The sequence below is a fragment of the Anolis sagrei genome, chromosome 5 (genome assembly GCF_037176765.1).
Source record: "Anolis sagrei isolate rAnoSag1 chromosome 5, rAnoSag1.mat, whole genome shotgun sequence".
NCBI classification, from domain to species: domain Eukaryota; kingdom Metazoa; phylum Chordata; class Lepidosauria; order Squamata; family Dactyloidae; genus Anolis; species Anolis sagrei.
The window spans coordinates 98457229-98518176 of NC_090025.1; the positions used below are offsets into that span (position 1 = coordinate 98457229).

The 60948-nt window shown below is 40.0% G+C and overlaps 1 protein-coding gene and 1 long non-coding RNA gene across 3 annotated transcripts; one reads left to right on the plus strand and one right to left on the minus strand.

Moving 5' to 3' along the window:
* The first annotated feature begins 15678 nt into the window (after positions 1-15678).
* LOC137097176 (uncharacterized) lies at positions 15679-36589 on the plus strand. The gene is made up of 3 exons (XR_010910025.1): positions 15679-15892; positions 28022-28126; positions 36522-36589. It is a non-coding gene; the product is annotated as an uncharacterized lncRNA (long non-coding RNA).
* Positions 24414-53495, minus strand: SULT4A1 (sulfotransferase family 4A member 1). 2 transcript variants are annotated; one of them, XR_010910024.1, is made up of 8 exons: positions 53211-53495; positions 36110-36240; positions 35544-35624; positions 35312-35438; positions 33327-33421; positions 32489-32627; positions 29655-29783; positions 25831-25915 (listed from the first exon to the last, which is right to left on the minus strand). XR_010910024.1 is itself a non-coding variant. In XM_067468908.1 (7 exons), the coding sequence occupies exons 1-7, from the start codon at positions 53377-53379 to the stop codon at positions 25803-25805; spliced, it is 855 nt and encodes a 284-aa protein (XP_067325009.1). In that variant the 5' UTR covers positions 53380-53495; the 3' UTR covers positions 24414-25802. The 2 variants fall into 2 exon arrangements, 1 of the variants encoding a protein (XP_067325009.1); XM_067468908.1 differs by lacking the exon at positions 29655-29783 and having other exon boundaries at positions 24414-25915.
* Positions 53496-60948: the final 7453 nt, after the last annotated feature.

Below are 60948 nucleotides of genomic sequence, written 5' to 3' on the forward strand. Positions count from 1 at the left end.
CCACTTGACTGGTTTTACTCCACTCTGCGTAGCCCAAAAGAAAGTCTAAATTATGTTTATGCGTATGCTATGCCTGTGATTCCAGGGAGTTCCACTTGCATGCACTTGCATTCAATTTCCTCTTTTGTAGCTTTGTAGGACTCCAGTCTGTTTATCACAACTCTCTCGGCTTGCTTCTGGTAGTGATCCCTAAATATTTTATCTTTGAGAGAATGTGTATGTTCCATGTTTCTTTTCTTTTATCCTGTTCTTTTTTTCAATATTTTTTGTTATTGGTTTTTGTTTTTTCCATATTTATTTTGACTTCTGAGACTTTGCCGAATGTTCTAATTATGCTTATCCAATCTCCTGATTTCGTTTTGGGTCTTCAATTATGCAAATTATATCATCAGCAAATGCTCTGAATTTATATTCTTGTTTTTGTATTCTAGTTCCAACCAGTTCTTTTTCTTCTCTTTATTCTACTTAGTAATATTTTCAATGTTAGTATGAATATTAAAGGGGATAAGGGACATCCTTGTCTTGTTCCTTTTTTTATTTTGAGGGTTTCAGTTTCTTGACCATTTATTAGGATATTGCTGATAGGCCATCTGGTCTTTATTAGCTTTTAGGTATGTTATTGCAAGTTTTTTTTTATATTTCCTCATTCAGGTTTTCCCTTTGTTCTTCAGATATTCTTTGTGTATTCTGATTCCTTAGATATTGGTATATCTTGTCTTCTATCTTCTCATAATTTCTTGTAGAAAACATAGAATTGACCCTTTATTTCTTCTTGTGTATAAACTCTTTATCTTTCAGTCTGGTTACGAATGTGGCTTCTTTTCTTTTTCTAAGTTTAGTTACTAACCACTGCCCTGCTTTATTTGCATTCATGAATGACTCTTGTTTCATATATTTTAGCTGTTTTTCTCTCTCCTCAATTTCCAAATATTCTCTTTGTCTAAATATTCTAGTGTCTTTTTGGCTTTCTTATTCTTTGGGTCTGTTTTTAGTTTGCCGGCTTCTTTTCCTATTTCTTCCAGTATTTCTTTCATCTTTTGATTTTTCAGTCTAGTTTTTGAAGCTTTCTGTGATATATAGTTTCCTCTCATACGACTTTGCTTGCTTCCCATATTGTTAGTACTTTTGTTTTGTGGTTATCATTGATTTTGAAATCTTTTAATAATTTTCTAATACTATATCTTCTCTTTTTTTCTTTTTATTTCGTTTTTTGTAATTTCTATTTTTAACTCCAGTGGATAGTGGTAGAATCTATTCTTCGTAAGATTTATAAACCTTTTACATTTATTAATAGTGATGTGGAGCCCCACATCATATCAATTCTTGATCAGTTTTGGTGTTTGGCCGAGTAATAAGTAAAATCTTTTCTGTTCCCATTTTTGTTTCTTCACATGTCTTTTAGATTTAAATCTTTCATCATGTTTGTCATTAATTTTAGTAATTTTCCGTTGCCAATAGTTTTCTTTCTTATATCCTTGTTTATTCTGCTCTTATCTAATTTGCTATCTAAAACTACTTTAAAGTCTCCTAGAATTATCCATTGATCAAATTCTTGGTCTTTTATGTCCTTTTAAAATCTTTCTGCAAATATTCTTTTCGATTAGTTTGGTGTATATATGTTACATTTTTTTTTTGTTTTGTGTTATAATGCTCACCCTTAGAAATCTTCCTTCCTCATCCTTAAATGCAAGATTTGCCAGAATATCTTTATTTACTTATATAACTACCCCCTTTTTTTCTCCTGAGCTGAAGCACAGAATGTTTGTCCCAGATTTTTGTATTCTAAGTGGGTTGTGTGTCTTTGCATGATGTGGGTTTCTTGTAGTGCCAAAATATACTTTTTTTCTTTTTAATCTATTGAAAACTTTATTTATTTTATTTGGAGAATTTAGGCCATTAATGTTGTTACAAAATACTCTTAGTTTATTTGACATGATTCTTCCTCACCTGATTCTTTTTCTTCTGGTATTTTTTTCTTCCTCTTCTTCTGTTTCCTCTTCTGGATCACTAAGGTTTGGTGTACCTGCTCCTTCCTCAAAGTTATTCCTGAGTTATTTTTCTATCGCTTTCCCAGGTGAATCTGTACATCTCTTATTTTTTCTTACTCTATCTTCATAATTGTCACTTTCTTTTTCAGATTTAATCTTTGTCAGAAATTCTTTGGCTCTTTTTTCACTTTTGATCCAGTATCTTTGCTCTCTATGTTGCCATCAATCCTTCCTCTCGTTCCCATCTGAATCTTATCTTTTGTCTTTTTAGTTCTTTGACCAAAAAGACTAATTTTCTTCTTTTTACGATTGTGTTTGGAAATTATTTCAGGATTATCGCCCTTTTCCCCTTTTAAAATACTGTGCTTCTGCTGTTCATGTTTAAGATTTCAACTATCGTAGATTATTTTTACAAAGCGGACAGTTATGTCTCGAGGTGTTCTGTTCTTTCTGGTGAAGTTTGTATTGATCCTGTAGATTCTGTCTGGCTGGTCTCGCATTTCCTCTCCAGTGCAGTCTAATAATTCAGATAGGATTTCTATCACTTTGTCTCTGATGTTCTCTTTCATCTCTTCTTGTATATTTCTCAATCTTGATTGAAATTGGGCTTTTGCGCATGCGTTGGGAGTAATTGGACGCTCCGAATACTCCTCTCCCCCAAAAAAGGATTTACAGCTCACCCAAGGGTAAGAAAACAGAATAAAAAGCTGTTTTGTTTTTCTTAAGTGCAGGGCACCATAAGGTCAAAAAGACTGTTTAGAGAGACAGACCCTGATATTGTAAGAGACGAATCTCTGTCTGACCGGTGCCCTGAGTAGCAAGATGGCGAGGAACCTCCGAGAACTGAGCAAAGAGATTAGTAATTCTCTGGCTGTAATGGAGACAAATATCAGAGGTGATATCAAATCACTTCAGAAAGAAATTAAAGAGATAAAAGCAGAAACTCGGGTGTTAAAAAAACTGTCCTTGAAGCTAAAAAGAAATCAGAAGAAAACGAAAGTAAAATCAATCAACTTACTCGTCGCCTAAGCCAACAAGAAGATAGATTGAGAAGGAGAAACTTGAGACTGTTTGGAATTCCTGAAAGTGTGGAGGCGAAGGACATCGAAAAAAACCTGGTGAGCTGGTTTACAAGCTTAAATATATCAATCAAAGAGACAGACATTGAGCGTGCCCATAGGATTTATAGACCAGGGGCGAGAGCTGGACACCCTAAAGAAATAATTGTGGCTTTTTCTACAGAAAAATTGAAACAGCAGGTTTATATGCAGCTTAAAAAAATTAAGGACCTGAAATATGAAGATAATGTGATTAGAGTGAAACAAGACTTTTCTGCAGAGACTGTTCAAGAAAGGAAAAAAATGGCTCCCTTCACCAATAGACTGTTTGAAAAAGGCATTCCATTCTCCTGGGGTTATCCTGCAACTATTATAATCTTCAAGGACGGGAGGAGATACAAGGCAAGGAACCCGAAAGAAGGCAAAAGTCTGATGGTGCAGATGGGAATTGCCGAAGGATCAGCCCCCGAAGAACAAAGCAGCGAGGAGGAGGTGGAGGACCCAGAAGAAGGCTCTTCTCAGAGTCTCGAGGGACTTGCTTTGCAAAAAAAAGGAAAAAGGAGCCGGCCAAGTACCTCACAAGACTTACTTAATGAATAATAATAAAAAATGTTAAATGTGATATAATTTCATAACTTATGTTAAATGATATAGGAGCTGTAAATGTGTATACATTGTTATAGAATGTTTAAAAATGTGGGGGAGGGGAGGGGAATTTTGGAAACGCAAGAGTCAAATGTGCAAGGAGAGACAGGGAGGATTTCTCCCAAATACAAGGTCTCTACCTTATGGGGGAGGGGGAAACCACAAAAGAATAAATAAAATTAATTTCCATGTGCACAAAATGAAACTTGTTCTGAAGGATGATGGGATCTCTTAAAATTGTTTGTGTAAGTGTAAATATAAATGGGCTGGCAGGAAAGGCAGGGAAGGTTAAAAAATTTAGATTACAAAGTTTGGCTAGGTCAGAAGGAGCCCACTTTCTTTGTTTACAAGAAGTCCATCAAGATAATGATAAACAACCACTTCTGAGCTCTAGTTTGTGGGAAACAGCTGCTATAGCTAAAGGGAATAAAAGATCAAGGGGAACGGCGATTCTAATGAGGAAAAATACAAATATTCGGATTTTGGGCCAATTAGGAGATAGACAAGGGAGATATATATTCTTAAAAGCCAAAATAGAAGATAAAAAATTTACAATAGCAAATATATATTGCCCAAACCAGGGTCAAGGAAAATTTTTGGAAAAAACTCTGAAGAAATTCCAAAATTTTTATGAAGGAGAAACTATTATAACAGGGGACTTCAATTTAGATATAACTCAACATAAGACAATCAAATTAAGTAAATGGGGATTAAGAGATGCCTTTGAAATAGCTAACAAAAAGGCCCAACCTACGTATTACTCTCACAGACATAAAAAATACACACGCATAGACTTTATTCTGATGAAGGAATCTAATGAATTAAAGATAAAAAATATAAAAACACATGGGATTTGGATTTCAGACCATGCCCCAATACAAATTGAGATGGAAATTAATTCAGAACCAAGAAACAAAACTTGGAAATACAATAGCTCAATGCTATGGAGGAATGAGGATAAAGAATACATAACAAAACAAATTCAAAACTATTTTAATGAAAACAGGGGTTCAGCTTCAGAAAATATAATATGGGATGCAGGTAAAGCTGTAATAAGAGGCCATCTTATCTTGCTAGAAAAATTAAGAAAAGGGGAATACCTCAGGAAGAGAAAAAAAAAGATTGAAGAACTGGAAGCCCTTCAAAGACAACAACAGGTTAAATATAAGGTGCAAACCCAAGATCAAATAAGGAAGTTGAAGGAAGATCTAGATGAGTTAGATCTCTTCACAATGTGGAAAAGAGATAAATTAGTAAAAAATGAATTCCAAAGGCCTAATATAAATTCATCAAAAAGATTAGCAAAATATTTAAAAGATAGAAAAGAAAAACAGAGGATTAAGACCATAAAGATGCAAAATAATAAGTTAACACACAATTCAGCTCAAATAAGGGAAGCTTTTGCTACGTTTTACCAAGAGCTATACAGTGAAACTAGTAAGGGCCAATTAGAGGAAGTAATAAATTCAAAATTAGATGAAGATGAGAAACAATTATTAAATTCAGAGATCTCAATTGAGGAAATAAAAGGAGTAATAAAAAAATTAAAGAAAGCTAAATCTCCAGGAATAGATGGATATACAGCTGAGTTTTACAAGGATTTCATAGAAATTTTGAGCCCTGAATTGCATATATTATTCAATAAAATTTTGAAAGGAGGGAAGGCACCTGATACTTGGAGGAAAGCTGAAATTATAGTTATTTTGAAGCCACAGAAAGACCCAAAAGAGACAGGATCATACAGACCAATTAGTTTACTAAACCAGGACTACAAAATATTTGCAAAAATTTTATCTAATAGATTAGAAAACATACTACCAAAATTAATAAAAACAGACCAATACGGATTTGTTAAAGGCAGATTTATCGGGCATCCAATTAGAAATATATTGAATATAATTGAACACAAGCAAAAAAAGAAACTGGCTCTCTTAAAATTGGACATACATAAGGCATTTGATTCCATAAATCATGAATTTTTGTGGGAGGTTATGAAGAAATTTGGAGTAGGCGATCTATTTCTTAATGCAACTAAAGAACTATACAGAAAAGGAACAGCTACAGTCAGAATAAATGAGGGCACATCAGGGGAATTCCCAATCCAGAGGGGAGTAAGACAAGGCTGTCCCCTATCACCATTGCTTTTTGTTTTAGGAATGGAGGTATTAGCAGATAGAATAAGAAACAGTGCAAGGATTGAGGGGTGTAAATTTGGGCGGGGACTGGAGGTTAAATTGAATCTTTTTGCGGATGACCTTATGCTGGTACTATCCAATCCCCTAGAAGGAATAAGGGAGCTAAAAATTATACTAAGTGATTATGAGAGAAATACAGGATTGAGGGTTAATATAAAAAAATCAGAAATTATGTACTTCAAAGTAGATAAAGCAGAAAAAGTGGAAATAGATAGAATAACTGAAATTGGCATGGGGAAAGGAAAAATAAAATACTTGGGAGTAACAATACAAAAAAACATAGATAAGATGAAGAAGAGTAACTATAAAGAGGCGTGGAAAAAAGTTCTTAAGACCATGAAAAGATGGAAGGAAAAAAATTTGAATATTTTCAGGAAAATAAGAGCAGCAAAAATGTTCTTAATTCCAAAATTAATGTATTTGTTTCAGGTTCTCCCACTAGAAATTAATCCAAGACAAATAAAAACTTGGGATAGGACTATCAGAGAATGGATTTTGAGCGAAAAGAAACCTAGAATCTCAAACAAAGTATACTATATGCACCAGGAAGAATTAGGGTGGGGATTACCAAACTTGGAATTATATTACGAAGCTTTCCAATTAAAGTCATTAATAGAAAGTAGTGTAGAGAGAGAAGAAAAATGGTGCAGAATAGAAGATGCAGTAAACAACGGAGAAGGAAAATTTGGGATTTTTACAGAAAATTTAGAGGCTTCAATTAAAAAAACAAGAGGTCCTAGAAGATTAGCATTAAAAATATGGAAAAAATGGAAACCAATTTGGATGCCTAATATAGTAAAGTGGACACCACTAGAAAGTTTATATGGAAAAGAGTTTGGCCCTATATGGTGGGAAGATTTGAAAGATAAAGGCTACTACTGTATTAAAGATATGTATGATATAAATGGTCAACTGATTCCCATGGACAGGATAATAGAAAAAATGGGAAATAAAAACTGGATAAAAGTACTAGGCCTATATAACAAACTTAAACAGGGGAAATATGGAGAATGTTTAGGCAAGGAAAGTGCGCTTGAAAATATATTTAAGAAAGGACAGAAGACAATGAAAGGTTTAGTAGGAGAATTATACAAAACAATGATAAAGGACGAGGAATACATAGTCAGAACATTACAAAATAAGTGGCAGAAGGAGGGGACTCTCACAAAACAAACTATTGAGGAATTAAAGAAAGGGATAAATAAAATCAAAATGGAAAAATATAAAGAATTAGAAAGGAAATTTATCTGGAAATGGTACAGGACACCAGCTCAATTAGCAAATATGGGAACAGGATTAAGTCCAATGTGTTGGCACTGTAAAGCAGAGAAAGGCTGGTATGCACATATGTGGTGGGACTGTTTAAATGCAAAAACGTTTTGGAATAAGGTAACTAGAAAAATTGGGAAACTTTTCAAAATAACAATACAAGCCAATATGGAATTTATGTTAATGGCAATTACAGGGAATAAAAATATTGATGCGAAGAACCAAAACTTATTTAAAGCAATGATTTTAGCAGGTAAGGCAGTAATAGCCTGGGGGTGGAGAGATGAAAAAAAATGGAATTTGGAAAATTGGAATAATTATTTATTTGAACAAGTTCAATCAGATATTATTGAATGTATAACCCAAGAAGACTCACAGGAGGATAAAACAGAAGAAATTAAAGAGAAATGGGCAACATATATGAAATGGGTAGAAGAAGGTGAAGCCAGCATAGAAATTGTACAAAGATTGCAAAAGTTGTGTGCGTGGTTAAAAATAAAGATATAGAGAGAAATGTGGTGGGAGGGGTAGGAAAGGGGGGTGGGAGGAGGGGGGAGGAAAAAAAAAAGAAAGCAGAAAATAATAATAATAAAAATGTAATATGAATAAACTTGTAAAGAATGCGAATAGATAATATTGAAATAAGTCACTATAATGTATGCCTACAATAGACAAGTATTATCTGTTCAAATATGTTATTATTTTTCTTTCTCAATAAAAAAAATCAACAAAAAAAAAAATCTTGATTGAAATTGCATATCCTTGGCTTCTATTGCTTCCTGTTTCTCCTCGATTCTTATGCCTTTCAATTCAAGATTTGTCATTTTTGTCTGTACAGCTATTTGAGCTTTCTTTCTTTTCATTCTTTAGTTCTATTAGTTCTTGATGCGTTAAAGTCAGTTCCGACTTCACTGAAACATAATTCTTTCATATCTATCTTCAAATCCGACATTTCTTCCTGGGATATTTTTTGATATCCTTCTGCCCCTCTCTTTCTCCCTTCAAGACCTTCTTCCTGTTCTCATTCACCGCTGTTTTCTTTATATTTCCTTCTCTCCTTTTGCTCACTATGCAGGATTTGAGCCCTCCTCTCGAGTTTCCCCTTCCCTCACAGTGGACTTGCAACCCTGTCTTTGTTTACATTCCTCTCTTGTCGTAGCCGAAACAACTCAAAGTCAGGATGATTCTTTGATTAATTCTCTTGTTGCAGTACAGTAGGCCTTGTTTTATTGTTGTATATAGCTGTATATGTATGTGTGTGTGTGTATATATATAATTTCTGATGAGTTAGAGAGCTATAAGTGATTTGTTTTGTTGTTAGTTTATGTTTAGATTCAACCTTCTGAGGTTGTTAGTTATCCACCCCAACTCCCAATCTTTCAGTCCTTCATTATATCCCCCCCCCCCCCCCCCCATTCTCTCAAGTCTCCTTCTGGATGTTTTTGTATTAAAGTATTCAAAAACGTAAACGCTCCCGCTGGGTTCCTTTGTATTTAAAGATTTCGACCCTTCTTTCTCCTTCGCCTTCTCTCAGGGGCTCTCCTTTCCATCCATCTGAGATTTTCCTTTCTGAATCCAATTGCTCCTTCATTTCTTTAGCATTGGCCTGGATTTCCAGTTTTAATAGCTTGAATATCATTCTCTCACATTTCCTTGTATCTCTTTCTTTTTCAAACATCAAATTTAACTCCCTTGTTTTCTTATCGCCCTCTTCTTTAATTAGTTTTATTTTGCTTAACAATTGGTTATTATCCATTTCTTTCTTCACTACTTTCTTCTGCTCCTGTAATTAAGGACGGTAGCGATGTGGAAGTGGATGTAGCAGAAGGGGGCGTACGTTCTAGCTGATGTAGCTGTCTGCCCTTGTTTGCCGGATGACTTCTCATTTTCACTGAGGTCTCTGGGGTCACCCTTTCCAACTTTGCGAATTCTCTGTCTGAAGGTTTTGTTTTGTACCCAGAGGGGTTTCCTGCTTGGGGGGCTGTCCTGCTCCTTTTCTTGTTTTTGTTTCTTCCTTCTCATTCAAACACCAGTCAAATTTGCCCCATCCAATTGTTTACAAAGCCTTAATTAACTGGTTTTACTCCACTCTGCTTAGCCCAAAAAAAATTCTTAATTATGCTTATGCTTCGCCTGTGATTCCAGGGAGTTCCACTTGCATCCAATTTCCCCTTTTGTAGTTTTGCAGGACTCCTAGTCTGTATATCACAACTCTCTCAGCTTGCTTCTTCAAAGGAGGGACTGAATGACCTACTGCCTCTAATAGTCTGTTATAGCATTCCAATTTCAATTAGAGTTATTACTTAAAGTCTTTTTGTAATTATCTGGATGTTTATCAACTTATTCGAGCTGCTGAGGTTGTTTTCCTGCTATGTTTGTATACTCAGTAATGGCAAATTGTCATTCACACTCATTCATTTTCAGCTCTCCATCGGCATTCATAGATCATAAGCTTATCTTTTACCTTTGGAATATTTATTTCTGCTCATTAGGTCCCCCACTGCTCCCCCCTTCTTCCCCGTCCAAAAAAAGATAAATCCAGTTCTCTTTATCGGCTCATTTCACTGCTTATTTCTATTTTGCTCACAAGCGGCATGGGATACGTCTTTACCCGGCCATGAATGACTCCACCCCCCCTTCTATTTCTTCCTCTGAAGAAATTTAATTTCCATCTTTGACTTCTTTGGCTTTTTATTATTTCTATTTTTTCGGGCAGTGTTGAGAGTTTACTCTTGGTAAGATTTTGACTTTTTAAATTTTTGTTATTGAGTTGGAAGCCCAAATCATGTCAATTCGGGACCATGACTTGGTGCCGATCAGAGTAATAAGTATAGTCTCTTTCTATTGGGTTTTTGAGTCTCCACATGTCTTGTAGGAAAAAAACTTTTCTAAATTGTAAGAAATTTTGCGGGAGCCTTCCCCCTTTTGGGTCTCCTCCTCTTGTTTTTTTTCCTGGTTTTATCTAGATCACATTCTAGAACCCCATTAAAATCTCCCAAGATTATCAAACTGTCATAGTCCTGTTCTAAAAAAAAAATCTTTAGTTGCTTCACATAAGCAGATTTGGCTCCTGTTGGGCATAAATATTGCATATAAGTGTTTCTTGATTATTTATTCTGACTTTGATTCCTATCATTTTGCCTTCAGTATCCTTAAATGCAAGTTCTGCTTTCTGTTTTTCTTTTATATATATATTGCTACTCTTTTTTTCTGAGGACAATGAGTAAAATAATTTGCCTAATTGTTTTTTTTCTAATTGAGTGGATTGTTTAGCTATAATGTGGGTTTCTTGCATTCCCGTTATATCACAATTTTCTTTCTTTATTTGGTTAAATAACAATTTCCTTTTATTTGGTATATTCAAGGCATTTACGCTATTCGTTATAATCTCCACTGCTATTTTCTTGATTAACATCTCTAGTTTCCTTTGTCGTCTTTGTCTTGTGGGATTTACCATAATCTTCTGGTGATTCTTTCCTGGGTATTTTTTCCACTTTTTTATTGTCAATTCTTTTTCCTCTTCTTCCTATTCCGACTTGTTCTTAGGTTCTGTTTCTTTTTTTCCTTGTCCTTTTTTGGAGTCTGTTTGTTTCTTTCTTGAAATTTTGGTAGAAGTCTTTAGACTTTTCCACTGAGGTTAGCCAGTATTTCTCCCCTTTGAAGGGTGTCATTATTCCTTCTGATCTCTCCCACTTGAATTTTATCTGATGTTTTTTCAATTCATCCATCAGGAAAGTAGTATTGTTTCCTTTTGTTCATGGCTGATGTTGGAATTTCTTTTAAAATTACCACTTTTCTTTCTTTATAGGGTTCCTTGGCATTATTTTTGAGGATCTCATCCCTTACTCTTTTTCTTGCAAAGTGAGCTACAATGTCCCTTGCTGTTTTGTTTCTTTTTGCATGATTTGTGTTCACCCTCTATAGTCGATCAATATTTTGATCCATTTCTTCCATTGAGATACAAAGAATGCCTGCAGCAATCTCTGTTATTATGCTTCTCAGGTCATCTCCTTCTTTTTCTTCTATATTTCTAAATCTTAGTTGAAATTTGGCATCTCGTGCATTTCCTTTTTTTAAAGTTGAGATTTCTTCTTTAATCTCTTTTTGCATTTTGCCTATTTCTTCCCGAATCATTTTTCTCGTATTTTCTTGGCTTCTTTTTTGGTTATCTTGGATCTTTTGTATTTCTAACATCAGGTCTTTTAATGATGGCTCTCCTTGGGCTGAGAATCTCCTTGCTGGTTGGTTTCTGGTTGTTTTAGGGGTCGTGAATGTCTCCATTTTATTCTAATTGGCTCTTTGTTTGATTTCTTTTATAGGGATATATTTGTGTTTCTCGAATTCCTTTCAGCTTTCAATAATTTTTGAGAGTTTAGGGGGAGTGTTGATGAGTAGATTTTCTGAGGTGAGGGTTTACACACTATATTTGTTATATTTTATGTAATGGGATTTTAATTACTTAAGATGTCTATTTAAGGTTATTGTTACTTAATATTGTATACTCAATTCAATGCAATTCAAAAATTGGGAGAGACTGTTATCTAATGAATGAATTATGAATTAACTACTAAGAGTTGTCTCCTTAATACATTTTATACTATAGATACTTCCAATTACATCCAGTAGCAAATAGTAGAAATGGTAGTAATTATGTTATATTTATATAATGAATTAACTGACTCTCAGCTTTAAGTTGAATTGTTACCTTTTTCCCCATCCCTCTCTTCTTCTCTGATGTTTTTCCTTCCTTCCTTATTTCTAAGCCCCTTCTCCTTTTCTTGTTCCTCTCTTGTTCTTAGTTTTTTTCCCCTATTCTTATTATGGGTATCTCCTCTCTCCCGCTCTTGACTCCTTCTTGCTCTTGCTTGTAATCTTCTTTTGCCCTTATTCTCTATGCCTTCTCTTTCCTGTAGGGCCTATTCTTTTAACCAGTTGTGCCTGCGCTTTCTTTGATCTCCCCAGCCGCTTCTTTTTTCACCCGTCTCTTTCATTCTTCTACTCTCTGGCTTCTTTTTATCCGTTTTTAAACTTTATCTTTCTTCATCACAACTTTATCACTTCTGTCTGCCGTTTCCAACCTTATTCCTCTTGCCTTCTGTCCTGTTGTGCTTCTTGCTTATCTTATATTTCTTTTGGGGTCTTAGGGGCTTTCCTTTTATGTTCTAACATTCTTTGCACTCCTTGCACATTTTGCATGTCCTTTCTCCCCTTTAGCCCCTCTGAAGGCTTCCTTCTATGTTCCTTGTCTTCTTTGCACTTTTAGCGCTCTTCACGCTTTCTGGCCCTTCCACTGTCTTTCACATTGCTTTTACAGCACTTTGCGGCAATGTGTCTAGATGTGGTCCCTTTTCTTTTAAAGGTACCGCACTGCTTTTCTTCTCCTCAGGCATTGTTTAACACAAGGTTTGTTTTCTCTTCCCTTGCTTTTTGTTATGCAATCTTTATTTTGTTTTCCTTTGGTAGTTCCTTCTCACTTTGTTCTTCCATTTTTTGGTTGCCTTCTCTTTTGGCTGGGTACCTTTTTGCATCTTCCCAACACTTACTTTCAATCTCGGGTAGTGTTTTCTCTCTCTTTAGTTAGCATTTCTTCTCTCTACGTCCTCTTTCTTTCTTTAGAACCCAATTCTTCTCCTTTATACTTATTTTAAGTTAAAATAAAGGCGGTCGGCTCTAGTGTGGCACTTTGGTGCTGCATTCCTCCGTTTCCTTCCCTTCTCCTAGAGGGAAACCTCGAGATCTTTTTCCAATACCTCCAGTCCAGTTCATTCCTTCTTACCTCCTCTCACCTTCTTTCTTCAAAATTAAAATGCATGCAGTTGGGGATATGCAGGATTTTGGCCTGTGCACGTCCAGGATGATCTGCCGTACCTTGGATTAGATACTGGGTACTTTTGGGGATCTCCTCTTGAGGAGAAGACCCTCTTGGATTGTCGGATGACCCCCTGGTTTTTGCTGTTCCCCCTGCTTTGATCCACAAGGGAAAGGGAGCTGTTGCTCTACCCGGTCTTTTCCCCTGCACTGGCATACTTTGCAGAGCTTAGTGTGTCCGTCTTTCCACCATGACCATGCACCTGGAAGTCCCTTACTTAATACATTTCTGACTGGTTATTACTAAGAAAGCAGATAGAAGAATTAACTGGATAGTTCTCATGTCTCTCAAGTGACCCTGGCTTGCTAGGAAGCACTCAGCAGGCATTGGCTTATCTTTTGGTTACAAGTTACAGCTAGAATGCTGTGTAAAAGAATAGGGAGATTTGGCATGAAGCCTACTCCTTAACTGCTGAGGCAGCTCCTTCTCCAAGCTTGTAATCTGGTTTTATTTACCTTCTACAGATGGGACCTATAGTCCCATGTAGCAATTTAAAACTTTATAAAACTACGTTTCCTTCATATGAAATACAAATTAATCTTATGTTTGTACTAGGATTCTGTCTCCAAGAGATCTCTTTATATATGTGTATGTAAATACTAATATTCTAAAAGTAAAAAAAGTTAAAAATCCAAGATAGTTCTGACCCCAAGCATTTATGTCCAGGGTATTCAACTTTTAGCTTATAGGAAATACAAAACTTATTCCGTCTGTCCTTCCCCAGAGTAATAAGCATTGGCAGGATGCAGTGGTCCTCAGTGCTCTTCTGGTGGCTTTCCTGGAGGCAAGAGGATGGCTATCTCCTTCATTTGTCTAGATAGATAGATTTGTTTTTTTAAAAGAAATTTTATTAAATTTTATATAGAATATAACGAAAGAGTGAGAACAATAAGGTATAGAAAAGTAAAGAAAAGAGAGAGGGAAAGGCCAATAAAGTAAGAAGTAAAAAAAATATCCTAAATAAAACCCTAAAAATAACTACAAGAATGCATTCACACACAAAAAAAAAAAAAAGAAAAGAAAAAAGAAAAAAAATACTTCCATTCCATCTTCTTGGATAAAATATTCTTATTATTCAAAAATATAATTTTTTAAATTAAAAATAATAAAATTGTCTCGTTTTTTATATTCGCAAACTGTCCAGATAGTCATGAAGATTGTCCCAATTCGTTCTTTTTATTATCATGCCTGTATTTTTGTTCAACAAAAAAGTCAGTTCATCCATGTCCTTTATTTCTCTTATTTTTTCCACCCAATCCTGTACGGATGGTACTGAGTCTTGCTTCCACTCTCTAGCAAAAATAATTCTAGCGGCGGTCGTTGTATATGTAAAAAGTTTCTCCTCTTGTTTCGTCAATTGTAAATCCAAATCTGTAAACCTAACAAGTAATACTCTGGTTTTCTTGTAAAAGTTCTTTTAAATATCCTTTGCGTCTCTTCATGAATTACCCTCCAAAACTTTACTGCTTCTTTACAAGTCCACCACATATGGTAGAAGGAACCCACTTGTTCTGAACATTTCAAACACTTATCAGAAACTGTTTTATACATTTCAGCAAGTTGTTTCGGTGTGGTATACCATCTGTGGAACATTTTCATCCAATTTTCTTTTAAGTCCGTTGCATATGTATATTTTAATTTTTTGTTCCACATCTGTTCCCACTCCCTCATTTGAATTGGTCTTCTTAAATTTTGAGCCCATTTTATCATACAGTTTTTAACCTGTTCTTTTTCAGTCAGGCCAGGTAAGTAATATATTATAAATATTTGATATTACTTTCTTTTCCATTTTTAAAATTTTATCCCACGCTGTTTCCTGCCAGGAAAATCCAAATTTTTTATCTTGATTGTAATATTCTTTAATTTGCATATAATGTAACCAAGTAATATTAGAAATTTTTTGTTTTAGTTCCTCAAAAGACTTAATATTGTTCGTAGCTTTATTTAACAAATCCCCTAGGTGCTTTGAAGACCCCAAGGTCCTCTCCTTTAAGGGGGAGATCAAAGGAATTGAGAGCACCAAAAGGGGAGTGGGCTGCTCCACAGGATCAGGCTCAGCTGAGTCTGTCCAACTGCCTCCACCCCTTTTTTAAAATAAGAATTTCAAAGAAGAATGAAATCCCATCTCTGGGAGCTAAAGGGCCTGTGTTCCTGAAAGAAGAAATTTCATCTTCAAGGTAACGTAAGAGGGGGGAGGGATCTACCCCCCGGAACTTTTTGAAAAAAGAATTGAATTGAATACTAATACCAGGAGTAAACAAGAAGATAGTAAAGGAGAGAAACCCATATTAAGAAGTGTGCTTTTAGAAATTGATCTTTAAATTGGATGAACTTTAAAGTCTAAACTATTTGGAATCATTACTAAAGAAAGTAGAATTTTATAAATATCAGGACCCTTGTACTCTTTTTTAAACAGTAGACTACCCCCCCGCACTGCTATCTAAACCCGAGGTCCTTAATAGACTGTAAAAGAATGGAAAATAGCTTACATTGTGAAGAAACGACCTTGGTGCCATTATTGTTTGGACTACACTGGCCTTCTTCATAAACAATTGAACTAAAACCAGATAGGAACTGACGAAACAGGAAGCTACAGTGGGCCAATACAGGAAGAAGAAAGCAATGCAGGCTGGGAGTGGTAGTCCAAAGAGGATTTAAGAGTGGAGAAGGGCAGAAGTGATAAAGGCAGCAGAGCAAAGGAGGGCAGAAGAGGCAACAGAAAAAGGAAGTGGATTAATTTTAATATACATCAATCTCCGAGAGTTGCAAAGGCTAAATTTAAAGAAAGACAAAGAAGAGAAGCAGACGGGCGGCGGACGAGGAGGAGAAGCAGACGGGCCGCGGACGAGGACGAGAAGCAGACGCAAAGTAAGACCAGGATGAGAAGCAGACGATAATAAAATTGATTAGAAACATTTAAAATATTCAAAATATACTCGGATCTTATCCAAAAATGATTGATGGATTAATTGAATGAGAATTGGCTAACATTTGATTAATTGACAGGAGAAAATTAATTAGATTTATAAATAATATATACAAATATTTAATATATAGAAGTATATTGTATAATAAATTATAAATTGTATCACACATAATTTAAGAGTTCCAAACCAACGGCTGAATTTGAAATTAACTGATTAATTGACGAAATATAAATATTGAATGAATTGGAATTTAATTAAGAATAAAATAAAAATGTATATAGTAATTGCAACAATAAGCTATACAAGTTATAAGCAGCTAAAGAAAGTGAATTGTGTTTTAAATGTCAACAAAGGGGAAAGCAGAGAAAGAAAAAAATAAGGAATTACAGACACAATTGAGAAGAGGTTCTTTTGCTAGAGTGGTCAATCTTTTAAAGGAAATCAAGAAGCTCTCTGAGAAGCAAGATACCATGAAGAAAGAGATGATAGATAAACAAGAAGAATACTATAAAAAACAAGAAGAAAGTTATAAAAATAGATAATGATCTTAAAGATATGAAAAAAGAAATGAAAGAAGAGTTTGGAGAATTGAAGAAAGAAAGAAATAATTTGGCAGGAGAGGTGGAAGTTTTAAAAGCGGGTAAAATTGAAACAGATGAGACACAGGCAAAAAATTTAAAAATAAATCAAAACACTGGAGAAGCAAAAAGAAAGAATGGAATTAGAACAAGAAAAATTATTACAAAAACAAATGGATTACCAACTGAGGCTAAGAAATATGCAAGAAGATTCGAAGGAAGACATAAGATCAATAGTGTTAAACCTTCTGGCCAGAGTTTTAGAGGAGGAGGAGGACGAGCTTGAGCAAGAGGTAGATTAAATATATTGAGTTTCCACATTCTACTCTAGGAAACACAAAACACCAAGAGATGTGATAGTACAATTCACAAAGAAGAAAATAAGGGATTACATACTGTGGAAGACCAATAAAGATCCAAAGGAGTGAAAATCCCAGTCCTCAAAGAATATCCATAAATGACACTTAATAGAAGGAAGAAATTTTATTTTTTAACATAAGAATTGAAGAAGAGAAGAATTAGATATAGATGGGAGAGACACGAGGGTATAATGGTGACATACAAGGAGGAACGCTATTGGTTAACAACAGAAGAGAAAGCAAAAGTCTTCTATGAAAAACCGATGAGAGAGGAGAAGGAAGGAGATAATAGAGAAAAAAAGTGAGAAGGGGGAGAAAGGAGAGAAGAAACAATCAACACCTATGAAAAGAAGAACATGGCCTCTAGAACATGACGTTATAGCCCAAAAAATCTACAACAATCCAGTGATTCCGGCCATGAAAGCCTTTGACAATACATCACTATATATTAGGCCTGGGTAACAACGGAAAAATTTGTTTCTAAAATCGATTCGTTTTTTGGGGTTTTTTGCGTTTCGATATTTAAAAGAATTCTGAAATTTTCCTTTTAAAAAGTTTGATATTTACAAAATTTCGTTAATATTAACGAATCAATTCGTTAAAATGGCGGACGCGGTTGCGCAACGTGAAAATAATAGTTTTAAATAATAGTTTTAACCTCGGAGAAGGAAAGGGGGGGGGGAAGAGAGAGAGAGAGGAGGGGTGAAATCTCTATTCTGGTTTGACAATGCTTCTCAATAATAATAAGAAGAAGAAGAAGAAGAAGAAGAAACCCCCTTCTGCCTTCGTGCATGTAAGGCACAGTGAAAGCACTACTGAAAGATGGCCATCCATTCTTAATAATAATAATAATAATAATAATAATAATAATAATAATAGTTTTAATCTCGGAGAAGGAAAGAGGGGGGAAAGAGAGAGAGAGAGGAGGGGTGAAATCTCTATTCTGGTTTGACAATGCTTCTCAATAATAATAATAATCATAACAGTTTTAACCCCTGCCCAGGAAGGCAGGAGGTTAGGCAGGCAACAGGCAGGTCTCTGAGTGCTGCACTGCTGTGTCTCTTTGCCCAATGCACGCAGGCCAGAGTGAGGAACGAGGTGAGGTGACGACAGGAGGAGAGGAGAATTTGATCTACTTAAGCAGAGGCCAGGGACCCGGAAGTGGGGTAAATGCCGACCGCTTGCAACCAGGGAGAGGGGAGGGAAACAACTATAAAACTTGCACCAGACATACGGAAATAATAACGAAACAATTACAAAACAATTACGAAATAGATTTAAAAATTCGTTTCGTTTTTTTGGTGCTCCTGAATGGTTTGTTATCGCTTCGTTTACCAAAAAAAATAACGAATTATTAACAAATTACGAAATTAACGAACGAAACCGCCCAGCCCTACTATATATATTTTTAAGTTTAAGTTGAACTGATCCTGCTTAATTGCTCTGTTTCCATGCTATTTCCTATGCTATTATACGTTTTTCTCCACCTTATTGAACCCCTATCCTTTAACCAGTTCGCATAGTGGCCGCCCCGAGTCCCTTCGGGGAGATGGAGGCGGGGTAGAAAAATAAAGTTGTTCTTCTTAAGGTAACCATGGAATAATTTTAAAAAACAACCACTGTACATAGACATGTCTTTATTAAATAAGCAAGCAAGCACGGAAGTATAACGTATAGTGCTTAAATATTAACCGTACTAAAAATATAAAAATAAAGTTTACTGAAAGCAGCTTCACTCACAAATATACAAGGAGAGGTGCTGTCCATCCACAAAATTCAACACCATTTGCTAACAGCTGCACTGACATGCAACTGCTTCCTCCTATCTGGTGGAAATCCTAACATTTGATCTTCCTTCCTCACAAATTCTTTTGAGCCATAATATGCTAGGGTTACAAATATGCAAGGTTACAAACCTGAAGGACCAATTTTTATTTCAACAACTTCCAAGATGCAAAATAGGATGGAACAGGCTTTTGCTATGTTTCCGCTTCTTCCTATAGAGTTGGTATTGCAAAATAGAGACTCCCATGCCTGAGCAATTATCACTCTGTATTACAGGCAAGAAAGTAGGTTTACATCCATGAAAGCTCATGCAAAAATTGAAAAAAAAGTTAGTGTTAAATATGGTATTATATAACATTTTCCTGACATCCCCCTTTTTATCCTTATGCAATATTTAATTTTCCAAGGAGTAGCCTTGCGAGTCTGTAGCAGTAAAATATCCAACTCCTGTGACACCTTCCAGACTAAGGTTTTAAGTTAAATATTTTAAGTACCATATGATTTTTTTGTATATTATATTCAGAAGTAGCTATGTTAACCCTGCAGCAAGTACAACAAAATCCAAAATCCACAAGCAGCAATACCTATATTGGGCCAACTCCAAAGAGTAAGATGCAGTATGCAAATGTTTAAAGCGTTGCAGACCTCTTTATCGGTCAGAGTTATGAAAAGTTATACAGGGGGGAAAATGACAATAATAATAAACTAATTATTATTAAATAATAAATAATATTAAATTATTATTAAATAATATTAATTAAATATTATTATTAAATAATATTAATTAAATATTATTATTAAATAATATTATTAAATAATATTATTATTAATTAAATAATAATATTAAATAATAATATTAAATAATATTAAATAAATATTATTATTAAATAATAATATTAAATATTATTATTATTAATTAAATAATAATATTAAATAATAATATTAAATAATAATATTAAATAATATTAATTAAATAATATTAAATTATTATTGAATAATAATAATAATAAACTTTATTTATACCCCGCCACCATCTCCCCAATGGGGACTCGGAGTGGCAATTATGTTTACATTTTGTCTGAGATGTCAGGGTTTTTTTATTGTGTAAGAAGTAAATTGAGAACGTACTGCAAGTCGCCTCTGGTGTGAATCAGCCATCTACAGAGTCGTTGCTTAGGAGAGACCCGGATACCATCCTGTGGGAGGCTTCTCTCATGTCCCTGCATGGGAAGCTGGGGCTGACAGATGGGAGCTCACCCCATCTCACAGATTTCAACCACCAAACTTTAAGTCAGCAGTTCAGCTGGCACAAGGGTTTAACCCATTGTGCCACCACATCTCCCTATTTTGTCAGTTAAGATGGAATTGAGGGATCTGTTGTTATCTGTTATCTATTATCCAATCCAATCTCCAGTATATTTTTCAGTCATTGATTATTGCTCTCCGTTGATACTGCTTTGCTTCTATAACGATTTCTTTTCGGTTCTCTTAGCTTTTCTTTCCCAATCTTTGTGCCGGTGGTTGGTAGAGTGTGCCCTTTCGTGAGTCTGCCCTTTTGTGCGCTGTTCCTTGAGGGGGACACCACTTAAACACCGCTGGCCGATTGCAACTAGGGTCTTCTCTCTCTCAGGCCTCAAGACTACATGTTAGAGAGGGAGATAATTACCTCCCTGACTCAATCTTCCCGGTGTCTCCATGCGGAGCGCATGAAAACACATCCTCTACCAACCGGAAGACCCTGTCCTGTGCAAACTACCTGCTCCTTTCTTTTGAACCAGAATTGTCCCAATAAAAGTATGTCGTCTTGTGGCATTTGAATACATAATAATAATAATAATAATAATAATAATAATAATAATAGTAATAATAATAATAATAATGCCTCCTCTCTCCAGGGGAACTTGGGCAGCTTACAACGGAAATACAGTATAAATAATAATACATAACCAGTTAAATCAAACAGCAAATCCAAAGGATAAGTCATAATACATAGATGCAGCACAAATAAATATAAAACTATATAACAATTAAGGCATGTAATATACTAAAACATTTCAGAACCAACTCTTATTGGTAAAGACAATATATTAAAGCCACTGATGAAATGGACACCCACCTCCTGGAACCAACAAGATTTGCTGCAGAGGCCTTGGTTGGAGAGAGGGGTGTTTATGAAAAACTAAGAAAGATGCAACAGGAGGAGAAACTTCAGAATTTCTCTCAACTTCACTGATTTCAAACAGGTTGTAATGTGACACACCTCTCCCTTCCCCACACAGGACCCCTGGACTGCCTCTCAGAAATTGGCAGAGTAGGCAGGCAGTTACACTAGTAAACACAGGAGAAAAAAGTGGACAACATATTCTCCGTGTTTTAGGCTCTTAAAGAAACAAGATGGACCTATGTTTTGTAACCTGATGATGCTTTGAGAAACTGAAAAGCGAGAGTAATAGATTCTCATAAGGAGACCCCAGTGGCGCAGTGGGTTAAACCCCTGTGCTGGCTGGACTGAAGACCAACAGGTTGCAGGTTCAAATCCGGGGAGAGGCGGATGAGCTCCCTCTATCAGCTCCAGCTCCTCATGCGGGGACATGAGAGAAGCATCCCACAAGGATGATAAAACATCAAATCATTCGGGCGTCCCGTGGACAACGTCCTTGCAGATGGCCAATTCTCTCACACCAGAAGCAACTTGCAGTTTCTCAGGTCGCTACTGACACAACAACAAAAAATAGATTCTCATACTAAAAGGCAAAATGCTCAAAGTTATATACAGAATGATCTTTCTAAGTAGGCATACAAGAAGCATACATTGTGGTAATTGTTTGGATTTATTATGGCGGCTATTGAATTTTGAACTGTATTCTGCATGCTACCAAATTGTTTACAATTCCCATCAAGAGGCAGTGTTGTAAGAATTGCACTGTAAGATGCTATGAAGGACATATATATATATTTAGTATCCCTGCTACATAATACATAGTTTCTTCGGATATTCAGTTTTAATGCATGACAGTACAAGAAATAATTGAACATCCCTATACTAGAAGCTATGTACATTAAAGATGGCACCATTCAGACTGAAGTGGTCAAGCGTCTCGCAGGAGGTGTTACCAAAATCACTGTGGGTACATATATCTGTTCCTTTATGTATTTGGTGCGTGACAAATGCCTGAAAAAAATTAAAATGTAGCTGTAACTATCAAGACGAAATCCGTCCCCTACTATTAATATGTCACACACCACTAGTGGAGCTCTGTCAGCCAGAGTTGTCAACTGTTGTGACTACAATTCTAGCTAAACTAATAGTTAGGTGTGCACTGCGTAACCTTGGGTAAGTAAGTCATTCTCTCTCAGCCTCAGAGGAGGGCAAAAGCAAACCTATTCTAAACTAATCCTGCCAATAAAATCCCATGACCAGGTTGCTCTAGGATAACTATAAATTGGAAACAAGGTAGGAACAGTGTTCAGTGTCTCATTCTATGTAATGCTAGAAATTTGGAACTGAGTGAAATTTCACTAGGGGACCAAATTTGAACTTTGAAGGGTAATTCATTGTTTTCTGAGGGGTGTTTTTTTATCCCCCTCCCCCCCCCCCCCCCCCCAAAATACACACATACAACTTTAAGCTATATGTCAGATAACTCCACGTCAAAATTTGATATTTCTCCACTTCTCCTTTGGGTTCAGAGTAGGTAGCTGAAGGAAGAATAGATTTGATCCAAAGGTGTCCAGTTGTTGTCCTTTGGTTAACAATCTTGACTATAACAAATACGAGGGGTATTTTTTAAGTAAGGTCCGTTTTGTTGTAGACACTAGTAGTTCGCGCGCATACCGCAACGAGCGCATGCATCGTGTACCGGCTCAGTTTCCGCTCTGTAGCTAACCTGTACGGTTCTGTTCTGTGCTTTAAAAATGTTTAAGACTATCAATTCACCCACCGCATGTGAGGTTCGCTCAGTGATACGCTTTTTGTCAGCAAGGAACCTGCCTGCTGCAGAAATTCATCAGATTTGCGGAGTGTACGGTGATACTGTTATGAGTGAAAGCAAAGTGCGTAAGTGGGTACGACAATTCAAAGATGGCCGTGACAGTGTCGATGATGAGGACCGCTACGGTCACCCTTCTTTGATTACAGTGAACTCTTGGTTATCGGAGCAGGCGGCAAGTTTTTATGAAGAGGGTATTTTAAAATTGGTTCAGAGGTATGATAAGTATTTGAACAAACTTGGCAACTATGTCAAAAAATAGAGTGAAGTATGTACTTTCTGAAAATAAATGTACTTTTTTGAAATAAACTTTCGTTGTGTACTTATGTTCAAACGGACCTTACTTAAAAAATACCCCTCGTACAATAATGGGCCAGATCAAAATCATCTTGAGATGAAATTCAGTGGTAATTATTTTCTAGAGAGGAAACCCCGGTTGCGCAGTGGGTTAAACCTCTGTGCTGGTGGGACTGAAGACCGACAGGTCGCAGGTTCGAATCCAGGGAGAGCGAGGATGAGCTCCCTCTGTCAGCTCCAGCTTCTCATGCGGGGACATGAGAGAAGCCTCCCACAAGGATGGTAAAACATCAAAACATCCAGGCACCCCCTGCGCAACGTCCTTGCAGACGGCCAATTCTCTCACACCAGAAGCAACTTGCAGTTTCTCAAGTCGCTCCTGACATGAAAAAAAAATTCTAGGGATCACGAGGAATAAATTTGAGGAAAATGAAGTTCCAATGTTTATCTGGTTCATAATGTAGGGGAAATAATTTAGACAAATATGTGGGAATAAGATCATTGTGCCCCTTGTAACTAAATACGAGAGGTATTTTTAAAGTAAGGTCCGTTTTGTTGTAGACACTAGTAGTTCGCGCGCATACCGCAAGGAGTGCGTGCGTCATGTACCGGCATGCCTCGGGAACAACTGTGCTCAGTTTCCGCTCTGTAGCTAACCTGTACGGTTCTGTTCTGTGCTTTAAAAATGTTTAAGACTATCAACTCACCCTCCGCATGTGAGGTTCGCTCAGTGATACGGTTTTTGTCAGCAAGGAACCTGCCTGCTGCAGAAATTCATCGACAGATTTGTGAAGTGTACGGTGGTACTGTTATGAGTGAAAGCAAAGTGAGTAAATGGGTACGACAATTCAAAGATGGCGGTGACAACGTCCATGATGAGGATCGCTCCGGTTGCCCTTCTTTGATTATCGATGAACTCTTGGTTATCGGAGCAGGCGGCAAGTTTTTATGAAGAGGGTATTTTAAAATTGGTTCAGAGGTATAAGTATTTGAACAAACTTGGCAACTATGTTGAAAAATAGAGTGAAGTATGTACTTTCTGAAAATAAATGTACTTTTTTGAAATAAACTTTCGTTGTGTACTTATGTTCAAACGGACCTTACTTAAAAAATACCCCTTGTACAATAATGGGCCAGATCAAAATCATCTTGAGATGAAATTCAGTGGTAATTATTTTCTAGAGAGGAGACGCCGGTTGCGCAGTGGGTTAAACCTCTGTGCTGGCAGGACTGAAGACCGACAGGTCGCAGGTTCGAATCCGGGGAGAGCGAGGATGAGCTCCCTCTGTCAGCTCCAGCTTCTCATGCGGGGACATGAGAGAAGCCTCCCACAAGGATGGTAAAACATCAAAACATCCAGGCACCCCCTGCGCAACGTCCTTGCAGACGGCCAATTCTCTCACACCAGAAGCGACTTGCAGTTTCTCAAGTCGCTCCTGACATGGAAAAAAAAATTCTAGGGATCATGAGGAATAAATTTGAGGAAAATGAAGTTCCAATGTTTATCTGGTTCATAATATAGGGGCAATAATTTAGACAAATATGTGGGAATAAGATCATTGTGCCTCTTGTTAACTAAATAATTAACATGGAAATATCAACTAAACACCTGAGATAATTTTTCAGTAGATAACCATTTTCTTCTGAAAATAAACTGGTGTGTGGCCCACTGAAATATTCTAAATGTTTCAAAAGCTTCTGTAATGTTCTTTAAAATAAAGAAACTGATATGAAAAAGTATACAACCCTAATAGCATATATAATACATACTTTACAAGTCCCAAATGCATTCATAGCAGCCAAATATTCTGGAGATAAGATATATTCATGTTTGCCGAGGAAGGAAAGATTCAGGAAGAGCTGTATCATACATTGTTTGCTTAATTTCTGATTGGGCATAATGCACTGGGAAGACTTTCTGCACAATCTATATTGAAATGAATGGTAACTGTGCCAGTGTACCCTACTGAGGTAGATGCCTCCATGCCAGCTGTGTACTGGGATTGTGGCACAGCTGGCTGAGTGTCCGCTGCATTAAGATCACTCTGACCAAAAGGTCATGAGTTCGAAGCCAGCCCGGGTTGGAGTGGGTTTCCAATCAATTGTGTGTAGCCTGTTGTTGACCTTTGCAACCCGAAAGACAGTTGCATCTGTCAAGTAGGAAAATTAGGTACCACCTTAAAGTGTGGGGAGGCTAAATTGATTTATGAGGCCATAAAGAAGACTCCAGAAAAGCATTCCAGCGGGGAAGCATGCGGGGAATGCGGAAGTGCTTCATCAGTGTCGCAGATGGACGATGAAAGCAACAGCTCCCCTGGCAGCCAGAAAAAGTTAAATGGCCTCTGTGTATGTCAGTATATGTTTGTATGTCAAAATTGGCATTGAATGTTTGCCATATATGTGTACACTGTAATCTGCCCTGAGTCCCCTGCGGGGTGAGAAGGGCGGAATATAAAAGCTGTAAATAATATAATAGATGTCACCCCACCTGGTTTTGGCATTGCAGCTCCCATATCACTTGATGAACTGGCAATGACTGATAGGAATTTTGGTCTAACATCTGGAGGGCAATAATTACCCTCCTTTGCCTTCTATTCTACTTGTGAGTTGTCCATAGGCATCTGGCCAACAGATGAGTGCCAAACTCTGTGGAGCTTTCATCAATCCTACAGGGATCTTCTTACCTTAACTTCCTAGTGCATTGTGCCCTTGTTTTCTTTTAAAATATTGATACACAGAACATGTACAACTTTGTGTCCAGCAAGTAATAAATGAATGCAAAAAGCACTTCTAGCTACAATATAGCTAGCGTTTTTGTTTTTCATAGGCATGCATCTTAGTTTCTATAAATAAAAGTCAAATGTGAGGTCACACTTTCCCATTTTCTGTTTGTAAACTAAGTCAAATTTCTCGTTCATGGAAACGGTGAAGATATCTTTCCATAGTCCAACTCTTCCTGGAAAAGAAAGGGGGGAAGAGAAAGAAAAAGATTCAGATTGAATAACAGAGATGATGTACAAGGGGTATTTTTTAAGTAAGGTCCGTTTTGTTGTAGACAATAGTAGTTCGCGTGCATACCGTTGCGTCGTGTACCGGCATGCCTCGGGAACAACTGTGCTCAGTTTCCGCTCTGTAGCTAACCTGTACGGTTCTGTTCTGTGCTTTTAAAATGTTTAAGACTATCAACTCACCCTCCGCATGTCAGGTTCGCTCAATGATACGGTGTTTGTCAGCAAGGAACCTGCCTGCTGCAGAAATTCATCGACAGATTTGTGAAGTGTACGGTGATACTGTTATGAGTGAAAGCAAAGTGCGTAAGTGGGTACGACAATTCAAAGATGGCCGTGACAACGTCCATGACGAGGACCGCTCCGGTTGCCCTTCTTTGATTACAGACGATTTGATCGCACACTCAAATCTTTGGTTTTTGTGGTCCTCTGTTAGGAGTTTCGGGACCCAACGGGAGCACAGTTTCCTAAACTTTAGGTGTTCAGAAACAATGTAGTAAAGCACTAATCTCGACACGTCAGGAAATTCATTTGAGAGACCTGTTATTATGAAGCGCCTGTTCTCACGAATCCTCGCTTCAACTGAAGCCACCAAATCGTCTGTAATCTGCACAGTTGTTCCCGAGGCATGCCGGTACACGACGCATGCGCTCATTGCGGTATGCGCGTGAACTACTAGTGTGTACAACAAAACGGACCTTACTTAAAAAATACCCCTCGTAGCATAACAAAACGGAGAGGCTAATCCTATGAAGTACTTTAGAATTCCATTCAAACTTGTAGTCTCGCTCGGTCTTTCTCATCTGCTGTAGTACTTCAGAGTGCAAGTAAAATGTCTGATTGGAACAGGCAGAAGATGTGTCAAGGGAAGGCCTGCATATATACAGCAGGGGCTCTCAAACTTTTTAAACAGAGGGCCAGGTCACAGTCCCTCAAACTGTTGGAGAGCTGGATTATAATTTGGGGGGAAAAAACATGAATGAATTCCTATGCACACTGCATGTATCTTATTTGTAGTGCAAAAAAAACACAGTTAAAAACAATCTATATAATTAAAAATGTAATGTTAGTTTGTGGGATTAACATAACTCAAAAACCACTGGACGAATTGACACGAAATGTGGACACGATACCCCTAACAGACCAACGAGTGACCTTCACTCATAAAACCTCACAAAAAAAAATAGCGGAAAGAATTCAAAACCCCAAAAAGCTGAAGGACGAAAAGCTAAATGAGGATACAGAAAAAAGGCAAGGAAGAAAGAGGGAAGGAAGGGGAGAGAGAAAGAAAGAAATAGTGAAAGAAAGAAGGAAAGAGAGAAGGAAGCATAGAAGCAAAGAGCAAAGGAAGGAAGGAAAGAGGTAGAGTAGGAAGAAAGGAGAGAAAGGAGAAGGAAAATAAAAAGGGGGGGAGAAGGAAAGAGGTAGAGAAGGAAGGAAGGAGAGAAGGAAAGAAAATAAGGGAAGGAAGGAGGAAAAGGAGAGAAAGCGGGAGGGAAGGAAAAAAGGAAAGAGAGAAGGAAGGATAGAAGCAAAGAGCAAAGGAAGGAGGTAGAGAAGAAAGAAAGAGGGAAGGAAAGAAGGAAAGAGAGAAGGAAGGATTGAAGGAAAAAGCAAAGGAAGAAAGCAAAGAGGTAGAGAAGGAAAAAAGGAGAGAAGGAAAGAAGAAAAGGGAAGGAAGGAAGGAGGGAAAGAAGGAGAGAAAGAGGGAGGGAAGATTAGCCACAGCAACATGTGGTGGGTACAGCTAGTACAATAATAAAAATGAAAAACAATTTTAACAAATATAAACTTATTAGAATTTCAGTGGGAGGTGTGGGCCTGCTTTTGGCTGATGGGATAGAATTGTTGTTGTGTGCTTTCAAGTCATTTTAGACTTAAGTTGACTCTGAGCGAGGGCTGGGTAAATGACCTTGGTGGGCCGTATCCAGCCCTCGGGCCTTAGTTTGCAGACCCCTAGTGTGCAAGAGACACTACCGATGGGACCATAAGCATTGTAAGCTAAGCTACCCATTTTCAGAGTGGTCATTGGGTGACATTTTTTTCTATTGCAGTGCTGGTTCCAAGTGCAGTGGTATCACTCTACTGAATGGGAGAAAATATGGAACCACAATTCAGGCCACAAATCATCCACATGCCACCAACAACTGAAAATAGAGGTAAGTATTACAGCCTCTAAGTTATGTCACAGAAAATATGTTTACTTGGAGCTTAATAGGATACACAAGGGACTAGACCAGTCTCTGTCTGCATATACTGTCTGTACAAATATATGAGAAGAAACACATTTAGATTTAGAAAAATTGCTGTGTTGTATAACTATTGCTAGATATAAAACTCATAACTCTAGTTGTCTGCCCTCAAGCACTTCAACATACACAAGAAAGGCTTTGTGCCCTTTGCATGAATAAATGATAGAATGAAGTCTATTGTTTCTAATTCCGTCTACTGATCCCTTTGAGACACATTATGAACCAAAGTATGAACCATATTTTCGCTGAGGTTGACTTAGCATAGCCTTTTGCCTAAGAGACCTTTTTAACAATCTCAATTCAGATCTGAAAGGTAAGCTATCACTGCCTTAGGTCCCTTGCCTGCAACACGGGGACATCAATGTGGTATTATTTCATAGGGCTACTAGCCGTCCCCTGCCACGCGTTGCTGTGGCCCACATGGGGGTTCTTTGTGGGAGGTTTGGCCCAATTCTATCGTTGGTGGGGTTCAGAATGCTCTGTGATTGTAGGTGAACTATAAATCCCAGCAACGACAACTCCCAAATGTCAAGATTTTATTTTCCTCAAACTCCACCAGTGTTCACATTTGGGCATATTGAGTATTCGTGTAGAGTTTGATCCAGGTCCATCATTGTTTGAGCCCACAGTACTCTGTGGATGTAGGTGAACTACAACTCCCAAACTGAAGGTCCATGCCCACCAAACCCTTCCAGTATTTTCTGTTGGTCATGGGAGAACTGTGTGCCAAGTTTGGTTCAATTCCATCGTTGGTGGGGTTCAGAATGCTCTTTGATTGTATGTGAACTATAAATCCCAACAACTACAACTTCCAAGTGACAAAATCATTTTTTTTTTTTGAGTGAAGGACATACATTGGGTTGTTAGGTGTCTTGTGTCCAAATTTGGTGTCAATTTGTCCAGTGATTTTTGAGTTCTGTTAAACCCACAAGGTAACGGCGCTCCATGCAGTCATGCCGGCCACATGACCTTGGAGGTGTCTACGGACAACGCTGGCTCTTCGGCTTAGAAATGGGGATGAGCACCACACCCCAGAGTCAGACATGACAGGACTTAATGTCAGGGGACTACCTTTACCTTTTACCTTTTAAACCCACAAACGAACATTACATTTTTATTTATATAGATTGCAACAACAACTGAGATTAGGATGGCAGGTCTCAAGATAGGACTTGAATTCACATTCAGTCCATGTCTCAGGATATGTGAGAACTTGGAAAGAGTGACCAGAATCAAGGAGGCAGTACATTTTCTGTTTGCCGGCTCTTGAGCTTGGGAGACTAAAAGCAAAACCACTCCTAATAACAAGAGACAACATATTTTTCCTAGAACACATTAGAAAAGTGATAGACTTGCCACAAATAATTATATGAGATTGTCTTGCTAGCAGTTATTTCCCAGCCATATTCATGGACAGCGTCAGAGAGTCACCCACCTGGGTTCACAGTTTGATTAATCAAACTGTTTTTGTGATAAGACACGGAGCAAAAGTATGGAACATGTGTTAACCAAAGGCCTGCTTTTGCAGCAACTGGGCATTATCTTCGGCATAAACATCAATGAACTAAAAGGAGGAAAATTAAAGAAAACCAATGTGAAACAAAAATAAATATGGAAAATGTAACCGATTATAAATTAAAATTATTAAAATTATGTCTGCAAAATAATTTTAAATCAAAATGTTAAATTAAAAAACAGATTGCATTTTGAAAGGAAAAGTTAAAGGATCACAATTGACAATAAGCAAAACAGTAGAAAGAAAAAGAAAGAAACCTTGTGGATAGAAAAAGCAGGCAGTGAAAAAGTGCAACACATTTTATCACATAGTTTGGGGAAAAATTTCTAGGCCACAAAGGGGTCTTTTCAGAGGTAGGACAGTTTCAAGTTGGTAAAGAGTGACCCAAATAAATGGCAGGGTAGCTTCAAGCATCCAAGCAGAACACAAAGAACAACAGAAAAACCAAGCAAAAACCACAGACAGACATTGAAGGTGAGACCTAGAACAAGTTGTATTTGATTTCATCTTCTGTGACATTATCTTCCTCATTCTGAAAAGGCATTGCTGGTGGACTTCAGCCCATGAAACCTAAAGGTAGCATGCTTGTTGTCCCCTATCTCCATTACACTAAAGCAGGGGTTCTTAAACTTTTACAGCTATGGAGCCCTTTTTGAAGTTTCTCATGGAACCCCAAGAGATGTTTATATATTATATTATATTATATTATATTATATTATATTATATTATATTATATTATTTACAGTATTTATATTCCGCCCTTCTCACCCCAAAGGGGACTCAGGGCGGATCGCAATACACATATACACTGCAAACATTCAATGCTGTTTTTGACATATAAGACATACAGACAAACAGAGTCCATTTAGCAGTTTATTGTTGAAGGCTTTCATGGCCGGAATCACTGGGTTGTTGTAGGTTTTTTCGGGCTATATGGCCATGTTCTAAAGGCATTATCTCCTGACGTTTTGCCTGCATCTATGGTGAAATCCTCTGAGGATGCTTGCCATAGATGCAGGTGAAATGTCAGGAGAGAATGCCTCTAGAACATGGCCATATAGCCTGAAAAAACCTACAACAACCCATTCAGCAGTTCTTCCACTGGATCCAGGAGGTTGCTTGATTCGGCCACAGGGGGAGCTGTCGCTTTCCATTATGACACCGAGTTTCTTGATCGTAGTATTTCCTCCTTGCTCGCTGGTATTTTTATGGTGTCATAAATTAAATTTAAATTTAAGCAGTCCCTAACTTTTCTACTCACAGCTGTTTTCGAACTGCTTAGGTTGACAGTGAGCTGGGCATTTCTTTTTTTTAACAGCTATTAATAGTCGAGCGCTCAACCCCAACTCAGGCTTCGAATATGCCACCTTTCAGTCGGCCATGATTTATTGCACCTGATTAACCAGTTGGATTACTATAATTTAGAAATGTTTATATAGTGTATTATATATTACATTATACATAAAGGATTTTAAAAAAAATAAAGATTCATGGTGGCAGTGGTTGGAGGAGCGTGGGCAGGAGTTGCCACTGCCAGGATCACATTGGCATGCTCACTTACACCACCACTGAAGGAAAGGGAGGGATGGGTGAGGTTTTGGGGCCGTTTTCCTTTCACACAAAGAGTGGCAGCGCCTCTCAGGTAAAGGCATAGCTGACAACTGGGATGGAACGAGAAGGGAGAAGGAAAGGGGCCACCAACCAAACAACCTGCCTCCCGCCTTCCTTCCTTCACCAACCTCCAGCCTACACCCTGGAGCCACGCAGTCTTCTCCCGGGTGTGGAGAAGGCAAGAAAGGCATGAGGCGGAGAAGTCATATGGCACCTGCACGTGTCCTCTCAGCCTGCCTGCCCCAATGTCTGTTGGAGCACCGCAGAGTGTGTGACCCTGCGCATGCGCCGGCTGAGGAAAGTGAAGAGTGCAAGTAGGGAAAGGAAGCGGGAACTGTGCAGTTGGGTAGTGTTAGAATCAAATTCCATGCTAGGCACACATGCATATCTTCTAGCCACTCCTCCCCCCCCCCCCCCAAATTTCCTCCTCTCAGGAAAGAGCTTCCTACCATCAGATGTACTGAAGGGAAGCAATGGGCGATGGGGGAGCAACCGATTGCTACCTCTTTCCCTGCCTCCATGTGGTCTTGAAGCAAGAGGAAAGGGGAGGAGGGAAGCCCCAGCCCCTCAGTTTGTTTTGAAGAGCCCTAAGTCTGAAGTGCTCCACAAAGCACCATTTGAAAACCACTGCACTAAAGTATCAATCTCCTACTTCTTCAAAGGCTTTTATAAAAATTGGACTAATCTGACTCAATCTATTTTAATTATTTAGCATCCTGCCCTTTTCCTGGCATAGGACTGTTACTCATTTCTCCAGAACATTCAAAGACCCCTGCTCTTCTGATGATGTGCTGCATGTTGAAATTCAAAATCCTACTTTATTTTCTTTTAAAAAACAGAAGAAATATGTAACAGAACTATTTCGACGTGGTAATTTTCAAAGGCAGAGAAAGATGTCTAATTTATATTTAACATTTAAATATGCAGTCACTTTCCTATCTGCATTCAGACACATTTCAGCAAGATTGACCATGTACTTCCTCATTTCTAGAATAGCCATCTGCCTTCATGGCAAGCAGAGATGGCTGTAGCATGTGCATTATCTATCCGGAAATCCAACAATGGTTGACTGCTTATAAGATCTGCTCAGCTTGGTCTATCTCTCATTTCTGTTTTCACTAATACACATCACACATACATACCCCTGCCAACAGGAAGAGCTTCTGCATTGCAGCATTGGTCAATGAGCTGGTGGCAATGTTCCACCATGGCTTCCAATTGTGCTTTGTCACAAGAGATGCCCAAGAACCTTGCCAACTGTTCAACCATAGTTGCTAGGTCCTGTGCATATAGAGAGGTAGAAAGAAAGTTAGAAATAGAAATATACAACTTCAAGTAACCACATATGTTTCAAGTGACACTGCTAGCTCCAATATTATTCAGCACAAGTGGGAAACTGTTGAAGGTTAGGCAACCCACTGCTCCCCCTCCCTGGGAAACCTTGAAGGACCACATCTTCATCCAAGAAATGTTGCCACAAAGTGCCCTTTAGGACAGGGGTCCTCAAACGTTTTAAACAAAGGGACAGGTCACAGTCCCTCAAACTGTTGGAGGGCCGGATTATAATTTGAAAAAAAACATGAATTAATTCCTATGCGCACTACACATATCTTATTTGTAGTGCAAAAAACACTTTAAAACAATACAATAATTATAATGAAGAACAATTTTAATAAATATAAGCTTATTAGTATTTCAATGGGAAGTATGGTCCTGCTTTTGGCTGATGAGATAGAATTGTTGTTGTTGTTGTGTGCTTTCAAGTCGTTTCAGACTTAGGCTGACCCTGAGCAAGGGCCGAGTAAATGACCTTGGAGGGCCGCATCCGGCCCCCGGGCCTTAGTTTGAGGACCTCTGCTTTAGAAGGTGTAGGGAGTATTTTGAACATCCTTTGCCACCCGGAAGTGACCTTTTGTGGTTTGAAACTCAGAGTAAAAGCTCGATGGTCAGACAGGGACAATGGGGTGTTTTTGCCATTACCTTGTGCATATCTTCATATTTGAGAAAGAGTACATTCGAGTCCATGTGATGTTGCCAAAATTCTTGCACATGCTCAAACCACGAACCATATCCTACTGTGAAGATAAGAAGCACAAAGTCCAACACACAGGATAAATAATAACTGTTGTCCTCACATCTATGGAACATTAAAATTTATACAAAGTAAGGATATTTAATTTGATTGCCTGAAATACTAGATATGATGCATTTATTCCTAACAAAAACTAAAGGGAGAAACATTTACAGTCAGCCCTCTATGTCTGTGAGTTTTACTTTTGTGGATTTGGTTACACTATGTAACATGATTTTTGTTCCTGGGTTATAAATGTCATTTTCTAATTGGTTTTATCATAAAAACATGCAGAAAGATTATTAAACCACTAAAACTTTGTTTTTGCGGGGCATCCTGCAGCACATTTTGCTCTAATTTTTCAATGAATATCTCATCGAGTCTCAACCAATTCAACATAGTTTGTGGCAGCCTCAAAAGCAAAGTTTCTGGATTATAACAACTACTTTCAAAGTAAGTATCACACAATTAAACAGGAAATAACACTTCCAAACCAGAAACAGAACATTTAAAATTGTTGACCACAGAGTTGCACTGGAGGAAATAAAGATTCCTAAAGAAGTGTTATTTCAAGTAAACAAAATGTTTTCTTTAATTTGTATAATTTCCTCTCCCCCTCCTTCCGGTTTTGCAGTGGACCTACTCCCCTAACTACAGCAAAAAATAAAAAAAAATCCTAAAAATACAAAACAAAGTACAAGAAAAGACAACCCTTCTACCAAATGCATAGAAGCCCCCAGTGACACAATGGATTTATCAAATCTGCAATGATATTTTCGTGACATACAGAAGAACAATGAGTCTAGTTTGATCTTTAAGGTGATTAGAAATGTTCTTGGCTTTTGATTTTGATGTTAGATGGAAGCAAGTAGGGACAGCCAGCAGCTACTTGTGAATTGCTCTTCTAAGTACATTTCATTAGCAGCGTTCAGACTCAGCTTAAATATAACTATATAAAATACGTTTCAGTTTATTAAGGCCCAGTTAACAGGTATCGTAGCCTTTAAGTTGTGTAGTAGTAGTAGTAGTAGTAGTAATAATGTATTGTCGAAGGCTTCCATGGCCGGAATCACTGGGTTGTTGTAGGTTTTTTCGGGCTATATGGCAAGCATCCTCAGAGGTAGTGAGTTCTGTTGGAACTAGGAAAATGACTTCCTTACTTAAAAGAACCATTGTCTTTGGCAATGTAAACAAGTTGTTTTTCCACCAAGAGTTAATCAAGTCAGAATGTCAACAGTTCTCAAATCTCATCAGCAATTTTTAATTATCCACAAGTCCTTTGCCTCTGTCTTGCAGTTTTCCAGGCCTCATTCCTTAGAATGGTATCTTCAGTCCAGTTGGGCCGCATTCATACGCCTTTCATAAAATCTCACTCAGACCATACAGCATATTTTATCATGACATATTCCACAGATATATAAACCCATTTTCCTAGTTCCAACAGACCTCACTACCTCTGAGGATGCTTGCCATAAATGCAGGCAAAACGTCAGGAGAGAATGCCTCTAGACCATGGCCATACAACCCGAAAAAATCTACAACAACCCAGTGATTTCAGCCATGAAAGCCTTCGACAATACATTCTTCCTGCTCCTCCATGAAGGACAGGCAAATGCTAGCACCAGAATGAGAGAAAAATCTTTTGGGATTATAATTCCCAGGATCTTCTAAACAACATGGATAGCTGCCATGTTCTTTGAGGGATCTGAGAAGTGTAGTTTTTTTAAAAAAATCAAACTTTCCAAGCTTCGAACGACAGAAATACATTTGAAATAGAGCTTTAACAATTTGTCTAGCAACACAAAATTATACTACACTGCAATTAAATGATGTAAAGCAGAATAAAAAAAATTAAGCACTGTTGCTGTTACTGATAGAATTAAAAGTTTCTTACACTTATCATTCATAAATCTCCGGCAAAACTCTTGGAACGTTCCTCTGTAGCTCATAGTCCGTAGAGAGCGATGAAACTGGTAATAAGACACTACCAGGTCTTTAGGATTGCGAGCCATGTATATTACCTGAGAACATGGAAATGATTTGTATTTCTGAACAATTTGCCTACATACCCACCCAACCCCAAATTACAAAATATACAAACAATACAAAACTCTTTTAGCTGTTACCTTTGAATCTCCACTGTGTAGGTCTGAAGGCAAAAAACGATATGGAAGATGGCTTTTGATGAGGCGGGGAGAGGTCAGCTCCTACAAAATGAATGAAGGAAAAGTCAGTCCTCCATATCCACGGATTCAGCATCCGTAGATTCAACCATCCACCGCTTATTTTTTTTAATCCAGGAAATAAACCATTTTATATATAAGGGCGCCATTTTACTCTGTCATTCCATGTAATAGGACTTGAGTGTCCAAAGAGATTTTGGTATCTACAGCGGATCTGAAACCAAATTCCAATAAATATCAAGAACACGCTGTAGTCAAGAATGTATTTCATCTTCTAACCAAGCCGGATTTGTCTTTTTTTCATTCTTATTATCTTAATTTTAATCTCATATTTCATGCTCTCATTGTACTCAAGCAACTATTATACTGGACATTTGGTTCCTTCTGAAGCATGGATGGGACACACTCACAGACTAGCAAATACGAAAGTAAAGACAAAAGTAAAATATGCAGAAAGAAAATAAAAAAATAGTTTCAACAGATCAACAGTTTTAGCAATTACATTATACCTTAAGAATATCCAGACCAGGCTGAGGATACTCTAGGACGGGAAGCTGCTCATCTATATTCATTAATCCAATTTCATCAGGATCAGCTCCTTGGCTAACCAAATATACTACTTCCTGCAATAAACTGGTGCCTGCAAATGTAATAAAGAGAAAATAAATGCCTACAGACCAGCTTCAAAAGAACAAGAAAAATGTTTTACATAGAAAGAATGAGTGGATGTGCCTTCAAGTTGATAGTTGACACGGTGATCCCATGAATGTCATATGGCTTTCTGAGGCAGGAAGTGGTTTTGCTTCTTAAAGTGTGGGGCACAGCCCCAAATAGGGTCCCCTAAGACCCAAAAAATTGTCAACAGTAAACATTTTCTGAACATTTGGCAGTTGCAGATATTTACACAAATCTATTGTGCAGTGTTACAGTGCACCACGAGATGCAGAGCCAACCTTAGGAAATGGGGGTACAAAGTGGAATCCATGACATGCGAGTGTGGAGAAGAGCAAACTACAGACTACCTGCTGCAATGCAACCTGAGCCCTGCCACATGCACAAAGGAGGACCTCCTTGCGGCAACACCAGAGGCACTCCAAGTGGCCAGCTACTGGTCAAAGGACATCTAATCAACTACCAAGCTTGCAAACTTTGTGTTTTGTTTGTTTGTTTGTTTATTTAAAATGCAATACAACTGTTTGGTTTGCTCTTAACACGATAAATAAATAAAAATATTACTATATTGAACTATAGCATTATATTGTAAAATTATTAGTAATATTACATGTAATAGATAGATAGATAGATAGATAGATAGATAGCAATCAATATATGTGTGTGTGTGTATGTGTATATATGTGTGTGTGTATATATAGGCCATAGTGAATCATGTCCATCAGTGTATATATCCTGATCATATGAATATTGATGGATCTGTATTATTCAACCCCAAGGTCAGTAAAAGCCCATGTCCCATTCTGTTACTTAATTGCTTTGCTTTGCTTTGCCAGGAAGCCTTTATGATTTCTACAGCATGCTTTTAGGAAAATGGCACCACGGTTTCAGTTCTGATAGCAAAGAGAAATCACATGCCCTCTTCCACTAAGATCTTTTTGAGATACAACCCCAGCAGCTTTATATTCAATTGTGAAGGATGTTGGGAGTTATAGTTAAGAGCCTAGGTGTCGTTTTGGATTAGCAGCTGACAATGGAGGCTCAGGTCGCTGCTGCCAGCAAACAGGCCTTTTTCCATCTACGACAAGCGAGGCAACTGGCACCTTACCTGTCGGATGAGGCTCTGCCAACAATCATCCTTGCCCCGGTCACATCTAGGCTGGACTATTGTAACGACTTGTATGTTGGCCTTCCTATTTCTATGACCCAAAAGCTCAGTATTGTCCAGAATGCTACAGCCAGGTTACTCACAAAAACGCCCATGAAATGCCATATAACACCAGTGCTGCGGCATCTACACTGGCTCCCAATTGAGTATCGTGGTTTGTATAAGATGCTGGTCCTGACCTTTAAAACTTTATTTGGCCAGGGTCCATTGTATTTTAGAGACCGTCTCCCCTTCTACCATCATCGGAGGTCACCACAACCATCCCAACGCGATTTGCTCTATATGCCGGGTCCTAGGGAAGTGCACTTGGAGAGCACCAGACGCAGGGCCTTCTCTGTTTCTGCCCCTGCCTTATGGAATTCCTTGCCTCCCTATTTGAGAGCCATGCGTGACTTAGGGCATTTTATCCTAGCACTTAAGACCTGGCTTTTTCCTGGAGCATTTGACCCATGTTAATTTTAATATTTGTATGTATGTGTTTTATCCTGTATAATTTCTGCTATGTAAATTGCCTGGAGCATCTTGGATGGAGGAAGATTAATAAGTAATTAAAAATGATGATGATGATGATAATGATGATGATGATGATGATAGTCTAATATCTGAAGAGTTGCATGGTTTCCATACTTACATTAACATTATGTGAAGGAATTTGGCAGTTTAATCCAAAAAAGAAACATTTAGAAGCCCAGAAACCAAGTGCTTCAGCCTTGTCTCATTTAAAAATACAAATTGTATTACACAATTATTTAGAGCTACTGTGGTCAAATCCAAAATGACAGGGGACTGACTTTCCAACTCTTTAATTTGTGCCTTTTTTTGTGCTGAAGTTAAATACTCTCTTCCCTAAAATGACTTTTACTACCCTCGGGCAGAGATAGTTAAGTGCCCATACATTTTCATAGCTTCAGCCCCCCCCCCCCCCCCGAAATTCTCATGGTGGTCTGCGAGAAGGCCTTACTGGTACATTATTTAAACTGTTACGTTTATTCATATCATGATCTGATCACCATGCTCAATATATCCCATATGCATGGGGGTATTGGCAAAACGATACAAAAGGTTTGCTAGGGCAGATCCTCAGCCCCCCCCCCCCCCCCGGAATCAAACTCACCCCTCCCCCCAAAATCAAACTCAGCACCCCCCGCATCAAAATCCTGGCTACAGGCCTGCGCCGACCGGAAGGCAGATGGTTCAAATCCACAGAACAGGGTGAGCTTCCATTGTTAGCCCCAGCTTCTGCCAACCTAACAGTTCAAAAACAATGCAAATGTGAGTAGACTACACCGGGACTGTGGCGCAGCTGTCTGAGTGTCACTTCTGACCACAAGGTCATGAGTTCGAAGCCAGCCCGGGTCGGAGTGAGCTTCTGACCAATTGTGCAGCTTGTTGTCGACCTCTGCAACCTGAAAGACAGTTGCATCTGTCCGGTAGAAAATTAGGTACCACCTATGTGTGGGGACGCTAATTTAACAAAAATTTACAAGGCCATAAAAAAGACTCCAGCAAAAGCTGCAGGGAATGCGGAAGTACTTCATCAGGGTCGCAGATGGACGATGAAAGTGACAGCTCCCCTGGCAGCCAGAAAAAGTTAAATAGCCTCTGACTGTTTGTCTATATCTGTTGTGTGTCTTTGGCATTGAAAGTTTGCCATATATGTGTACATTGTAATCCGCCCTGAGTCCGCTGCAGGGTGAGAAGGGCGGAATATAAATACTTTAAATAAATAAATAAATCACCGCTTTGGTGTGAAAGTAACAACACCACATGCAGTCATGCCAGCCACATGACCTTGGAGGCGTCTACGGACAACGCTGGCTCTTCAGCTTAGAAATGGAGATGAGCACCACCACCCAGAGTCGGACATGAGTAGATTTAATGTCAAGGGGAAACCTTTACCTTTACCTATGAAGCATAAATGTTTAGACTTGGGTCCCATCCCCAAGCTATCTCACTATGTACATATATGTAAATGCGTGTATTCCAAAATCTGGGGGGGGGGGGGATCCCAAATCCAAAATACTTTTGATCTCAAGCATTTTGGATAAGAGATACTCAACCTGTACGTTACCACATTTCAAACCCAGGATTCCACACAGAAATAAAATCATAATGTTGTAAGTGTGTAGTGTGAAAGGCCTTCTGAACTCCACAAGGATATACTAATATAATCTGCCTTCTGGAAACCTCAAGCCTGAAGTCTTGGCCCAAATGAATGAATGTGTTCAGAGCCAGAGGTTCAATCTGCAAAGCAATTATGTAGCTCAAGGATTTCATGAAGTATTTCAGAGACAGCAGCCAAAAACTTGCAAAAGGGAGAACAACAGGACAACAGAAATCGTTTGCATCAGTCACTGTGGTATATGCTTGATGCTGAAATCCTCCTGATGTTGACATCCTTCCACAGAATGATCTCCAGCAAGTAACATGTGCAGCACAGCTGAGGCAGAATGACAGCTCCCTTGTTGGTTTTGAATAGCTCAATTATGCCCGGCAGTTGCACATGATGAAAAAGAAGCACATTAATCTAGAAGCCATGGCTTGGACAGAAGGGGTGTGTGTGTATTGTTATTGTCTCAATTTAATTGCCAACTAGGCATTACCAACTAGAGTTTTGGACTAGCAGTGATTTGGATTTTATCCATGATTTAAGGATAATGGAGGCATTACGTAACTTGTTCTTACTTCTGAAAATAATTGTTTGTGACAGTGGTTTGCAATCATTATTTGTAATAATAACAATTAAATTTATGTGTGGTGGTGATTCTAAAAATCTTATCTATTCACCTTGTGAGTTCTACAATGATAACTTTCATCCCGTATAATAGCAGAATGATAAAAGTGAAACTCTATATACATGTGCTTTTTCAGCATTAAATTCCATTGTGTTCAGTGGGATCTGCTTCTTAGAAAGGATCCTTATGATTGTAGTCACTGTGTCCATAAGCAGTCATATTTTTTAAGAAGTGTATAATAATAATATAATAAAACTTTATTTGTACCCTGCTAACATCTCCCCAAGGGAATCGGTGTGGTTTACATGAGGCCGAGCCCACAATACAACAGTAAAAACAATAACAACAGTAATAAAAGGTAAAGGTAGTCCCCTGACATTAAATCCAGTCATGTCTGACTCTGGGGTGTGGTGCTCATCTCCATTTCTAAGCCAAAGAGCCAGCGTTTTCCGTAGACACCTCCAAGGTCATGTGGCCGGCATGACTGCATGGAGCACTGTTACCTTCCCGCCGGAGCGGTACCTATTGATCTACTCACATTTGCATGTTTTCGAACTGCTAGGTTGGCAGAAGCTAGGGCTGACAGCGGAAGCTCACGCCGCTCTCCGGAATCGAACCTGCGACCTTTCGATCAACAAGCTCAGCAGCTCAGTGCTTTAACCCACTGCGCCACCGGGGGCTCCAACAACAGTAATACAAATCAATAAATAAAACTCATGAGCAGAAAATAAGCAATAAACATTAACAATAACAATAACACAATGACGTTTAAAAACCTATGACTGGGCCAAATGTAATAATTAAAAATTTAAAAATAATGCTGAGCATGACCAGGTGAAATATAACTAGGATAGAATTTTCGGAGAGGGATAGGGCGTGCAGACAATCCTAGATCACTAATAAAATGCATTTAGGGACATATTGCTGGGAGTTTCCTTATTCTGGGAAGGCACACTGGAACAACCACGTTTTCAGGCTCCTTCTCTATGAATTTCTGCAGGATCAACCCTGATTCATATTTGGATGCGAGACCGGCAGTGAACACAAGGTAATGTAGGCCAGGCATGTCTAAAATACGGCCTGAGGCCCAAATGCAGCCCTTGATCAAATTTCCACCAGCCCTCTCTCTCTAGGCATCCCTCCACCTGCCTCTTTCCTTCTTTCCTTCCTTGGCTTCCTTCCTTCCTCCCTTTCATAGAATCATAGAATTATACAGTTGGAAGAGACCTTATGGGCCATCCAGTCCAACCCCCTGCCAAGAAACAGGAAAATTGCATTCAAAGCACCCCCGACAGATGGCCATCCAGCATCTGTTTAAAAGCTTCCAAAGAAGAAGCCTCTACCATACGCAGAGAGTTCCACTGATGAACGGCTCTCACAGTCAGGAAGTTCTTCTTAATGTTCAGATGGAATCTCCTTTCTTGTAGGTTGAAGCCATTGTTCCGCTTCCTAATCTCCATGGAAGCAGAAAACAAGTTTGCTCCCCCTTCTCTATGGCTTCCTCTCACATATTTATACATGGCTATCATGTCTCCTCTCAGCCTTCTCTTCTTCAGGCTAAACATGCCCAGCTCTTTAAGCTGCTCCTCATAGGGCTTGCGCCAGCTGCACCCGTACCTTGGGAAGTCTGACTTGGTCATGGTAGTCCATGCTCTAGTTACATCTCGTATAGACTACTGTAACGCTCTCTATGTGGGGTTGCCTTTGAAGACTGTTCGGAAGCTCCAAATGGTCCAACGGGCAGCAGCCAGGTTTCTAACAGGAGCGGCACTCAGGGAGTACACAACTCCTTTGTTGCGCCAGCTCCACTGGCTGCCAGTCTGCTACCGAGCACAATTCAAAGTGCTGGCTTTAGCCTATAAAGCCCTAAACGGTTCTGGCCCTGCTTATCTGTCCGAACGTATCTCTCCTTATGAACTATCCAGGAATTTAAGATCTTCTGGGGAGGCCCTGCTCTCTGTCTCGCCTTCTCCACAGGTTCGGTTGGCAGGGACGAGAGATAGGGTCTTTTCAGTGGTGGCCCCTTGGCTATGGAACGCCTCCCCAGAAATATTAGATCGGCTCCCATGAATTCCTATGCACACTGCACATATCTTATTTGTAGTGCAAAAAACACTTTAAAACAATACAATAATTAAAAATGAAGAACAATTTTAACAAATATAAACTTATTAGTATTTCAATGGGAAGTATTTGGCTGATGAGATAGGGTTGTTGTTGTTGTGTGCTTTCAAGTTGTTTCAGACTTATGTTGACGTTGAGCGAGGGCTGGGTAAATGACCTTGGAGGGCCGTATCCGGCCCCCGGGCCTTAGATTGAGGATCCCTGGGCAAAACCATCTCCAAGAATTCCTTTCTGAAGAACACCACACAAAATGCATAGGGCTGCCATGAGTCGACAGCAGAGTCTTTTGTCTTCATTGAGCTGTGGTCAGCATCTGCTCAACTGGAGTCAAAAATAGATATTTAATAGGATATCTAAAATGCCTACCCCTGGCAAAGCTACCTGAATAATGTCATTTATAGCATCGCCATAAATCAACAAGCAATTTGAAGGAACACACACATTTGCTGTCAGGATGCAAAGCACAAGTGGGAGATTTGTAGATAGTAACCAGAAGAAACTATTTTATATAGTCACTAGCTGTCCCCTACCACATGTTGCTGTGGCCCAGTCTGTGTATATGTGTCTTGTGTGTATATATATATGTGTGTGTGTTTGTGTATATGTGTGTATATATTTGTGTATATATGTGGTTTTGCGCATGCATTATAATGTTTTGTTTTTGCTTTTGCTTTTTAAGTCTCTTCCACTGTGTTTTTCTCTGTTTTTATGAGTGATGGTCACTTGTTGGTCTGATAGGTGTATTGTATCCAAATTTGGTGTCAGTTCGCCCAGTGGTTTTTGAGTTATGTTAATCCCACAAACAAACATTAAATTTTTATTTATATAGACTAGCTGTACCTGCCATGCATTGCTGTGGCCAACCTCCCCCCCCCCTTCTTTCTTTCTTTCTTTCTTTCTTTCTTTCTTTCTTTCTCTCCTTCCTTCCTTCCTTATCTTCCTCTTGCCTTCCTTCCCCCCTTTTCTTTCCCTTCCTCTTTCTTCCCATTCTTCCTTTTATACCTATTCTTGAACTGCAACTCCAGCAGTCCTCCTGATCAGTCTATCTACCTACCTACCTACCTACCTATCTATCTCTATCTAATCTGTCTATCTGGAGGATTGTTGGGAGTTGCAGTCCAGGAATAAGAAATTGGAAATATGCAGGGATTGGGATGCTCTCAAAGATATCCAAGGAGAAGAAAGCTTGCAGCTTGGAAGCAGTGCATTTGGATCATCCTCCTCTCCTAATGGGCCTGGTCTAGGGGATGCTGGGAGCTGTAGTCCGGAAGAGAGTGTGGATTTGCTATTGTGTGTTTTCTTTGACGGGGGAGTCGTTTTTGTGCATGCGCTGTAGCATCTTTTTGGTTTTTTGGTTTTTTAAGTCCTTTCTGCTATGTTTTCAGTGTTTTTATGAGTGATGGTCACTTGTTGGCCTGATAGGTGTCTTGTGTCCAAATTTGGTGTCAATTCATCCAGTGGTTTTTGAATTATGTTAATCCGACAAACAAACATTACCTTTTTATTTATATAGATGTCCACATACAAGTAAACCTCATCTATAAGTCAAGCAAAGGCTTGGGAGACAAAATGATGGATTTGGATATGACCCATGAATAGGTCTAGGGTCATTTTGTAGAGAGGGGAAGCACCAATCCCAACTTAGGGTGCCAGCTGCCCCTGACACCACTTTTAACTGCCATGGCTCAATGGGATGTTTAGCAAGACAATAGTACTCCTTAGCAGATAAGGGTAAAGGCTTTGTAAAACTGCCAGTCTCATGTTTCCATACCATTGATCCATGGTGGGAGCCCCCGGTGGCGCAGTGGGTTAAACTTCTGTGCCGGCAGGACTGAAGACCGACAGGTCACAGGTTCGAATCTGGGGAGAGGCAAATGAGCTCCCTCTATCAGCTCCAGCTCCTCATATGGGGACATGAGAGAACCCTCCCACAAGGATGATAAAACATCAAATCATCCAGGCATCCCCTGGGCAACGTCCTTGCAGATGGCCAATTCTCTCACACCAGAAGCGATTTGCAGTTTCTCACGTCGCTCCTGACACCACCAAAAAAAAAAAAAGATCCATGGTACTTAAAATGCATGAATTCTATAGTGTAGATGCACCCCCAGCACAATCTATACTAGATATGGCTCTAATACTGAGCTAATAAACTGAAAACTTTTTAAAGGCTGCGTGGCAAGAGAGGGAATTGAGTACAGCTCTTAGTGTTTCCTGTGTCTCATCAATATTTCAGATGCACAGCTTAAGAACACAGTCAATATGTAGCCAGCCACTTCTGCTCAGGCATTCGCACGCTATCACTGAGTCTGTGCAGTCTGCCACATTAAAATTAAATGTTTGTCCCAAGAATTAGCTGAATCCTCAGTCACGAGAATTATGATTTGATGCTGAAATAAGCAATAGCAAACATATATTTAAATGTTGTTATTGTGTGCCTTAAAATCATTTCTAGCTTATGACAACCGGTAAAGCAAACCTATAATGGAGCTTTTTGAAGCTACAAATAAACTAAGCTGCTGTTTCAATTCAAACAAAGTCTCTTTCTCCATATATCACCACCAACTTGAGATGTCATAAAAGGAGGAAGATGAATTAAACAACCTTTTATTCCTTGGTGGGGGACATGAGAGAAGCTTTGAGATGGTAGAACAGAAGCTCTCCGAAGCTCTAGGTGCTCTTACTGCCTATTACAGGGAAAACCAGCTGATCCCTAATCCATCTAAAACACAGACATGCGACTTTCACCTTAAGAACAGACAAGCATCCCAAGCTCTGAGGATTACTTGGGAAGGAATCCCACTGGACCATTGCAGCGCACCCAAATACCTGGGAGTCACTTTGGACCGTGCTCTGACCTACAAGAAGCACTGCCTGAACATCAAACAAAAAGTGGGCGCTAGAAACAACATCATACAAAAGCTGACTGGCACAACCTGGGGATCACAACCAGACACAGTGAAGACATCTGCCCTTGCACTATGCTACTCTGCTGCTGAGTATGCATGCCCAGTGTGGAACACATCTCATCACACTAAAACAGTGGATGTGGTTCTTAATGAGACATGCCGCATTATCACGGGGTGTCTGCGCCCTACATCACTGGAGAAATTACACTGCTTAGTCGGTATTGCACCACCTGACATCCGCCGGGAAGTAGCAGCCAATAGTGAAAGGACCAAGGCAGAGACATCTCCAGCTCATCCCCTGTTTGGGTATCAGCCAGCACGTCAACGACTTAAATCAAGACATAGTTTTCTTAGATCTACAGAGACACTCGCTGGAACACCCCAGCAAGCGAGAGTCCAAAAGTGGCAGGCCCAAACCCAACACCTCAATTCATGGGTGATACCAGATGAGAGACTCCCCCCTGGGCACTCAGAAGACTGGGCGACTTGGAAGGCGCTGAACAGATTGCGCTCTGGCACCACGAGATGCAGAGCCAATCTTAAGAAATGGGGCTACAGGGTGGAATCCTCGGCATGCGAGTGCGGAGAAGAACAAACCACTGACCACCTGCTGCAATGCACCCTGAGCCCTGCCACATGCACGATGGAGGACCTTCTTGTGGCAACCCCGAGGCACTCCAAGTGGCCAGATACTGGTCAAAGGACATTTAACCAAATACCAAATTTACAAAATCTGTGTGGTTTTTTTTTCTTTCTTTTTTTTTCTTTTTCTTTTTAATCTCTGTGTTTGTTTTGCTCTGTTAGAATTGTAATACAATGGTTGCTGATGACACGATAAATAAATAAAATTCCTTGGTGTCATATTTGCTCAGGCTGGCAGCCTGCCCCTTTCCTGACCATTTTGCATTTCTGGTTAGATAAACAAATAAGAGGTCCCTTCCGCCTTGCCACAAGTTTGAGTGCCTCACATATTAAATGGTGGCAGTGGTGGGATAATGAAATAAAAGCCCCTCCCCACTCCCACCTGAAGATTGCTATACTTCTTTTCAATTGGTGCCAGCCAATTTGAAATTGAATCCAGACAAGACAGAGGTCCTACTGGTCAGTCGTAAGGCCAAACAGGGTATAGGGTTACAGCCTATGCTGGATGGGGTTACACTCCCCCTGAAGATGCAGGTTCGCAGCTTGGGAGTGATCCTGGACTCATCGCTGAGCCTGGAACCCCAGGTCTCAGCGGTGGCCGGGAGAGCTTTTGCGTCCCACCCCGGAGTTTGAGATCATCTGGGGAGGCCCTGCCCTCGACCCCACCACTGTCACAAGTGAGGCTGGTGGGGACGAGGAGCAGTGGTGGCCCCTCACCTGTGGAACTCACTCCCAGGGGAAATCAGGACATCATGATCCCTCCTCTCCTTCAGGAGGAGGGTGAAGACGTGGTTATGGGACCAGGCCTTTAGGCAATCTGGCAATTAAATAAGACAATCAGACGCGTAAGACCAACAGGATTGTCAAAGTGGAATTGAAAATTAGAACTATGAGATAGCGAACGCTGACCATGTAGGAGGAGGAATTGGGTTTGTATTGGTTTTATTGATTTTATTGGTATAATGCATGAATTGTTGTTAACTGTGAATTTTGATGTAATTTTGTGCTTTGATTGTTCTGTGATGCAGGCATCAAACTGTGCCTTTGCTTTTGTAAGCTGCCCTGAGTCCCCTTCGGGGTGAGAAGGGCGGGGAAAAAGAACCCGAAATAAAATAAATAAAATAAAAATTTGAGTGCATTTCAGCCTACATTCCTTGCCTAAGCAAAAACTATGAAATTCATGGGGCTGCTGTAAGTCGACAAGTGACTTGAATGTACGCATGCACATATACTCAAAATCATACAGCTTAGATGGCAGATAGTCAAATGATGTAAAAATGGTAGGCCCACATCAAATATTTTTTTTAGCAGGTGTTGCTAGGGAAATTTTGATCAACTAAAGCTATCCTACTTAGGCACTGTAGTGGAAAAATGCTGCCTTCCCTGAATGCTTTGATTGGGTTGGGTTCCTCCTGAGAATTTTATAAGATGAGAGGGCAAAATGCAACTTCTCTCCACAGTATGGCACAATCCCATTTTATTATTATCCCAATTCAGAGTTTCTAAAAACTTTACTTACTGATCAGGGGTACTTTGACTGTGCTTTACCTGCATGGCAGGGGATTAGATTAGATGACCTATTTGGTCTCCTCCACAGAGGCGGCCCTAGGTAATTTTCAACGGTAAGCAAACAGTATTTTGGCACCCCCTCCCCCCCAACCAATCATTGGTATATATTTTCTGTTTATCGTGGGAGTTCTGTGTGCCATATTTGGTTCAATTCCATCATTGGTGGAGTTCAGAATGCTCTTTGATTGTAGGTGAACTATACATCCCAGTAACTACACTTGCCGCACTTGCTCCCTTGCCTGGCCTGCTTTGGGTCCGGAGGCGTGCCTGAAGACCAAAAGTCCCCAGCATGCGCACCAACAGTCTCCTCTTCTCCTGACTTTCTCCTCAGCCATTGGGACCAAGAGAGAGAGAGAGAGAGAGGTGGAGATGCCCACCTTTCCTGAAGGTAGGCGCAAAAACAAAGGAGGGAGCGGAGGTGGGAGATACCTCCAGCCGGAGGGGCTCTCTCTCTCTCTCTCCCTCTCTCTCTTGGTCCCAATGGCTGAAGAGAAAGTCAGGAGAAGAGGAGACTTTTGGTGTGCATGCTGGGGTCTTCAGACATGCCTCCGGACCCGAAGCGGGCGAGGTGTAGCAGCTCCGCCCCTTGGCCCACCTGCAGATTAGGGAGAGGAGAGGAGGCGGGTGGAGCGCAGGGGGATCGGGAAAGGAAGCCGGTCATGGGGAAGGGATCGAACGCGGAGAATGATTGAGCGCCAGCTCTGCTCACACACCCGGTGGCCAGGTGGAGCAGGAACGAGAGGGGCTAGGTGAGACTCAAGGGCCCGGCCCCTTTGGGAAGAGGATTGCCCGGCAGCGAGGCAAGAAAGCTGAGGTTCTCCCTGGACTGCTAGGGCTGTTGTGAGCTGAGGGGGCGTTCCTCAAGTGGCGGTCGAGGGACATTTACAGAGGCGCCTCTGCACCCCTGGCAAAAAAAGTGTTCTGCGACTGCTTACTTCGCGTAATGGACGAGCCGCCCCTGCTCCCCCAACTCTATTTTTCTATGATCAGTTTCCCTTAGGCAAGGAATACCTAAATATGACTTCTCTAGTTCCTTTCTGAGATACAGCCTACAGCACCTGGTGTCTCCCATCCAAGCACTAACCAGAGTTGACCCTGCAAAGAGGATCTGCGGTCTTTAATGTATGCAGGCCATGAATGTATGCCTTAATTAAAGTCTTTTTGAAGTATGCCTTAATTAAAGTCTTTTTGAAGAATGATTCTGCCCATTCGTAAAGAATCCACAGCCACAGGGTTGTCATCCAATTAATTACGTTTCCCAACCTCTGTCTCTGATATGTCTAAAATCTGCCTCTCTATTAAGAGACCAGGTATCTCTCTTCCTAGTAAATAGCTCTCTGCATTGGTCAAAGGTCATATAGAAAAGAGTTAACAGTATCTCCCCTAATATATAATATGTATTAATATGTTTGAGGCCTAACTTTCTCCCAAGGGAGGGCCCTTCCAGCTAGGCGCTATATCCTAGGGTCTGATCCCAGGTTTACTGTTTATCTGGCAGTGTGGACTCATATAACCCAGTTTAAAGAAGAAAACCTGGGATCAGATCCTGGGATATAGGGCCTGTCCGGAAGGGCCCTGAGAAAATGAATAAATTATCTGATGACCCCATGCTGGATCGAGCCAGCCATGTCTTCCTTCCAAATGCTGCCAGGAAATGCCTCCTGATGCTCAGAAACCCTGTCCCGTTTTTAGCTCATCCATTACATTTGTTGTATTCAGTATTCCATTTAGCTCTTAAGCCTAAATATTAAAAGACCATCTCCAGATTGAGGAGAGCAGTTGATAGTGGATCCCATAAAGAAAGGCAATAAACTGGTTGCTAATCTCTTTTGATTAGGCTGGATCTACACTGTCGTATAATCCAGATATTTATTTATTTACTATATTTATATACTGTCCCTCTGAGCCCACAGGGGATTCGGGGGGGTTCACGATTGGTGCCAAGACCATAAAATACAATTTCAATACAATAAAAACAATTGGATAATAAAACCATAACAATAATAAAACCATAATCCACATTATCTGCTTTGAACTGGATTATATGTGTCTACACTGCCATATGATCCAGTTCAAAGCTGATCATCTGGATTTTTTATGACAGTGCAGAAGGGGCCTTAGAGATCAGAAATACCTGTCTAGAGAATTGTTCATTAATAATGCCAATACATCTTTGGAAATGAGCAACCCTAACTCCCATTTCCTCCACCAAAGGAGGCCTCACGGCATCCAGATTGGCATAACTCCCTATTTCTTTATAAAGCTGGGAATATTTCACCTATTTACTCAGAAAGAAGAATTCACTGAGATCAAGGAGGTTGCTTTCCAAATAAGAGCACACTGGATTCAAGCCCTACTGCCCTAGATATGGGAAATAATGATGTTTGTGACTGATGGCTGTAAAGAATGAGTGGCTTTGCTTCAGGCAGAAAAAAAAAAATCAATTGTTTTGTTCTCCTGTTTATAATTACGAACCTAGCACCGAACTAGGACTACAGAAAATTAGAACAACTACATTTATGAAGAGCTCCAATCTGAAATCATAATATATGTAATCTAGGGCCCCTTCCATGCTGCCTCTATATCCCAGGATCCGATCTCAGATTATCTATTTATCACGGGTTATCTGGCAGTGGGGACACATATAATCCAATTTAATGTAGAAATCCTGGGATCAGATCCTTTGCACAATTAAAGCTTGTGCACCAGCTATGCCCATATCTTGAAAAGCCAGATATGGCCATAGTTGTCCATGCTTTAATTACATCCCGCCTGGACTACTGCAATGCTCTCTATCTGGGGCTGCCTTTGAGGATAGTTTTAACTGGTTCAGAGATTGTCAAGCAGATTACTAACTGGAGCACCGTTCAGGGAGTGGACAACACTGTTATGGCAACTCCACTGGCTCCTGGTCTGCTTCCAGGTTAAATACAAATACCTTTAAAGCCCTAAATGGTTCAGGCCCAGACTATCTGAAAAACCGCCTCCCTGCTTACAAACATGCTCAGCCACTGCGATCATTGGAGGGGGCCCTCCTCTCGGTCCCACCCCGTCTCAAGCAAGGCTGGTGGGGACAAGAGAGGGGGCCTTCTTTGTGGTCGCTCCTTCCCTCTGGAACTCCCCCCCCCCCCCATGGAAATTAGAACAGGCTATTCACTCCTCTCCTTTAAGAAACATCTAAAAACCTATTTTCTGCCCACTGGCCTACCGAGAGGAAGATGATTAGACTATCACTTATCCCAACTTGGCTGATGATGCTGTCAATGATTACCTTAATTTATAAAAGAGCCACATTTTTATATTTTGATACTTTATATTGTATACAGATTTTAAACCTGAATGTGTTAGTTATGAGGCCTGACTGATCGTATGTTTGGCTAGGGTTCCTTGATTTGGTGATTTTAACTGTCTATTTTAACTCTTAATTTTAATTGTTTGATCTGTTCATTTATTCTGTTATTTGCACATGGCATTGAATGTTTGCCATTTTATTTTATTTTATTTTATTGGAAGTCGCCCTGAGTACTCATGGGGAGATTGGGGGTAATAAATAATAATAATAATAATAATAATAATAATAATAATAATAATAATTGCATTTCTGTGTACGAACCCACACAATCTCTTCGATCATCTGGGGAGACCCTGCTCGCACTCCCACCTCCATCGCAGGTGCGATTGGTGGGGACGAGGGAGAGGGCCTTCTCGGTGGTGGCCCCTTGACTCGGGAACTCACTCCCCAAGGACATCAGGCATGCCCCAACTCTGGCAGTCTTTAGGAGGAGCCTGAAAACGTGGTTGTTCCAGTGTGCCTTCCCAGAATAAGGAAACTCCCAGCAATATGTCCTCTAAATGAACTTTATTATCGATCTAGGAGTGTCTGAACGCCCCATCCCTCTCTGAAAACTCTATCCTTGTCATATTTCACCTGTTCATGCTCAGCATTATTTTAAATGTTAATTATTACATTTGGCCCAGCCATAGGTTTTTAAACATCGTTGTGTTACTGTTAATGTTTATTGTTTATTTTCTGTTATGAGTTTTATTTTTTATTGTTTTGTATTACTTTGTTATTATTATATTATTATTATTATTATTATTATTATGTTGTTGGTGTTGGTGTTGTTGTTATTGTTTTTATTATTGATGTATTGTGGGCTCGGCTTCATGTAAGCCGCACCAAGTCCCTTGGGGAGATGGTAGCGGGGTATAAATAAAGTTTTATTTATTACTAGCCATTCCCTGCCACGTGTTGCTGTGGCCCAGTTTGGTGATCTGGAGAATGAGGTAATGAGAAAGTGTTGGTTTCTAATATATGTAATTTCTTTCTGCTTGTGGGTAAACAGTATTTCTTGCTGTTTCTTTGTCAGTGCTGATGTGAAGGTTGTCTGATTTGCCTACTCTGGAACATGCAACATATAATTGTCCTTCTTTAGAAAAGAGGTGGACTCTTTTCTCCCTCTGTTTTTTATCCTGTTTTTATCTATAATACTATATGTGTGTTTGAATCATATATATCTATCTATATCTAGGCTGGATGGCTCTTTGTCAGGAGGGCTTTGATTGATTAGGTTTTCTTGCCCTGGTAAAGGGAGTTGGACTGGATGGCCTGTTTTCTGTTGGTCAGGGGGGTTCTGTGTGGGAAGTTTGCCCCAATTCTGTCGTTGGTGGGGTTCAGAATGCTCTTTGATTGTAGGTGAACTATACATCCCAGTAACTACAAATCCCAAATGTCAAGGTCTATTTCCCCCAAACTCCATCTATGTTCATATTTGGGCATATGGAGTATTTGTGCCACGTTTGGTCCAGATCCGTCATTGTTTGAGTCCATAGTGCTGCCTTGATGTAGGTGAACTACAACTCCCAAACTCAAAGGCAATGCTCACCAAACACTTCTGGTGTTTTCTGTTGGTCATGGGAGTCCTATATGCCATGTTTGGTTCAATGCCATAATTGGTGGAGTTCAGAATGCTCTTTGATTGTAGGTGAACTATAAATCCCAGGAACTACAACTCCCAAATGTCAAGGTCTATTTCCCCCAAACTCCATCTGTGTTCATATTTGGGCATATGGAGTATTTGGGCCAAGTTTGATCCAGATCCATCATTGTTTGAGTCCACAGTGCTCTCTGGATGTAGTGGAACTACAATTTCCAAACTCAAGGTCAATGCCCACCAAACCCTTCCAGTATTTTCTGTTTGTCAAGGGAGTTCTGTGTGCCAAGAATGATTCACTTCCATCATTGGAGTTCAGAATGCTCTTTGATTGTAGGCAAACTATACATCCCAGCAACTACAACTCCCAAATGACAAAATCAAAAAAATTGAGTGAAGGACATACATTGGGTTGTTAGGTGTATGCTGTCCAAATTTGGTGTCAATTGGCCCACTGGTTCTTGAGTTCTGTTAATCCCACAAACGAACATTACATTTTTATTTATATAGATGATGATGATGATGGTTATTATTATTATTATTATTGAATCAGTGCAGATTGTTGGTACCTGGCTTTCTAAAATATTTTTTAATGTTTTTAGATCAAACCACCCCATTCAAGAAGCTGCCAGTATGAAAGAAGAAATACAGAAAGGGGGCTAAGGATCCATTCCTGCTTTGGATGCCTGCTCTGCCCAAAGACAGGCATTGCAGGTTAAAAGGCAGCTGGGCCAGTGAGCGCATGCGCACATCCGCCCAAGCAGGGCCCCTCTTGAATGCCTTGGGAAGGAGGGAAGTAGCGGGGAATGAGCGCGACCTCTCCCTCCCTCCTCCCCCTCCCTCTTCCCCCTCCCCACCTGACTTGGGGTAGGTGACGATCCAGACGTCGCTATCTCGGACGGGGAAGTTGGCGATCTCCTCCATCTTCCCCCGGCAGAAGGGGGGCAGGCGCACCCCGTGGTACTCGAAGTACTTGCTCTCGAACTCGCCCGGGGTGCTGGGCGTCTCGCACTCGCTCTCCGCCATCCTGCCTGCCTGCCTTGCTTGGCCCAAGACCGGCTTCTGGAGGGAGGATCCTCGCTGAGGAGACAGGCTGCTGCTGCTACATCTGCTGCTGCGACTCCTCTGAGGGAGGGGGGCGAGGGAGAGCGACCGCCAGCCAATAGCGGCTGGAGTTGGTGATGTCATGCCGCTCAGGGCCAATAGGAGGCCGGGCAGCAACAGCGGATGCAGGAGTCGGATGGACCATTGTGCTTAGGGGAATCTTCAGCACAGGGGACCCTGAGCCGCCTTCCTGGGTGGCTTCTGGATTTGAAGGCAGAACAAAATCATAGAATCATAGAATTGGAAGAGACCCCATGGGCCATCCAGTCCAACCCCCTGCCAAGAAGCAGGAATATTGCATTCAAATCACCCCTGACAGATGGCCATCCAGCCTCTGTTTAAAAGCTTCCAAAGAAGGAGCCTCCACCACACTCCGGGGCAGAGAGTTCCACTGCTGAACGGCTCTCACAGTCAGGAAGTTCTTCCTCATGTTCAGATGGAATCTCCTCTCTTGTAGTTTGAAGCCATTGTTCCACATCCTAGTCTCCAGGGAAGTGATATCGAGCTGCCTTTTTAGTGGGGCCTCCTCTCAGGGAGAAGCCCGAGGACCGCGCCTAAAGGGCTCTGGGTCCCTTGGTGAGGCCAGCGAGAGCCAATCCAAAGAGTAAAATATTACAAATAATAATGTCTCATCCAAGTGGAAGAAGGTTTTCAGCAATCGAGGTTTATTGTGATTCAGCTGAGATCAGATGCATTGCAGGAATCATTCCACTGCAAGCATGATTTTACAGGATTTCCAAGCATTTTTATAGTACACAGACAAAGGAAAACAGTTTCAAAACTCCCGCCCACCCTCTGTCAGCCGGCTTCGGGCTGACTGGCTGGCCGCGGAACAGCTGGGAGGAGGCTTGGCAGCATGCCTCACCTCTGGACCAATCAGCGGGCTCCGCTGCCTCTGGGAGGCCAATCAGTGCCTTCCTAGCGCCTTGGAAGATGGACCAATCGGCAGCCAGGAGGCGGGACGAAGCCTGACAAAGACTGAGGAAATGACAGCCTTTGGGGCATCTGTGTGGCTTTGTTTTTTTACACGGCGGGGTGTTAGATAGGAGAACAATGAGTTTCCTGGTCTGTGATGGGATTTGGGGGGAAGTATGAAAAGGAGCTTTTGATGGTATTTGGACCTCAGGGCCTTGTAAACAAGGGGGATCAACAAATACCTAAAAATGAGTCAATCAGTCTTTTCTTCCTAAGTTTCTGTTGACCCTTCCCTGGCTTACTGTCTGCTCTGAAAGTTAGCAAGGAGAAGGGATCAACTGCACGGCCCATGCAAATGTAAATATGAACCATTTCGGGAGGACAAAGGGTTTCCTCCCTGTCACAGTAATCCTAAGGTCACATTCCTTTTGGGGCAAGGGTCAAAGAGGGGAAGCAGGGAGGGGAACCAGAGTACACTTCTACATGATATTTCATTACATACATACATTTCATATACTTCATATATATATTTCATAAGGCAATCCCATCCCCATCCCAAGCAAAGTTTATTACAACATTGGATCTTTATTATAACGCAAACTGGAGATCTCATAGTCCTTTGGCAAAGGTGCGTGGAAACGGAGGCTGCTTGCATTTCAAGGCAAGCACCAGAAGGAAGTTCGTGGCCAGGGATGTGGCAAACAGTTCAGTTCATGAAGCAGAGAGTCAATAAGAAAAGGCAGAAGTCCAGTGATGGGCGCTGGGTTGATCAATAACAGAATCCATCGCTCAGCCCTTGGGGAACTATAAATACTTGGGGGGGGGGGGGAGATGCTCGGCATCAGAAGCAGGAAACAAGCTTGCTCCCTCCTCCCTGTGGCTTCCTCTCACATATTTATACATGGCTATCATATCCCCTCTCAGCCTTCTCTTCTTCAGGCTAAACATGCCCAGCTCCTTAAGCCGCTCCTCATAGGGCTTGTTCTCCAGACCTTTGATCATTTTAGTCGCTCTCCTCTGGACACATTCCAGCTTGTCAATATCTCTCTTGAATTGTGGTGCCCAGAACTGTCTTTAACACATAACACATTTAACACATAACACATTTAACACATATTAATACAACATACAACCCTCGGTATAAGAGAGGTTAAAATAAAAGAGGTTAAAATAAACAAACTGTTGGCAGATCCCGTTCAGGTCAAATATCTGTGTCACCTCCACAGTTTACCCCAATTGATTCTAAATGTGCACAAAGACCATCCAAAAACATAGTATTTTCTGTTGGTCATAGGGGTTCCATGTGGGAAGTTTGGCCCAATTCTATCTTTGTTGGGGATCAGAATGATCTTTTATTGTAGGAGGTGAACTATAAATCACAGCAACTAAAACTCTCAAATGCCAAAGTCTATTTCCCCCAAACTCCACCAGTGTTCATTCACAATGGGCATGTTGAGTATTCATGGCAAGTTTGATCCAGATCCATCATTGTGTGAGTCCATAGTGCTCTCTGGATGTAGGCGAACTACAACTCCAAACCTCAAGGTCAATGCCCACCAAACCCTTCCAGTATTTTCTGTTGGTCAAGGGAGTTCTGTGTGGCAAGATTGGTTCAGTTCCATTGTTGGAATACATAATGCTCTTTGATTGTAGGTAAACTATAAATTCCAACAACTACAACTCCCAAATGACAACATCAATCCCCTGCCAACCCCACCAGTATTAAAATTGGGGCATATCACGTATTTGTGCCAAATTTGGTCCAGTGAATGAAAATACATCCTGCATATCAGATATTTATATTATGATTCATAACAGTAGCAAAATTATAGTTGTGAAGTAGCAACAAAAATAATATTATGGTTGTGGGTCACCATGATATGAGGAACTGTACTAAGGGGTCGTGGCATTAGAAAGGTTGAGAACCACTGAATTAGGCGATCCCTTGTTGGACGAGTAAGATGGTCTTCCTTGATTACTATTTTTGTGGTCTTTGTAGGTGGCTGTGGACCCCTATTCTTGACCCGCATCTTCTCCCAAAGTGAAGGCATTGGTTTCCAGGTGGAAGGCGGTCCCGGTCAGGGTTGGCTTGATGCGCCTTCCTCTTGGTATGTTCCTCTCTTTCACCTTCCACTAGTGCCTCTTCGAATTCTGCAGCACTGTTGGTCACAGCTGACCTCCAACTGGGACGCTCAAAGGCCAGGGCTTCCCAGTTCTCAGTGTCTATGCCAGGGTTTTTAAGGTTGGCTTTCAGGCCATCTTTAAATCTCTTTTCCTGTCCTCCAACATTCCATTTTCCGTTCTTAAGTTCAGAGTAGAGCAACTGCTTTGGGAGATGGTGGTCGGGCATCCGGACAACGTGGCTGGTCCAGCGGAGTTGATGGCAGAGGACAGGCCCGTAGCCAGGATTTCGTTTCGGGGGGGGGGGGGGAGGCTAATTTTTTTCTGGGGTTTTTTTGGGGGGGGGGCTGAGTTTCGGGGGGGGGGTGAGTCTGAGTGAAAGAGGGTCTAGCCTAGCAAACCTTTTGTATCATTACCCCAATACCCCCATGCATATGGGATATATTGAGTATGGTGATCAGATCATGATATGAATAAGCATAACAGTTTAAATAATGCACCAATAAGGCCTTTTCGCGAACCACCATGAGAATTTCGGGAGGGGGGGTGCTGAAGCCCTTCAAGCACCCCCCCCCCCCCGGCTACATGCCTGGCACTGACCACTATGTAAAAATGTTATATTTGGTTATCTATATTGACAGATTCTCCCTTCATGAATTCAACTATCAACCATAATGCTGATAACAATGAGTTTGACACCTCCACCTTAAGGATCCAGTGGGTCTACTATATTGTACTTTTCACACCAAGTTGCCTGCTAAAGAACCTAGCCACTGGCAACAAAATCCCCGTATATTGCAGAGCATTCTCGACTATTTTTAAAGAGTCAGTCTCAGCTCATAAGGGAGTCTGGATTAGAACTCCCACAATTCCTTGCCAGACATAGTTAATTTCAGTATTTCTATGTAAGGGCTTTGATTTTATTTTACAATGCTTCATAGCTGGCCTACAATCAATGCTCTTTACCTTTCTATATTTAGTGGCTCCTTCCGGTAAATACATAATACATTCTTCAAATATTGAATAGAACATTCAGTCTAGGAGGTTTTCAGGCTGTCCAAAAAACCATGTTAGAATGTACAAGAGTTGAAAGAAAGGTAATGCCTCCACTTTCGTTACTTGGGTTTGGATGGGAACATTTTAATAAATCAAACGCAGAAATAATCCATAGAATGTGCTCTTTAACTACCACTATCTACTTTTCCACATAATCACCAGACAATTGGATACATTTCTGCCAACAATGAACAAGTTTTCTGAAGCCATCACGGAAGAAGTCAACACTCTGTTTCCACAACTAGTGTCTCACAGTTCTCTCAACGTCTTCATCAGAAGCATAATGATGTCCCAGCAGATCTTCTTTCATTATCGGGAACAGATAGAAGTCAGACAGTGCTAAATCTGGACTGTATGGGGGATGTTGTACGGTGGTGAGATCCAGTCTCTGAAGGCGCCAGCATCCTGGGTACCCATTGTGCACAGATCTTCCGATAGCCAAGCAAAGCAATAATGTGACCCACATGTTCTTGTCAAATGCTGATTATGCTTGAAATTTCTCTCTGAGTGATACCATACAGTGGTGAGATCCAGTCTCTGAAGTTTCAAGTTTGTGCCTTTTCATTTCAGGCATCAACATCTTGGGTACCTGTCATGATGCCAGGGCTCTGCCAATATTTAGGCAGAGATGAACCAAACTCCCAGTTTGTGTTAAACAATTGAATTAAAAAGCACTTACTTTCTGGCTATTTTAATAGTTAAAAATATAAAACATAAAGATTGCACTCAGCCACAGAATATAAAACAAAACAGCAAACACTGTTGCAGGTTCAAGATAACTCTGTAGTCATAAGTTCCAGTGCAATGGTCAAACACAAGAGTTCAATAAACAAAGTCCAGGGATCATGAGTCTATACCGTAGTCAAAAGCCAGTCCAAAGATTCAAGGTTCCAGGATTCCAAAGGTTCAGGAGACAGGTCAGGACACCAGAAGTCTACAAACCTGGGGGGAAACCAGCAGCATCTACCACCAAGATAAGACAAATACTTTTTCACCCATGAACTCTTTACAGTTTACTCAACCCTTTAGAATACTTGCATTATGTCAGAATTATTGAAGGTATGTATGTGTGTTTTTCAATGTGTTTCTATGTAATTAAGAATGGGTTAAGATGTAATTAAATATGGATTCTGTTATGTTCAATTGTGCATGAGAAATACTGTGAGAAGCAAAGAAGCAGAGAAAAAGTAACCTTGACAGAAGCAAGATAACGCGTTCTCTGGCTGGGAAGAAAGAGGGAGGATCCGGCCAGAGAAGTGAGATAAGCAGATGTTCAGAAAACTGTTTTGTGCTGTGCTTTGTAGTTCCTGATGAATGCCCGCTTAGAATTGACGTGTGTAGATGTACTTAGTAAACTATGTGTTTTTTTTGAAACTGTGAAACTGCAGAGTCCTGGAATTTTTGGTCTTGTGTCTGTTTGATCTAGCAACCTCTTCCGCTGCACATACACCCCCAAATTTTTACTCTGACACATTAACCCTTCCATCACCAACCACCATCAACAGCAGAACATAATACATGACAATCAGAAACTAGAGCTGATGTGGTCTATCTAATGCAATTTTCTGAATCAGCACCCCAAATAACCAAACCAAATGGAAAGTTGACCAAAAACTGATTCGTAACCCTTTTGGTACTAATTTTGGAGAGTGGTCTCTAGTCAATGTTGTCCCTGGTCGAAAAAAGGTTGGGACCACTGATCCAGAGCATAATTTTTGTGTCCATTGTTTTTCTTTCTTCAAAATTAACCAGATACTGGAAACTAATGGATAACATACCAGCACTGTTCCAGTACCACTACTTTGAGTAGCACTGGTTTAGGAATCTTTAAGACAAGCAGCAATTTGAACCTCACCACCACCACCACCACCTATTCCAACTTGTGCAGATAGTGTACTTAAATATTGCAGTATTTAGTCACTAGGTGGCACTGGATTCCCTTGGTTCAACTGAGCCCCTGGAGAGCAGCTGTGAATGAGTCACAAGCATGCAGTTTGCAGTCCATGTGGCAGCATATATAAGAAGACAATACACCACAATACATCCTTTCCATTGAACTTGATTCAGAAAATAAGTTGTGTTTTTTAAACCTTGGCTAAGCTTTACAAAGGAATGGAAAACCAAAACCATTTAATTCAATAGAAATGTTCACTACAAATTAATGTAGGGAATGGCTGGAGTTTACTGCGGTGTAAGCTATGATGTAGTATCATGAATGGTGGGAATTTTTTGTTCTGGAATAGTGTAATGTCTCAGGAGTTATTGTTACTTTTTGCCTTTATATCCTTACCAATAATTCACAAATTTAAATAATTGACCTTCACCACTTGTGTAAAAGAGAAATTTTGGAAAGTGCAGCTTGTTTTGTCAAATTACCTGCCAAAACGTCCTTCCCTGTCTGTTTAATGATATCAAAGTCCTGTTCAACATCTCATCGTAATAGCACATCATGAGAATCATTATGCACACTTCCTATGACACATGGATTAGCTTGTATGTTGCACAACATAGTTGCCCACATCCTTCCGTCACATGACACATGATCTAAAGTTCAAAGCAAAATGGCTAGCATAATTCAGAGGAAATGAAACTGAGTTGAGGGGAGAGAAAATGGGGTTGATAAATGAAAACAATTGAGAATACCTGGTTGGATGGAGCCTGAGGTTGCCAGAAATAATATTTTACATGCCAAATAATGTTATCAAAAACTCAACCCTCCTCCCAAAAGATAGACTCAACACAAATTCTAAAATCATATGAATTTTATTATATTTTTACACATTATGAAGTTTTATAATATCAAAGCAATAGCATTTTCCCTGCCCTCAATGAATTTCATTTCCAGTACTCTGGTCAAGAAACTACACATTTCAAAGGATATTTATTAATCTTTTCCCAACCTGAGGGGAACTAAAGAAATATGTGCCCACTAATCCCAAACAAAAAGTCCAAAAGTCCCCTAACAAAATGAGTTCCACTCTGAATTATATATCTGTTTTCTTAAATATCATCTATAACACTTACATGGTTGTAACCCTTTGGGAACCTTCACATATATGCTATATATTAGAAATCCGATGGTTGAATAAAAAGTAATACCTCCACCTTTGTAACTCCTCAATAGATGGCAGTACTGGTATGCTGCAGATACTGGCTTGTTCAGTAGACTCTCCTCTACAGTTCCATTTTGGTGGGAAGCCTTAGCATTGAACAGTTGTGTTGTTAAAGTGCAAAGTATGGAACCCTGCACAGACAGTCGGTCAATGCGACTTAATGATTGTGTTGATGTGAGTACTGTGCATCATTGGGCGAGTAACTTTAAAGATGTTGAAGTGGGAACATCTGACTTGTGTGACAAAAAGAGTTGGATGTCCTGTGACAGCAACCATCAAGTTTCAC

Coding starts and splice junctions, on each gene's coding strand:
- SULT4A1 (XM_067468908.1), bottom strand. CDS start 53,379: ATGGCGGAGAGCGAGTGCGAGACGCCCAGCACCCCGGGCGAGTTCGAG. Junction 32,628..33,326: donor AATATGAAGATATGCACAAG/GTAATGGCAAAA, acceptor CTATATGCACAG/GACCTAGCAACTATGGTTGA. Junction 25,916..32,488: donor AGCTCTTCCTGTTGGCAGGG/GTATGTATGTGT, acceptor TTTCTTTTCCAG/GAAGAGTTGGACTATGGAAA.